Consider the following 54,745-nt stretch of genomic DNA (forward strand, 5'->3'; position numbering starts at 1 on the left):
TCAGACAACACAAAGTTGTAGGTTTTGTTACAAGTTAACCATTCTATATTTGGAAATGTTGTGAAAAGATTAAACTAGGTGCCAGAGAACAAATTTAGATGCAAAGTAGGGTTATATAAGAACTAGGATATGAGATATATGAAATATCAAGAACCAAAACTATGTAAATTTCTAATCGCTCGCTTGCTTAAAATTCCTTTCATAGATTTGTTTTTTATAAATATTTCAAAAATAATATCGCTCGCTAGTAAAACATTATTTCGCCTGCCAAAATTCAAATTTCGAAAAAAAAATTCGCTCTCTCGCTACCCTTTTTTAAAGGAAAGAGTCCGAAGAACTAGAAATTAATTTGGTGTGGCCTTAGAATCGAAATAATTCTATCATGCCATGCTCTATGCTCATTTTAACATGGGTAGGTATTATATTTCTCAATCAGTTCATATAGTTGTTAAAATCTAAATATTTTCAAATGCAAAAAAGTATCTACTACAGTTGTTTTCGCGACAGAGTCCTAGTGTATGATTTATACAACTTCTAATGATTAACGAAAGAGTGCATATGTTGTACACTCAAGTACCTGAGTATGAATCGTTTTGTTTATATCCAGAAAGAATATATCTTATTTGTAAAATATAAGTATACAGTAAATGCACAGACAACGAAGAACAAACAGTGTTACTTATTAGTTGTTAACTTCTCAAAAAGTTACCTATAGTTGTTAACGTCTAAAAACATTGTTACTTATACCTGTTAACTTCTACGTCATTTGGTCTTTGGTGTAGAGTTATTTTATTGGTAATCATACCACATCTTTTTTTTTATCTTTATACAAAACTACAAAGGAAAAAAAGGAAGTGTTGGATATAAGTGCAAACATTTGTTTTTTTCAACAAACTACCAAAAGTCCCATCTTAGAGTTATTGCAAAGGTTCTTTAGCGCACAGAGAGCGAGATACTATATCTACCAAACAATGCTGTCACAACTGTAGTATATACTTCGTGTCTATATACATACAGCCACTAAAACATTAGATTGAACGAGTGACATGAGTAACAAGTTCTGACCATATTCACTACAACTGTTTTAATGTATATACAAACTCACAAAAAACAAAGCACTGTAAAATAAGCAAATTCGTAGCTTCCGCAGAAATTTTTTGGATAAATCCCATATATATATATTGCTTATTTTACAGTGCTTTGTATATATATCTAAGTACATGTAAGCTTAACAAGGAAATACAAATTGCGGTTCAGATATATATTGTTGTACTATTATAAGTTATAACCATCCTTAAACCAGACTGACTTATTTTTTTTTTTATCAAATCCTGTTCTGTCACGATCAAAATAGTATTGTATGATTTAATGAAATCTGTTTTATATATTGGATAAAGGGTCATCAAGTTTACATAAGCCGTCCTTAGTTGTAAAATAAGCTTTGTAATGTTTTTTTTTTAAATTATCGTTAATAAATGAGAGTCCATAATCAAAACACTGTCATGCACATACGTTTTTATTATGAAAATATGTGTATATTAATTCAATAAACACCATTAAAATGTAGCACTTAAGTAAAAACTAGTCAACACAACACACTTCTTCATCAAGGATGAAGTCTTCGTAGTCTTAGAAGCATTTACTTGCTGAAATACAAGTAACCAGAAGATATATCCATATTGTGAAATGTGAATTCCCTTATGTTAAGTCGGGTATATAACTATGGTCATTGTGGACTTCATTCGATCCGGCAGTAAAAAGATTGACCATAAAGTGGCTTCCGATTGGGTGTACGGGATGTATGAATACGCAGCCACGTCCGGTTGGACTGGGGACGTTAAATCTGATGTCTCATGTAGGGAGGGTGTCAACAACTCCGATAGGGTAGATATGTGGTTTGTTGCAAGGTAAAATATGTATCCCCTGTCCAATATACCCTCATTATCCTGTGGCAGTCTTAATTTCCCTCCCTTCATCGCAGCCGATGTTAATTTGTTCTCGTAGTTTTTAATTGACCTTTTTTCAACTGGATGAAAAATGTCTTTTTTCCTCAATAAACATGCACAGTCATTAGATATACACATAAACACGCACATACACACGATTACTGAAAGGTTTATAAACAGTGGCCAGGAATCTTTTGCAACATCAAGTTCGTTGTATTTTTAATCGTTTCGACCGTCAAAAAGGGGAGAGAGTATACCAAATAACAATATATGCCAAATGCATGGAAGAACATGCCAGTTTTATATATTTATACAAAAAAGTATACCATCTTTTATTTGCTACTCTTTGAGGAGATTCTGGTGTAACCTCATGTTTTATTGGATAGAAAAGATGTTGAATAATTGAAAATGAGACAACTATCCACCAGAGACTAAATAACGTAGATGTATAAACAACTATAGGTATTTGTGCGGCGTTCAAAAATGATAAAATTCCATACCATATAGTTAGCTATAAAAGGCCCGACATGACAAAAGAATTCAAACGAGAAACCAACGGAATGATTTATGTACACAACAAATAACGAAAAACAAATATGAAGATAGCAACCAACGAAAACCACTGCACAGTCCGAGAAAAAAATTACCTTGTTCAACGTTCATATAGCCCAAACTTAAGTTCTCATTGTTCTTGATAGATATTTACCATCTTAAAGACCGTTATGTGACGTTAATGTATCATTCCTGTACAGTTTTCGACTGCCACCGACTTGTATAATTGTCCTTCTGGATTTTCAGAGTGTAATAGAGGTAGAGCCCTTTTCATTTGAATTCATTTCACACCAGGGCCATATAAAAAAAGTCTTTCAACATTTTTTTAAATTCACCGGATCACAGATTCGCGTATATCTTTTGTGCTTTCTTTTAATTTATTAAGATATATAATTGTTTATTTATAAATTCATTACCGTGAATTAAGTTTAAGAACCTGGATATAATTCATAACAGCGACCCAGTTTGATAAAATTTGGCACACTTTAATTAGATATAAGAAGATGTGGTATGAGTGCCAATGAGACAACTCTCCATCCAAGTCAAAATTTATAAAAGTAAACCATTATAGGTCAAAGTACAGCCTTCAACATGGAGCCTTAGCTCACACCGAACAGCAAGCTATAAAGGGCCCCAAAAATTACTAGTGAAAACCATTCAAACAGGAAAACCAACGGTCTAATCTATATAAAAAAACGAGAAACGAGAAACACTTATGAACCACATCACAAACGACAACTACTGAAAATCAGATTCCTGACTTAGGACAGGTGCAAACAAATGCAGCGGGTTTAAACGTTTTAATGGTACCAAACCTTCACCCTTTTTCTGAAACAATAGTGTAACATCACAACATAGAAAGACACAATATAAAATATCAACTGAAATAGATTAACTCATGTTTAAGTTTAAGTTTTAGTTTAAGCATGTATCTGTAAAAAATTATAAGAAGGCATTCTTTATCAAAACAAAATTCTGCTGGAATTTTATCTTATCTTTAATATACAAATTACTTCCTTTTGGTTATATATATCATTTGATGCAAACTTTAACAATAAAACATTTAAACTAGCAATATTATATCAAAACTGTCTTCAACAGCAATATGTAGACCTAAATAAAAGAGACGCGAAAAATACCAAAAGAGATAATCAAACGCACAAAACGAACACGAACTGACAATGCCATAGCAAAATAACGAAAAACTACCTGAAGACAAATAACAGTATACAAACACAACGTAGAAAACCAAAGACTGAACATCCCGAACCCCTACAAAAACAGGGGGTATCTCAGATAACAATTTGATTTCATAGAAATTTGTAATATTGTTTACAAATGTTTGAGGTATACTGTAAGGCTCTTTAATACTATGATTAATGGATAGTTGGTTGCTTAACGTCCAGTGGCAAATATTGCATGCATGTTCAGGACGAGAACAAATTAACAATAAATACAATAGGTTGGTCCTGTAATAAGAGGCATTCCGGGATGAAGGGCGGAGAAATTTGGACTGCCACGGGAAAATGAGGGTATATTGGATAGGGACGGAAATTTAGCCTTGCAACAGGCCACCTATGAACCCCTAAAAGAGTTGTTGCAAGGGTTCTTAACGTGCAAATAGCGGGACATTCTCCTTACACCAGGCATTGGATTTAACGTCCCCATTCTGACCGGACGTGGCAGCGAACTTGTACATCTCGCACAACCAAACGGACGCCCCACTTTGCCGAGGGTTTTACTGCCGGTCGGAGGAAGACCAATGGTGACCATATTTCTTTTCACAAGTCATCCTTCGGGGGCTCTTTGATATCAGAAAAATCCAGTAGGCTTCACCACTTTCTGCTTTTTTTGTCATTTTTGTGTTATGACAAGAAAATTGGTCCTACTGTGTTGATAATTCGGTTGTTTCCTTCATATACTATAAGGTTCATTTTGTTTTCCGCAGGTGAATATAACAAGTATATCAATGCGTCAGGTATGGCATGCTCGAGTTGATGCATTTTGTATATATAAATTATATACTCAATAAATTATTCAATTGTATTATATTTCAGTACTGGCAAGATTTAAATGATACAATTTATCTCCATTTCCGGTTCATAAATTATGTTATTGTACTAGAACTTCGAATGCAACTCACTTAGTTGCACTCGATACGGGATTTGGCTGTTTATATATAAAATTCGAAGATATTGTCAATGTAGCCAAAATTTGAAAAAAAAATAAGAGTTGTTTGCTCAATGTCAAGTGGGAAATATTTCATACATGTTTTGGACGATAAAAAAAAACCCACAAAAAACCGCGATATAACTAGTTACTACAAAATGGTTCTATCAGATTGAAAAAGGGGACCGGGCGGGGCTGGATAGAATTCACAAAAAAATACAGAAAAGGTAAGATAGGGACACTGACTAGCAATGTGTTTTAATATTCAGAAAATGGGGCACACATTCCACGCGGAATATCTGAGTTGAACCACCCGTTTCAATCGGACTTGGCTGCTTATTTATACATCCCACACATCTAAATAAACCCCTTCAGCAAAGGTCGTACTTCCGGACAGAAAATGCCATATTTCCATAGTCAGGTCCCCGTTTCGTTTTCGACGTTTTGATAAAAGATTTAACGACGAAGTCATAACATTACTTCTGCATTTACTTTCTGTCCATTTTTAGCTATTTTAGTGTCTTTTTTGGTACAATGGATCATTTAAAAAAGAGGTGCTCCTAAAGGTTAGTAGTTCCTCTTTTTATATTACACCTTAGAAGTCGAGTGTACCGTAATACCGCAAGTAACAGGAAAGAAAAACGTCTGGGGACTGGGACGAACAAAATCGTATATAGTTAAAATGTGATGCAAAGAAATATTGAAAAATCTATAACTGCACTGTGGTTTATATATGTCGGAAAATATTGATTTTTATTCAAAGCATATAATATTATTGATATATATTTGCTTCAGTTATTATGATTTCAGCTCTTGGTATAAATTTATAGTAGTCTGAATAAATTAGTATAGTTAAGGATTGTGTTAAGTCATCATGAACTGTCAATTATTGGAACTTGGTGGCTATATATATAAAAATTGTAAATTTTAACCAAGTTCATCGCTCTTCTGTTCCCTCCATTAACATTTGAAGCACCCATTCAGTCAAATGTTGAATGAAACGTTCGACTATTTAATTTATTTATTCAATTGTTTTTGTTTGTCATTTATCATGTTTACTGTTATTTAGTTTATAATTTTATAAACTTAGGATTTTGAAACTATTTGTATATTATCAGCGATCCTTTTTTTCCAAATACAAAAAGTATCACCACACAAATGTTTGCCTAAAGCATTAAAATATACAAGCATAAAAAGACATTTTGCAGATACCATAATTATTTTATTATTGTAAATGATTTAAATGAACTAAAGTATCACTTTCAGTAGTAAATTAGATAAAAATCTATCAAGATAAAGTAACAGTTAAGTACCTGGAACGTTATAAGACCATAATCTCGAGAGTATACCTACAGATTGTTGAGCGGAAAAATGGTAAATGATATTTTTCATTCATTTGCCGTGTGAATGAATGAATACATATTTTTTTAACTGAAATAGTTATGACTGGTACTTTTAATGTATATTTACTCGTTTCGCCGTGCAACTATATTTATCAAAACTTCTGCAAGTGAACGCAACTCATTTTCGCGAGAAAAAAAACAATAACACAACAATTACCACATGATGAGCATTATGTGTTAGTCTTGAGCTGTTCCGTGGGAAAATATTTTCTTGAAACCGAATAATTGCATGTTAAAGGCTAAGTTTAAAATGAAAATTACTGACCGTTCAATAGTTCAATTTCCAAACAACTATTTTTAAAAGTAAATAAAATTCGCCTTGGAAATATGAAAATTATTTTCATAATATTTGGTAATAAAATATTCTCAGCGTTTAGCCCTTTGTTAAATGTAAAATAGTTATTTTGGAATCATGGTGTTACGAAAACATTTTCTCATCTTGAATAGATTTTTCTTTGTCAGAGATTTGGCTGGCTACAATAAGAATTTTAGATGCTGAAAGTTATTTTTTCTTAGCGTATCCCCGCTGATTGGGAAATATGGCAAATGCATTCATGGTGGTTTTGCTTTACAATGATGACAGATATATTACACATCATACCGAGCTATCTAAAATAAAACCACTTGACGAAAAATGAATATTGCGATAAATTATGTATTTTCCAAACAAAAATTTAACCCATGTGTATCTTGTTACGGTCTATTGACTTTGGCAGATCATTTACAAATCATATGAAAATAATATCATATTTTACCTGTATAGGTAAATCAAAAAAGACGATTTTGTTCTTTGATGATATAATCGGGTTATGATAACATCCAATGCAAAAATCAACAATACCGTTAGAAAAATAAATATTGATATAAGAATCAGAACCAATCAAGTTTTATGCGTTTTGCATAAAATAAACAGAAAAAAACGAGTTCATAAAGCATTGATGATTGTTTTTAAGGACGTCGACGTCTCCGTCACGGCTGAGTAAGTTTGTGAAATAATCCATCAATCAAACGTTGACTACCAACTGATGTAGTTAAATTGATCGTGATTGGATAGAGATTGTCACGTGGCTGGTATAAGTCTCTCTAATCTTGTCATTTTCAAGTTGTAATTTAGCTTCATTTATTTTAGATTTATCTTTAGATCGACGGGCTAATTTAGGCACCCCTATTGACAATTTAACGTTCTAAATTATGAATACTGAGAGTGATTACACACTTTGTAACTTAGATTCGCAACATTATGGAAACGGTTATTCTAATTCAGAAATCCCAAACAATATTTATGGATATAATGCTGTTAATAATCGTTCGTTAGATACGGGACAAAATTATTACGGATCAGAAAATGTCATTCCACACAATTTGTCCGGAGTAGACCTTTCACTTGGAAACGGACAGTGTCTTTCATATCCAGTAAATTCCACTATCATTCCAAGACATTCGAGAAATTCCGGATATGATCTACCTGAAAACCAAAGCCATTTGGTGGACAATTACTTAAATGGGCATAATCATAATGGTTTGACAATAAACGGTGACATTCATCTTGGAGGGGCTCAGATGAGTCTATCCCCCGGACGGACAAACTATCCTAACGCTTGTTTAGAAAATTACGGATCGTGTTCGTTGTCAAACCCGTATGGTTCTTCTCTTCAGCAACCATCTCATGCAACACAAATAAAACAGGAGCCTATTTCTGGACAAGAACTGCAAACAAAGCCGTTCCGGTGGATGCAAATTAAACGGAACACCCCAAAAACAGGTAGTGTAAAAAGTCCATGTTTAGTTTATTACTACGTTACATTGTAACGTTCTATTTTTTGACAGTTTATGATCAGTATAATGACAGTTTTGTTTGTATACGTATGTTTCTTCCCAGTGAGTTTTCCTTTGACGCAAATAGTAATACACATAAACCACAGGAACAAAGTCTCGTGGTATCTGGTTAATGATTTTGTCTAATAGTTACTTGTCTAGTTTTAATGCTTTCATTGCATCGGCATCTTGTAGATTACCGAGAATAATGATATTCTTCTTGTTTTCAAATAGTTTATTGGTAGATGCTAATAGATAACAGATCTCGCGGAGAAAAAAAAAGTTAACAAATTATTGTGATGAAATGTATTCTCAAAATAATGCAGTCTTTATCTAAAATAAGATACTCGGCGTAATCTTTGAGATACGTAGCATGCATTTTATCGGCATAACCATTTTTCATGTGATATGATTATAAAAACATATGATTTTGAAAATTCACATTCTACATTTTTTCTAAAAGTTTAGTTTGGCATTACTTTTATCCATTTTTCTATCGCTTATTAATGCCAAATTTAAACAAAATTAAGATCAAATAATATCGTTTAAAAATATAAGATTTGTTGAGCCACAAATTATAAGAGAAGGACCTTTATTTTAATACTTCAATTAACGATCAACTATATCAAATTTTAACATTTTTATTTTTGAATACTGTTTTCTTGAAAAAAAAACCACACAAAATATAATTCAATTTTAATAAAATTTAAGGTTTAAATATATATTAAGTTGATAATTTATAATATAATCCGACACCACTATCGCTGCATGTATTTCAGAATTGAATAGTAAACTGAAACATTTCAGACCGGTTTCAACTTCATCAGTCACGTAAAAGATTGAACAGCATTTAAATATATATTTATTTACGAGTCTTACAAATAAAATTTTAACAAAACAATGAATAAACTTGAATTTATAGATCTTAAAATTACAAAATAACGGGGGAAAAATGTAAACATCTTTTAAGATATACAATATGCTTGTAAATCTAAATTCGTAATGTCTTATAGTTACTTATTAGAAATTGAAATTATTTGATGAGAAAATAGGAAACGTAGTGTTTTTTCTACAATTATATTTCTAACGGTCAGTTGCTTTTATCTAGATGTATAATCTATAACTGTTGAGAACGGTTATAAACAAAGCTTAACAAAAGAAAACATATATTTTACAAAACTGTAAACCACATTTTGGTTCGTATCTGGGAGGCATTTCAATCTTTTGATCAAAACAAATATTGACAATATATTACATAAGTATAAAAATATGTTAAAAGAATTAAGGAATTAAATCATACTATTTGACATTTTGAGTGCTTTATAAGTTATCCTTATATGGGGGTTATAAAACCTTCAAAACTAAATTTTGAAAGTTTGTTTATTTGTTGTCTTTTTAAATATTTATAAATTTAAACCAGAAAGATGTTTTCTAGGCTTTTTAAAAATATATTAAGCTGCATTTCGAAAATCTTAGTGCTCTTTGTATAAGCTTTTATTAATTTGAAAGCAATGGAAATTAATTACGCCGCAGAGAAAAACAACTAATTGGGTTGATCTGTATCTTGACTTCTGCGGTTAAATTAAAAATACTTGTGGTGTCTTTTATGGGAGACAATGCAAAGATGATTCACATATTAAATATCAAATTGAAATTTATTGTCTAATTAATTAGGAAGTTGATTAAGAAAACGTATAACTAACGTTCGATCTTTTACATAACATGTTTGGCCTTGAGTTATCTTTTTACTGAAGAGGTTAAATTTAAGAATTAAAAAATATATGCTACAATTTAAAATAAAATGATAAAGGTGCGGAATATTGACCTTGAAACTTTTAAATATATGATTATAAAAGTAAATATACATCATTGTTATTTACTGCATGACTAAATAAAAACAAGTAAATATGATTTTCATTTAGACATTTCTGTTGTTAATTTCGCAATCGTGTTAATTTCTTAAATCACGGGAAGGTAGTTTTTCATTATTCGCAACATTCCTGGCATAAGTGTTTCTGTTTGCTATTGAGCAACTCGTAACAATGATAGACCGTGCCATCAAATGCAACGATTTCCTTGCTCATTTGCCCATTTTTTCATGCTTTGATTTATATGAGAAATATTAGACATTTGTATCTAAGGAAAAACGACTCCTTAGATAGACCCACGAAACCATAAAACCAATGAAAATCTTTCTTGAATCCCGAACTCAGATTATTATTGATTATAATCTATTTCTACTTCCACCCCTATTCTCTTTGCTACTTGGGAATTAATTTTTTCGGAATTCAAACAGTTCTATACACTCGTGGACTCAATTAACATCTTACCAATTTACCTGCGCCCCTCTTAGCTTTATTTACAAAATTATATTAAGCGTACATAGAAAATATTGAAAACTCATATTACTGCCACCAAATTGTTGTGAAAATACCAATTTTATATAAGTCAAGACATATGAACGACAAGTTCCTGTCACAAGATGGCAGATTATATGTTTTAATAGTAATGATAAGTCTGTCATAGCTTTGTCATATCTTATGAAAAATGTTTCAGAATACCTTTACAAGTTTTTTGACAACGTTTCCTTGTAATTACACCCCCTACTTGTAAAATATATAATGTCCATTATGAAGACCATTTATCTTTGTCCATGGCGTTGATTCACTGGTGTTGTTGTTATTAACACCTGTTGATATTTATAGAATTTCATAATATTTTGGGAATAACCTAATATACATGATATTGATGAATCGGATTTATAACTCTTCTAACCTTCTAATCCTTTATGCCTATATTGTCTGGCTGGATAACTAAATAAGGCATTTCAGATAGAAAAAATGAAATTTATTTGTACCAGAATTTGGACAAGAAGAACTGAATTTCATGGTTTTTTTTCTTCTTCAAATAAATGTCCATATATATATATATATTGGCCAGTTTTGAGGATAATTTTCATGAGAATAATTTGCGATTGGTAACACCTTAACCATTGAGGGCTTGTAAAATACTTTTGGATGGGCGGTCAATTCATTTTCGTTGATTAAGATATTGGGTCGTTTTCAAATGTCATATCAAAGAAGAATGAACGATACTAACTTTAAAAAAGATACACTGTTTAACCGTGCTACCTGCTTTATTCGTCATAGATAATTTTTGGATATATTGGGAAATTAAATGTTTTTATGTTTTAATTAGCTCTTTTCCAGTTTATAAAACGTCCATATGCAATGAAAATAGTTCTTAACGTATTTGTTTGTCAAAAAAAAGTCGAAATACCTGTTTTCTTTCATAATTTAGTATATTTTTGGGGAAGTTTTATAGCTTATGAAGCTTGTCAGATTTAACCCCCCTTAAAAACAAACAAATTTATTTCAACTAAGGATGGTCGATTAATTCTTTAATTGCCTCTTTGATATCGCAAAGGGTTGTTTGGGTCAAAATACACATACTTGTTCAGATAACGTTTAGAAAGCAGCGTTTCATTGCGGTTGTAGTCGAGGCTGTCGTCTGCTTACGCCACACGCATATGCCGGAATTGGCCCTTCAGTATTCTATTCTGAATCTTTCCAGTGTTTGCATAAATAGTCAAAGTTGAGTGGTATAGTCTACCCATTCAATATCTTGCATTTACTAATCCACTTTAGACGTAAAAAGTAAATATTGTCTTTTATTAGTAAATTTGCTTTTCTATTAAATTATTCGGATCTTCGTCGACATGCAAATTAATAAAATACACACTGTAGTTTTATCACGTTCAACCGGTGCCAAACGTGCTAGAGGTGACTTCACGAGAAGAAGGAATGTTTAGAAGTTTGAAATGTTTTATCAGTGTATATGGAATTACGTTTTCTCATATTTGAGGATATGAGGAACGTGCATAAAACAGATTCTTTAAATATATTTATGAAAATACATTCAGAAGGAGCAATAATATTCGACGAACGCTGTATTGGTGAAAGTTGGAAATTTTAATACCTGCATTTGTTAAAAATGCAAATCGTAAAAAGGTACTAAAATGCAAATGAATTATATTTATGCCAACCAAAAAGTTCTTTTATAAAAAAATATGCACGATAAGAGGAACCTGCTGGTGTCACAGTTTAAGTGTTTTTATAGATCGTAACCTGCAAGTGGGTTTAGTTAGGGATGGGTACATTGGTTGCGCCCTATAGAAGAAGCTTTGATAATGAATTCTTTTTAATATATAATTATTTTACTCTAAAGTTATCTTTGTGTACCATATGTTACAACTATATCAAAACAGATAACTGCATCCATTGACTCTAGCCATCTTTGAAATTTAAAATCACTGTTAGATTGTGTATAAAGTTGCTTGAATGTTATGAAGCTTTTTATTTGAAACCTGTGCCATATCGATTTTAGTAATTCAAATATTTTCATACCTTTTACCTTTTTCATAAAAGGGCACACGCCTTATCCCAGTGGGACGTAAAAAAGAATGGCGTAATCGAGGCCTTGTTTAGGGTGATGACTTCATAACATTAATACTCCCTCTCAACATCCAATAAATGATAATATTGCTTATTTGTATGGTTTGCTATAAAAGATGAACTCATAAAGGAAACGTTATATTTTTCTGATTTATAAAAGTTTAGTTTTTAACATGCCATGTTTTACTTTTATTCCCCTTTGGCCCCAATATAAATGCCCGACGAAAAATTAATATAGCAAACACCTTATGTGTCCGATTTCAACAGATGCTGTTCTCCTTTCTCTATTTAAATCAACGTGAAAACGATCATCTTTCATCCATTGTATGAACTGTAAAATTTAACATAATAATCATCCCAGAATCGATGAATTAAGACATTAGCTGCGATCCTGAGACATTAACCGCGGTCCTGCATCAGAGATCACTTTCGGAATATCGACAGGTTAAGCAGATACAAGAGGCTAAATCTGCTTTTGACAAGAGGCATCAAATTAAAATCATGTCCTTTTCAGAAATGATTTAAAGTCGTTTTGATCGATTTTCTCCCCATTTAACAGTCGACATGGAATAAACTTTTCTGCTTTCATTTTCATGCTTAATGGTTCGAATATGTTAGTGCCAGATTCACGTTGTTTAAGACTTAATCCCAGAAATGCCACAGATAGTTTTAATTTATTAAATTATCTTAAGATCTTAAATGTATAGTTATGTCATGAAATATTGATATAAGGAAATCTTATGACTTGTATTTTTAATTTCCAAAGACAAGTCAAGAGACTCAACATTTTTGAAACTGTTTCATTGAATTGTCAGAATTTTTTTCAATTTTCTATGTTAAAAACCTCTACAAACATACGAAAAGTAACCTTTACACAAAATATAATTCTTTCTGAAAGACAAACATTTGACGTCACAATGTTTCAGACTTAATTACAATTCTCATTTAGTATTTGCTTCCCTTTCTTCACACCTATCATCAAAATGTCCGTTCTTCTTATCACTTACAAGACAACAAACGCTCTTTAATTACGTAGAAGTCTCGTGGAAGATCACGTTAATTACGATATTTCTAAACTGTCTTACTAAAATCACAGCTCTTTCCGCTGAAGACGGTGGTAATTGCGCTGCTCAGAAATGTCCAGTCAAACTGCAAACGACGGAAACAGAATTCGATCATTATGGGCAGAAACGTCTGCCTTTATTGTCTTTTGAAAATGATTGAGATTACCAGTAAATGCTTTCTTTTGCGATTTGTGTATATTAGGTTACACGTGCTTTTTATTTCTACAATAGTCACGTTAATAACATTCGCATTGGAATCTGTCAGTTCATTATCTGGAAGCATTTTGCCAACATTTTACTAAGTAAGACACAAATAAACTCATCAGGGTCAAAATTTTGTAAGGCAGAAGCGCGTTTCATCTTCAAAAGACTTCCCAGTGACGCTCGAATCAAAAAAGTTAAAAGGCCAAATTTAGTACAACATTGAAAAGCATTGATGGCCTAAACTTCAGAAAGGTTTTACCAAATACAGATAAGGTACTTTATTTCTGGGGAAGAAAATCCTTAGTATTTCCAAAATCCAAAGTTTCAGCACATTTGTGAAAGTTCACGATATGTCCTAGGTGTGTCGTTGCTGTCGTTTATTGACTACTTTCGAGATTCTTAGTACTGTTCAAGATCTTTGTACATTTTGTTAAAGTAAAATTCAAAAATAGACCCCAAAAACTTCACACTCTACATTGGTTTTGTAAAGTTTTCACGTCTTATAATATATTATAATTGGACGATAGCCGATCTGCAAGTCTTTAGTTATGACTGTCGCTATCCCAGAGTCTGTTGTTTATGCGTTGCTGGTTATCCGTTTTTTTTTTAAATTTTATTAAATGGATTCATAACTTTTTAAAATGTTTCACCTTTGTTTCCCTTATACAGCTTACTTCATACATGGAATAAAATATATATGAGGTTTATATCAACGACACAGCAACACAACGACAACAAATAATCAAAACACATCTAGAGGTCATCATACAACCTTCAACAATAGCAAGTATGGATTTTATGGACTCGAGACGAGCTTTACATATTGTATAGACACCCGACGGTTGTTGAAGACTGTATGTTGCCTTAACTCTAGATTACTGATTGTTTTTGTCGTTGTGTTTCTGTTTCATTGACATATACCACATTGGTTGAGGTTGTTATGTGACCTAGCCGAAATGCTATGACATCTGGCGGCTATTTTAAAGACTGGCTGGGGCCGTTGGTCCCACGGCCAAAGCAATCTATGACTAATCTGTAGATGGTCGCCTTCTAGTCCAATGGTCGTCCTGAACATGAAATATATTCCACTGGATGATATGCAACCAACAATTAATCAATATCGTCCTATGGTGATAGTTGTACCAGATATCCTCGATTTGGTTATGACTTTGAACACTGTGGTCCTTAACGGTCGGAATAATAAAAAACATATAATTACATCTAAATTGAAAACAACATAATCATTTGAAATGTAAATTATTGGTAAAAAGTTGTATACCAATTTATAAAATTTATGGAACATATGTGGCGCTGAATTTAGATAAGAACAATGCAATAATAAAATGTTTATTGTTATAAACTTTTTTATCTACTTTTATAAAAAATAGTGCAAATTTAAAGCAACAATAAAGGTATATCCGAAAAAACTGTTACCTTGTATAATTAATCAAAATGATATTGAAAAACGTGTTTTGATGCCAGATGTTTTTTTTTTAAATTCAAATTATAAAAAAAAATATTCATTTCCTACCCAAAATATCGAATAATACAAGTCACTTCCTTACACCATACTAATAATAACCTGATATTTTTTATGGAAAAGTAAATGAAAAATATTGTACAATATGGACCAATATTTCCGTGTTAAGGAAAATTAAAATTTCGATAATTTTAAACATGGTTGGTGATATGTAGTCAGCAGAATCAGAACTCCACACTATTTACATTTTTCAAAACCGATTTCATTGCGAGATATCCATTTATTGATTTTCAGTCGATCAATAACGACTAAATTGCTTTATCTAATCTGTTTTATGCGCAAATATTGATATAACAAAGAGATTTTATTACTTCCTAAATACACACTTAAAAAACTCCTCCTTTAAACAATTTATAAACTCATTTTGTAGATTAACTATGATACCGGTCTTATCAGGTCGATCACATGAAATAGTTTGTTTAGAAAATTAGAATCCTTTGCCTCAAGTCAGAATATAGTCTTAAATGACACTTTTTGATATTAAAATAATGATATGTTCAACAGAATCATGATATCAACTCTATATATAGAGGTATTATTAGATTCGGGTTCTCCACAGTGGAAGATAGAACATTTATTTTCACTTCTAATTTTTTTTAATAAACAGACCTCTTATTTTCCTTATAAAGATGCTAAAAAGTCAAATATTATTGAACTGATATAAATATTTTTATTGATAAAAACATTTAAACAAAAATATATAATCTAAATCTTTTCATATAGCTGTTCCCGAAATAATTTACATGATAAGCTGAAATAAAGCAATCCCTGTAAATTGGAAAATGTCAAATGGAAATTTGCATTTGTAAATATACCATAATTGATATATTTTGAAATATGACATTTATTAAAATTTGTAAATTAACTGCCCTGTAACAGTACATGAAACCTAAATCTTCAATGTTGACCTATTAGTATCTACGCGAGGTTGGGGAAAGAAAGACAAAAAAAAAAAAGAAGATGTGGTATGATTGCCAATGAGACAACTATCCACCAGAGTTAAAATGAAGTGGTATTAAAGTAATTACTGTCCACCGTACTGCTTTGTTTCACTATGTCGCTTTCTTTTAATTGTACATGAATTCCTGCGAAGTAGAAAGTTCGGCCCAGAACATCTATACTTTATTCCACTTTAACTCAGAGCTCTAACTTTAACTCAAAAACTACATTTGAATGAGATATATATATATATAAGTATATATAATTGAAAAAGACGAAAGAGTACTGTGTGGGTTTTGCTCATTGTTGAAGACTGTACGTTGACCTGTTGTTTACATTCTTGCTCAGTCTTCGGTGGGTATTTGTCTCATATACAATCATACCACATTTCCTGTTTTTTTTTTTACATCATAACCTGTCGGTAGTTTTCACTTGCATTTAATGCCTAATTGAGTGGTTTTATAGTATAACAAAATATTACTCTTGTGCATTTAACAGAAATTTTCCATATTGAACTAGGAGTTAGAAGCAGTCAATTCTTTGAAGTTTCTATTGGAGCATTTTAAAGAAACAGCGATATTATTGTTAACTGAAACCATGCAATGTGATAATATTCTATCAGTTTTCTGATTTTATGAAACTAAAGACATAATATTATGAGTAAACGACATTGAGGCAGAAATCTTAAGATTCAGAAAATAAAGACATTTAACTCCGTCATATTCTGTATGTACCTTTCCTAAGTCAAGAGCCTGTTATTCGGTGTTTACGTTTGTTGCTGTTTATCATATTTGTTTTTTATTTGTTGTTTTGGACATAAATCAGGTCGTTGGTTTTCTCTGTTATACATAATCATTTTGTTATGTCGGGGCCTTTTATAACTTGATATGCGGTATGGGTTTTATTCATTGTTGAAGGCCGCACGGTCAAATATTGTTGCTAGCATCTACGTCATTTGGTTTCTGGTAGAAAGTTGTCTCATTGGCAATCATACCACATATCCTTATTTTACATTGTTATGTTTTGAGACAAAACTTCCCTTGCACTAAATTGACCATTGTTTTTATGAAAGACAGCGTTGAATTTAAGTGGTTTATATATCTGAAAATGTGTTCATCATTGAAGAAGATGTCATTTTTTTCCTATTTAATGGAATGTTTTCGCGTTAAATTTGACGCTTTTTTCACCAAATATCTACTGGCTAAGGGTATTTCGTCAAATTATTTATCGTTTAAAAGAAATGAAAAATGTATCCACAAATGTAAATATTACTAATGTTAATAGAGGTTAATAAATGTGGTTATTAAGTGACAAAATTATTAACTTATAAAGTCATCATATATTACAAATTATATTTTCATCGTTTGATGAATGAAGGCAGGCCACTTCAAAAATGACTGATGAACTGTAATATAGAAATTCGGATTTCTCTCTCCACCGACATCGATTCATATGTTACACACTTGTCTATAACGTGTTTTGGGACACATTTTTACTGTCATTGGTACAAACTTCCCGAATCAATCATATGTTTTGACAAGTTTGTCATTTAAATCGCCATCAGCTAAGCCGGTGATTTGTAAACGAATTTAGTCAGAAGATATTACTGTAGATTCAGTAATCTGACATACTTTCAGTTTCGTGACCTTAGATTGTCCCAACTTTATCAATAAACTAGTTGCAATGACTTCTAATAAGTAATGAAAAACTTTTTAATTTTTAGGTCAAATTGAGTTATTTATTCGTTCAATCAAAATCAAAAGAAAAAAAAGATTTGAATAGATTGAATGTGCAGTTAGAAAATAAATATATATCTATGTAGTTTTCCAATAATGATTCGCTTATTAATTGTAACGACAGAATGCACTGCAGAACGAAACTTAAGACATTGCATCATTTTCAGTTTTGTCTTTGATTCTAGACTACAAGCATGTTTTAATTTTAACAACATGGATATTCAATTTATTTTGACATTTTCGAGTATCAATTCTAAATATTTGATTGTTTGTTTTTTTATTTGTTTCATACTATTATCGTGCCATAAACCAATTGTTTAAAAAAAAATCACAACCTTTCTTTCTTTATGCTACTGTGTCGACAAGTACATAACCAAAGTGCAATATAATTTTAAATGCTAATTCTTCATACTTAACTCCTTGTCAAATCCCATTCATTTGTATAGCAATAGCCTACATTGTACATACAAGAGTTGTGTAATATGGATTAAAATTAGCATTTCCTGGAAAGGTTTTATAACGTTTAGGTCTTTATAAATACATAAATTACAAGGGTTTCAAAATAGTAAATTTTAATTTTTGCATTATAATAATGTCAACTTTTGTCTTTTAAAATGACATTTTTTTTTCGATTTTGAAAACCACAACGTTATTGACCTAATATTAAATGATTAGACAAAATACATAGTTTACGACGACTAAATGCAAAAATCATAACCATAATTTTATGTACGTATAGTTTTAAGACAATATTTCAAACAGTTAACATTGATACCACCCACTTTTTCATAGCCTTTTTGTTTATCGACATGTTCGTTTTCTCCCATGGTCTACTACAAGGTGCTAAGATGACTCAACGACTCTATGTTCTTTAATGTGTCTCTCTGTTGTAAAGTGTATGTCATAGTTTGAATGTTTGAGGTGTTGAGATGATATACATATTTTATAGTTCTTTTGAAGTTGTAATTTGATGATTATCATAGGTGTCATATTGATATGTCGAATCATATGATAAATTTTTATTTGTTTGTTACGTATATTATCGTAAAAGTTTGCAAATCCATATCGATGTTATGAATTGACATACAAGCGATGACCAAAACTACAAAAAAAAAACAGGACTGTACAATTCAGTAGTAAAATGCGGACAGTAAAATGATGTAAAGGCGAATGCCTTACTGCTGATCTAAGGCAATCGGGTTTTACTAGTTTTAATCAATCCGTTCCCATTGTAGTGTACCTTTATAAGAAATGAAAGAAAAAGATATTACAACAATTACGTTTAATGAATCCTAAGTATCTGTAAGAAGATATGAAATATAGAAAAAAGTATTTTTAATAAGGATATGCCATCGTTTTCGACACACTTCTAAATTATCCGTACCATGTACAGGTGTTTCCGATCAAAATCAGCGATACCTGTGCCAATACAATACGATGTTTATTCCGATAAAAATTTGTTCATATCTAATAAATGTCCAAAATCACGTTTACTTTAAATATAAGTTGGTGTTAATGTTGTTGAGGTAAGCCTGGATGTTTTTATTATGTATGTGAAATGTTTAAATTAAGACATAATACATTATATAAACATGCTCATATATCTAAATCTGTATTTCCGATGTTATTTCAATTTGATGAAAACAATCACATTTTGTTAGGTTGCGGTCTGGCAAAGATGTCCACTACTCCCTAAACTCTTTATTCCATCTTATTAGAGTTATGAACGTGTCACATTATGTTTACCTATCCAAGAACCACACCATGTTTCACAAGAATGACAACTCTTACACATATGGAATAAATAATACGAGTATTTTTTTGTATATGTACATATACAAATATTGGTGCACCTTTTCACATTGAATAATTTACAAAAAAGTTATCAATGTTTGATCCTGTACAGGTATGTATTCGATTGACCTGCAATAACAATTAAAATCACCCATAAAACAATATCTGACAAAATTTGAATGCAATTACCATATTGATATTCAGATCAGTTTTTGTAAATAAATTATAGAAAAGGTACATTGGTGCGTTTTGCTAATAAATCCTAAATTTGAAGGTGTTTTGATGTGTGTTTATAAGGTTTCAATGATGGGAAGTACAAAAATAGACATCTTTTTAAAGGAAACAGTTCATTTAAAGATTGTTTTGTTTCTCCTTTTTATTTTTAACCAATCTCCAAATTATCAATGTATATTGAAATGACGCATCTGTTTTCAAACATTCAGCTTTTCACGTACATGTACTATTGTAAATACTAAAGATTTTAAGTTGATCTAAGAGATAAATGATCATCAGACATCGACCTTTCATATTTTTTGGCATGCAGGAAGAAGAATCATATTTTGAGACTCAATTTTGTATTTATTTGTTTTCCCTTTATTTTCAATAAAAACAAATTTTCTATTTTTTAATTTTTTACTATATTATTATTTCTATACACCTTCTATTATCATGGGGCCTCAGTGGCCGATTGGTCAAACTAGTCGAACTACTGTATCACTAGCCAGTCAACACTGGTGCACTCGACTCCAATTTTAATTGACTAGGATTCTCATTTTTCCGAAGGTCGGTGGTTCTCTCCGGGCACTCCGGCTTCCTCCACCAATACAAACTGACCGCCACGAAATAGCACGATATTGTTGAAAGTGGCGTTAAACACCAATCAATCAATCAATCATCTATTATCACTTCTACCTATTAGTATCTAAATAGTTATTTCTGTTGGGCATAACAGGTTAAATAAACAAAATTATACATAGTCATTGTTACTATATAGGGTAACAGACATTTATCAGTTTTGTACAAAATTCAAATACTTTGACTTTTATTAAGATGAAATAAATAGATTGATGAATTCATTACGCCTAGTCCCATTTTACTGTAAATAATAATTCCTGAAGGTTCTGATTTGCAGACACCTACTTGGCACAAAGCATAGATTTGAAACATGAAACATGAATATGTCATAAATAGAAAAAATAATATGTATTCCATCAAAAGCGATAGACCATGGAAATCATGTCCATTTTGAAGAGATACATGTACTGTCTGTTATCATGAAGTAAGAATGTTAAGAACGATAAGGCTCTTCAGAGGAAAGCCTTCGAGATAGAGAGTCAAAAGAATGCCAATAATTTTCTGACAATTCTTTTGTAAAGGTTTGATGTATTCCACGATTTTTAATTCTTCTCTAGAATTTATTTTGGGTTAATGTGTTATTGTATGATAAGTATGTTTTTTAGAATTACTATTTGAACTTAAAAAGAAAGAACATGTCCACGTAAATATCATCTGTAAGGAATACAAGATCATAATGTTTTTTCTTTCTGATTTATTCTATTTTTTAGAGAACTCTCTTTCTATCTTTATTGTACTAAAATTAGAGTTACAACTCCTTCTGACAAAGTTGACTTATATTCTGAACAGTGTGGTTTGGTGTTCACAAATGTTTGCTTTTCCAAAACTTTGTTCCAAAAGAGTACCTTAAGAAAGATCTTATAAGATTTCAAAATTTTATTGATCAGCATACGCTGTCAGAAGAGACAAAACAAAGATTCATAAAATATTACAAAGTCAAACAAGAAAGAGTGGATAAATGAGCACTAAAATCGTTTTACCATATTTATTGCACTAATTTTAGCATTTGAAATTTGCATATTTTTTAACTCTGAAATAACAGTTTTTCATTTTTGATATTTCCTACTGTTTTCTGTCAAAGCTGACATAGTAATAAAAATTGGTTTAGACAACCAATTGCATAAATATAACGGAAACACACAGTGTGATGTTTAACACTGACTTGATGCCATGTTCAATTTGCGTACGTTGTCATGCAATTTACAGAAGCTGAAATTCGTTTGTTTCAGTATCAGTTACGGAAACTTAAAATGAATTCCTGTTCCCTGACAGTTTTTAAATGTATCAAAATGTATAAAATTATTCTCTCACAAAAGAAGTATTCTCTTTGCGTGATAACGGTAGAAACCGTACCTTTGTCTTAGTTGTTGAAATGAATACTTGTTGTGAACTTCAAAACGCGTTAACTCTGACAATATTCCTGTTTATGACTTTATCTAATCGCCTGAGCTTTCATTGAAATACATTGAAATGAAAAATTAATTCCTTGATATAAAAACGGAATAAGATCGTCAATCACTTTAAAAATGTGATCATAGCGTTTAATACTATACCATGTTTCAATTGTTGAAACAAGCACGTTTGTGAAGATGATTTGGTCTTGGCGGTATGGCATCGACAATGAAAACAAATATTACCATACCAAACACGTGACGTTTACACAAGTGAAAATCTAATGTTCCATGATTTAAGAAAGTAAATATAATTAAATCTAAAGTCATTGTATAATTTCTTCCCTTGATATTTGATCAGCGTCTTTCTAGCTCTTTTCTTTACCTGCAATCCATTGTTCCTGTTCTTACAGTAGAGTAAAGCTAAGTTTTGAAATCACTTAAAAAGCAATAAATCGACAGCCTGCTTTTGTTGAACTTAATTAAATTTGCATCATGAAGGAGTTATTATATTGTGATTTCTCTGTGTAACTATGTTATCACTGCAAAGAAGACGAAAGTGAGATTTTTTCTGAAGCCACAGATTAAAGGTGTAATTCTGAAATAAATGGAGTTCCATAGTTGGGATAGCTATGATCCAGAATGTGAAAGGCCAGTCACAAAATTTTATGAATGTGTGGGGTAAAACATAATTTGGTCAGTTTAGGAAAATCTTTTTTCTTTTGAATCTATTATTCAACCTTCTTGTCGACTTTTGTATCATTTACTTAAAATGTTAAAATCAGTAGTTTGGTATAAAAAATCATAGGAGACAAATATTTCTATTTTGGTAACATTTTAAGAACTATTATGTTTCAGAAACATATATAAAGCTGTTTTTTCGTATTATATTTTGATAGTTTTAAATAGGCCAAGTGCGAACAAAAATTTAATAAAGAATTAAAAAAATAATAGTAATATTACTATTTGATAATAATAATAATAATAATAATAATAATAATAATAATAATAATAATAATAATAATAATAATAAAAAATATACGAAAAGCTAAAACTAACATTATTTGTGATATCCTGGTAACAGCTGCTCAAAACTAGGTCCCTTAGCGAATCTGGCGCATATCTCTTATACTTTCTGTAAAAATATCCATCTATTTGATGAGCGTGCACCGATTATTAAAAAAATTATATTCGGAGAAGATGTATTTTTTCCAATGCAGTTATTCAAAGCATACCTGTTACTTTGTTTTGGTCTTAAATGAACACAAACTTAAACGACAGAACTTGACTATATTAAGTGTGCGCGAATAAATTGAGAAATATTCACTCTTTTGCATTTTTACTGTTTTGATGATAATGTGCTTGCAGGCGATTCAAAACTGTTAATTTGTATAATTGTACTCATTTCTAAGTTTGAAAGATACTACAGAAATATTATTAATATAATATTTCTGAATTGGCTGTCATTTAAAATGTAAACAAATCCTAAGTCAAAGTGTATTTTTTAATGTTTGATAAACATGTTAGGTCATCTCTTCCAGTCGTTTCGGTCTCGTTGAGATCAAATAGCTATTTAGTCGTTAGCATGAGCATTATAATTATGTGTCATTGAGTATGTGTGTGAGTGTTTCAAAGTTTTGATCTGATACGAATGTTTTCCAACCTTTGGAACCATGATAATCGACTTTAAGAAGTTTAATAGAACATTGGCACCATTAGCCATGTTAAGATAAATTGTTAAATACCTATACCAAGTCATGAATTTGCAATTGGAATGCAATACTATGAATGAATATTAAGAGTTTTCGAAAAAGATTGACGAATGCTAAATTTCTCAAATTTTAATAGGTTAGTGTTTCTATTATTGGGTGCTAAAAGAATTCAGTCCGGCAAAATGTTTATTTCATGTATGCTTTAACAAAACTGCAGCGGATAAATATTAAGCTCTGTAATATAAAGATAGTATTGTATGTATGTAAGAATTGTTAATGGAAGTTAGGTTGACAAATATGAAAAATTGAACAAAACTTTACGACATCCGCCTCTTTACCGCTTCCGTTAAAATATCATCAAAGTGGAAATGTAGTTCTTATTCCGGTCTCGCTATAAAACGTGCTGATATTGCTTGTGTTGGACAAAGAATGATGGATGGCTTATCGCAGATCAAATCTGAGAGATGCCATTTAACAAGCCGTAATTATTTTAGATTTCTTTCGTCTAAGACGTCTGTCATTTACGTAGAAAAGGCAACAAGAAAAAACGCCTAGTTGCATGTCGCGGATTCTGTGGTAGCGGTGATAGACATGTTAATTAAAGATGGGTTTGTTTCATATCTGATAATTTGTTCATTGTGCAAGTAGTGCTTTACAAGCTGAAAGAACCACAAACACTATTCATTGATGCGCTCGTGAAATAATTAACTTACTTTACTGCAGTCAGTGCTAACGAAGTACTTTTTATATTTTACATAAAATCTTAGTATTTGTTGTACTGTTATTACAGTATTAAATTGACACGAATTGGAGTAGTATTTTGTCAGCATGAATTATGCAGCTCTTGTGATATACTAAGAGTTCGGCATATGACTTAAAATCATTTCCACCTGCATAGATCTTTTTTTTTTATTTTTGAAGTTGAAACAATCTAAAGGAGACATGAATCGTAGACTGGTTCCCTGTCCTTTATCTGTTTGGCTCTGACAGATATAAGGATATCTCAGATACCCGTATGTTGCAAGGGAGAGAACCTACCTAACATGAATCGGTGTCCTTGTTCCTTTGTCTATTTATATTTATTTCAATTTTCTCAAATTTTGTCGCAATGCTGGAATAGAGATAAGTATACAAAAAAATATAGTAATACTTCAAGTAGCAAACTCTCCCAGCTTTTAATTCAAGAAAAATGCCCATAACTGTTTCAATTATTCAGTATATGAACCAAATAATCCAGTGTAATTAAACATGACAGCTAATCCTTGACTCCGCTGCAACAAATCACAACTACTCTACGGCAACATATATAAATTACTTTCATTATAATTTTAGTGTTGACTTCATGCTCCAAGAAATCAGTAACTAGAAATGGCTATATATAAATTCATACAGTTATATATTCGTTTCAGTAGCAGTATTACCTTTATATATCATTGGATCTTTCTATAATTTGTCTTGGTATAATGGTAACTCACAGTGGCGGATCCAGAACTTTTCTTAAGGGGGGGGAGGGGGGGGGGGCGCTCCAGTCATGCTTCAGTGATTCCCTATATAATCAACCAAATTTTTCCCACGAAAAGGGGGGGGGGGGCGAGCCCCCCAGGGCCCTCCTGGATCCGCCTATGACTCATTGCCAAAAATGCCAAACTCAATTATGCCAATAGGGGTAGTGTGAGAATAGGGAGTATAGTAAAGGGTCAAACTTTGGTATTTTGCTTCTAAGTTTCTAAACAAATTGCACAAATATGCCTTGAAAAATCTATCACACCACATACCCTTATTTTTATATCATTTTGGATACTAGGTGTTTCAATCCTGTAGTCCTAAATCATATTAAAACATACCGCATTTGCTAAGTTTATGGGGCATAAGTTTATAAGGTTCTTTTAGCTTCTCAAGGAAGCCTCAGAGATAAATCTTTTAGAACCAAAGAAGTAAAGCTCCAACCGATACAGAGACATTATATCTTGTCTAGAAGCAACCAGAAAACATATTTATTATACCAAAATCATTATTTTTTTCTCATTGACATTACATAATTATAATTCATGTCCTCAGGTATAGCGACTCACAGCCATTTTTGACATTTTCATGGCAAGTGTGACGTGTGGTTGGTCATCAAAGAAGAACGCCACTTTGATGAGAAGAAAATCTTTTATTTTGCATTCTTTTTTTCTACAAATTTCAGGAAATGTTTGTGTGAAATATTCAAATTTCTAGAATTTGTCGTTTTAATCGACTTTTATGGTCCTGTGAACGATTTTATTGAATTATGTTTGACAAATTTTATACGTTTTATTCAACAAAGGAGCCGATTGGGTTAATTTTTTTTCAGTTTGGTTTATATTAGCAGACGACATTATTATGGAAAAACCTCAATTATTGCTGTTTTTATAAATTTAAATACAAAACATATTTTTATTTTTAGATGTTAGCTATTGAAATAAAACAATAAAATAAAAGCATTGGCATAATTGACATTAAAAATTAAAGAAATGTAGATTTGGGACTACTTCAATAAACAACATAAAACAAGAGGTTGTGTTCAAATCATTGCTTGCAACAATATGAAATCATAATACGATACTGAACATTAATTGCAACGTAAGAAATGGAACGAGTAAAGAGTCTACACATAAACATTATTTGTAGCTCCATAAAAGGGGGAGGCAAACTAGACAACTTTAGGAGTGGGGCAAGAAGAGTCTATGCATGAGCAAGATATTTAGCTCCATGAGGGAACGGGCCCCTCGCCCCCCCCCCCCCCCCCAAAAAAAAAAATCCGCCTCTGGTTGATAGTGGTGAAGTAAAGTAAAGCACCCAAAATCTTCCAATATTATTTTAGACATAAAAGGAAGTGGTCCTAGACTAGAAATAGTATTTATATTACTTTCTATTTTGTAGTTTGTGTTATTTCCTAAAGGTCGTGATCTACTTGTTCTGCGTAACCCTATCAACTGTTTCCGGAAATAACTACATTAATGCAAATGAGACGTTGATTTTTATATATTTATTAGAATTTTGTTACTTTTGAGACGTTGAGTTTTATGTATTTATTAGATTTTTCTTACATTATATATATATGTATTACCTTTTAAATCTGTTTATTAGAAAATCATCAAGGACACATTAAATTATAACAGTATATATCACTAGACGGGGAAAAGAAATGATGTTTATATTTGAAAAATGTTCAAGAAATTTGTTAAACCGACGGACGAAAACCAAAACAGCTATTAAGCTCTAGCATAATTTCTCAAATTTCAGGCCACAACATATAAGGTATTCTAGCATTGTATTGCCACATAGTTGCTTCGGAACTTTTCTAGTTTTGATACAACTGCTATTGAAAAATAGTTGTGGAATCGTTCCTTCTGTTTCCAAAATTAAACATTCTCTGAGCTTTTCCAACAAGTTAAACAAAGCATATTTATTAAAACCAATACAACAGAGCTATAAATCATTGGCTGCCATCTTAAATACACTAGCGTGGATTATTAGATAATGATTTAATTAATATCACTAATTAAAGAAAATTACGTGGCAAAAACAACATGCTTTGTGAATATCAAATAAGTTTCGTATTGTTATCGAGAGTACACTTCATTCTTATTACATCAGCATTGCTTCGATTCAATACCGACCCAATACAGCTTGGCTGCCTGGGAAGACAGCCTTGTTGACAGTTAACTAAGATGGATGAGCCTTTCCTGTGAAATTCTTATTCTTTAGCGAATTCCCTAATCTGATAGTACGTTAGTTTTTGTCTTGGCCCAATTACTATAAAGCCAGATTTCTGCGATTATTTCACCGAGGTTCATTTTTCTCTGTTTTGAAGCGGAATATAAAGATTTCTTAACCCTTGTCAAAGATGCCACTATTTGTGAGCCAATAATGATGTTGTTAAGATCAAAGAATTATAAATGACAAAGATAACGATCAACTGACTTCGCCAGTTAATTTGAATAAGCACAAATAATTAATTTCTAATTTTAAATAGGGGATGTGCAAAGTTACATGTTTAATATTGTTCCAAAATTTTTGTAAGTGAATGGCCACAAGGTCGTTCACGGTGATTTTTTGACTCAAATCAACGTTAAAACATAAAAAAAATCGCAAATCTCAGTATTCAGTTTTTATGTAGGCGACAAAGTCACGTGACAACCGGAAGTTACAGACCATATATCTTCCTGTTTTATTTTGTCACATATAAAATGTTTCCTTTCAAATGGGTGGAGTAATGTATGTTTCATGTAGTAATTTATTAAATTTATAGGAACAAATTCGGTTGTTGAATTCTAATCACCGCAATTGCACATTTATATTCAAATTAGATTAGAATAAACATTTTAGCACTGAATAATGATGTAAATACTACGCCAACCAATCATAGAACATTGCGTATCCATATATCAAGTAAAGACTTAAATACTAACTAATGGGTCCACATATATAAATGCCAGTAAGAACAAAAGTATCGGATACTGTAGTTCTTACAATCAGTGTATTGAGATCTTATTGGTATAATGAAGAGTATTTCCTAACTGTTCAAACTTTTAAAACTTCAGTTACAATTGATTGATTCTTCGACAACCCTGATTACATGTAAATGTTGCGGGGTTCATTTTGCTCAGTTTATAGATTTCTGTGTACTGTTCTTAGACTTGTTTGTCTTATCGTTATATTTCTTTTTGTCAACATTATTGTCTGTTGTTGTTGTTTTTACTTTTTTTGTTGAATCAATTGTCTATTATGATAGAGAGACGAAAGATACCAAAGGGACATTCAAACTCATAAGTCGAAAATAAACTGACAACGCCATGGCTAAAAAAGATATATTTATTAATAATTTAATTTTGTTTTCAGAAAGTTTGAAACATCTTTGTAAGTTGCGTTTTGGGGTGCTGTAATGGAAGGCCTTTTTTACTTCTTGAATAAATTATTAATATGTACTTTCGTGCTGTGAAACCCTGCTTGTCATATTATTACGCCGTTTGTTTTGATGCTTGTTTTTAATTTTAAAACGTACAGCTTTCCTGACAGTTGAAGTCGTTCGTTTCTATGTTGTATTTTGTGTACTGTTGTTAGTCTTTTGGTCGTTCTTCGATTTTTGCTATTGCATTGTCAGTTTCTTTTCAACTTATGAGTTTGAATATCCCTTTTGTATCTTTGGCCTCTCTTTGAAGACTGAGGGAACATTTTCTTTCCGTGATTTAGTGTGTGTCTTTTACAGTTTCCTTAACGTATATTTCTTGAATTTAATTATGAGTTATTTACTTGATTTGAATATTGATTAATGGTTTTGGAATTATTTTTAATGTAAGTACATCTATTGTCTTTGATGTCGATAGATTTAAAATTGATTGAAAATTAATTCATGATTTTATTTTTAAAACATCAAAGTTTATCAAAGTTGTAACAGAGCATAGATATAACGATGGGAAAATTAATTTTCATTAATACTGTTTATAAGATAGTGAAAGAGATATTATATCTTGGGAGGAATTGTTCGGGAAGCGAAACCATAGAAAATAGTTGAAGATCGGTATAAAAAGAAACATATAAGAATAAAGGACCAATTGTTAACATGTCTGTGAAGTTCATTTTTAAACAGAAACTTTAATTGGGTGATGTCAAGTTTTGATCCGCTCGGTACAAGAGAATAATCTTCTCCGTGAAAGCTTGTGAAACATGGAAATTGACAGTTTTAAGTGTAATATTACTTAAAAGGTGTAAATTTCAAATTAATTGGGCGATAGATGGATATCAACTATAGATTTAATTTTGACCTGTCGCTGTCAAAATATTGTGTTAAAAATTGCCCATTTTTACTTAAAAGGTTATATTTCATTTTTTGAAGAGGAGTTTGATTAGATCATTTATATACAATGAAATCAATAGCAAATGAGTTTGGTTATGTGAAATCTAGGCGGTTGGCGCTGCAGGCAGATTCCAAAAATGACAGTTTATGGAGGTGTTTCGTCTCGTCTGTCTATCTGCTTTAATTTGATGATAACTTTTTCTTTTATAGTTGATAATCAAATTATAGTGATAAACTATAATATCTGTGATCGTTTGGGGGCTGTTTCGACTTTTATTTAAGGGACGAAGTGTTAAATCGAGTTGTTTCCGACTTTTATGTAGGGGATGAACCCATTAGTGTTTAATGATAAAAAAAAAATTATATTCACAGTTGTTCCCATACGCTGAAGGGAATTTTGTTCAGAGAACGATTTTATGTTTAAATTATATATTTCTGGAATATGTTTTCAAAAGGTTTAAATCTTTTTTTCCTGCAGTAAACAAAAATTTTCCATTATTTTCTGTCGTATCATATCGTTTATTACGTAATGGTGTTTTAATGTCATTTTTAAAAGTAATTTCAATTATCATAATTCAGTTTATAGATATGATAAATATTTGCCTCAATCCTTGTATAATTCATACAAAAGGATATACTTTAAGCCTGAACTTTATAATTCTTTCAAATGTGTCACGTGATACTTTAAGCCTGAACTTTTCGTGACAGATTCAATTATTTTATTAGAATTGTAAATGCACAACAGTGCCTCGTTTTACCGTAATTTTTCATATGTATGCGATTGTTCAGAAACGTTAGAAACACGATCTACAATATCGGCTAAATAAAGATGTTTTCTTCAGATAAAAATCATAAAAAATGATAATGCACTCTTACTTTCCCGCCATGGGCACAATAACTTATTGTAAAAGTTTTTTTTGTGCTTCAAATTTCCCTGTGTAAAAAACCTCAGAAAAGCAGCAAAATCGAACTCGTGACAGTAGTCTTGTCTCGGAGCGACCCCTATTGTTAGAAACGAATTCCCGAGCGATTTGTCGTTGACAAGATAAATAGACGGTGTGGTAAAGGTGGAAAGAATATGCTTAAATGATGAGAAAAATAAATTACTTAGTCTCACAGGAGTTATAAAATGAAAACGAAATATTAAGAATTGATTTAGACGTCTATTTTTAGTATAAATATGCAGCAATATTAGAGAACTTCAGACTAGTTAGGGTACAGACAGTGTTTTTTTTTTTTGTAAATTTGATACATGTCAAAAATGATCTTTATATGTTTTAAGATAAAGTTTTATTCTGTCAAAATTGAGGTTTTATATAACACGCTGATAAAAGCATATATAACTAAATTCAAGTTTAATTAATTTAAACATCAAGTACGTTTTGCCCTTTATTAAGATTAGATTATTAAGATATTTAAAAACCACAAAGATAACAGAAAAGTGAAATAGGTACCAGTCAAAAGAGATCTAAGAGACTCACAATCTTTTATTTAAGGAAGTAATTAAACCGACATTTTTTGTGCTTTTATGTCATATCATATGAAAAGAAAAATATTTTTGATTTCACCCAAAAAAGCCATCGTCGGTTTTTTTTTTATTATGCTGTTTGTATATTTCAAAAATGATTAACGTGAAATTGAGAGTGTTAAAAAATGTTTCGCGACAAAACCCAATTCAACATGTATTCAAGTCTCGTCTCTCATGAATCAGTGGTAAACTTAAAATAAAAGAAAAACGCACAAACAATCAAATAGAGAAATGTACAATTCAAACGGAGTTTGATTATTCAGAGAAAAGAAACTATAATGTAAAAGAATAAGTAAAAGGTATTTCTGAGTTAAAGGTCATTTCAAAACTATTTAAGAAAACAATTGGCAATATTTTACATAATATATACAAATAGAAATAGACTCGACAAAGGTACTGGTTGGATCAGTGCAGTTTAAAATAAAGTCCTGAAAAACCGCATCATTAACAAAATTGTACAAAAAAATTGACTTATATACAATGCATTATTTATGATTTTGTTAAAATGCAACGTGTGCATTTTACGGGTATTATTTGAACAAAACACCGACATCAAAATGTTTATAGTATGCAATTGTAACTTTGTCAAATTTAGATACAATTAAAAAAGCCGAACTGATACCTTATCCCTCATTAAAACAAATTTTGATAATAATTTCTTTAAAATAAAAGTATGACGAATTTGAACTATACAAAAAGTGAAAAAAACTACAATATTTTGTAATTAATAATCATATTAATAATTTGTTTAATTTGATATTTACTTTTCCTTATACACAAGCAATGTCGAGAAGCTATTTAATATATAATTTGAAGTCATTTCCACAAAACGAGGGAAGTTTTAATCTATCGGTTATCTTTCTAATTTAATTAATGACCAGAATAAACACAAAAATAGTTTCAGTATTAAGGGTGAAAGGGTTTTAATAATGCATAATGTTTTAGAAATATTGGAGTTTGTGGGAACACCATAGTTAACTGCGAAGCTGTCCTAATATGATTGATGGGGTAGCCATTTCCAGGAAAACTGTTTTCCAATAGAAATAAATTGGATTTGTTTTTACCAGCACCGGACTTTTTCTGGACTTTATTCTGGATTTATTTTCACATCCACATCATTTGAAATCTGGTGGAAAGTCGTCTCATTGGTAACCATACCAACTCTCCTTACTTTTATATTTAATTCGGTTATTTATTCAATAATTATTTTTTAGAAACGTAAAAGAAAAAGCGCAATTTTACATATTTACTGTTTGTAATGCAAGTCAATGTTTTTGAAACATTGTTAATTAAAAATTCTTTTTAATCATAAATTATCATACTGTCTAAATGAACATTAAATACTAATATTTGTCAATAAATGCTTTGAAGTTGTATTGAATTGTAGAAAGATAAAGTTACTGACATATCTGGTCCCTTCATCGTTCTTATTTATTATGAACTTTATTGCATAATAGATGCGTGAGACTTTTAGGATAGATTACATGTAAAAACTGTAAAATGCGACGAACAATATTTTTTTGTAATTAACTTAAATATTAATTGGTATCATTTAACCTACTAACAGACAATTAATTATGAAAATAATTAAAGGGGAAGACTCATTTAACAGCTGCACCCAAAAATGCACATCACCTGTTCGGCATTATCTCTTCTCTTTTCGATAAGTAATTTAATATCCGAATGTCAAGAAGAATTGTTGTGTTTTTTACAAGAATGACAACTGATTAACATTGTTCGAACAAAGAAAAATATCTCTAACCGATTTCCACATACCATGTCTTTTTGTAAAATTAGTTTCGTTTGAGAATTCTACTGAAAGTTATCGAGATGTTTTGACATCTTCAGTCTTTGAGGAATTTGTGATTCAGGGAAAATAAATCCAATTCCGGTATAACGCGACACTTGACATGTGCATTATGGTCTATCGAGAGGTTTGGGTTGCATAAAAAATGGAACACTTGCCAAAGATGTCATATTGGAGAAAGTTGCTGCGAGAAACATTCAAAATCAATGTTTTCTTTTACTCAAAACTGTCACTTTTACAGTGCTTTGACATGCGTAGGTTTAATTTTCCTCTGGTGAGGTCGCTTTTGTTTTTCGTTTTATTTATCTTAGAATGTTGATGGACAATTCAGAAAGGTGTCTATTGTTAAAAAAATTTGTGAAGACTTTGATTGGACTCCTAGATAAAGTCATCGTACTTTCTTTATAAGTGAAAATATTACAAAAATGTAAACCTCTTTTACAGAAATTACATTGTGTAATAAAAATCAAGCGCAAAACCTACAATGAAAAATTCAGTGTTACTCTGAAATTAGCTCGTATTTTGATACCGTTTCAGATTCTAACGTTTAAAATTGTACAAGTTCTCAAACAAACGCTTGAAAAAATAACAGTGTGGTTTCCAAAATGAAAAATGGCTTTTCTAGGTGTTATAATAGTTGTAAATGACATCTCTTTTTCCTTGTAATTACAAAAAATTATCGGTTTATAGAGACAGAACATTTATCATAAAAACTGCCCGTCTCAGTCCGGTGTGAAATCAGTCGCGTCCAGCTCACTTGTATGAGGCTAAACATTACAATTTTTATTGTTTATTCACATGATAAACTGTACTGTATAATACGGCGATCATTTGTCAAATTATTTCGTACCTGTAGGTAAATTTTTAAAACAAATCGTGAAAAATTGGTTACTATGATCGTTTTTCTTAATATTTGAAATTGAAGGAAGATGGATATCCTTTGAAAATTTAAAACCCATTTTAAAATTTAAAATATTTTCGTGTTGTTTAATTTAAACTATTAAATGAATAGTATATTATTAAGACAAATAACTATCGAAATAAAAATCAGATATCTGGTTTTTTCCGAAAATCCATCCTTTTTCAGATTTTGTTCATGGATATTATATAATTTTTTTTATTTTTCATAAGTCTTTTTAAGTAATTATTTTGTTTTTTTAAATATTTTTTAACCCTCTTTAAATCTTACACAATTGTTTAACCAACATAACAGTTTTGTTAAATGTAAATATTTAAATATAAGTACTGTTGTTTGCCTTTTCGTCGTTTTTCTATTGTTTGTCATGTCATTGTCATGCAGTTTGTTTTCGACTTATGAGTTTTAATATTCCCTTGGTATCTTTGGCGTCTCTTTTACGTGAATTTAAAGTATTAAATTATATATATTTTACCTCAATAAAACTGTGATTATTTGTTTAAAAACGAAATCGATTACAGGTCAGCTGAATATTCATTAAAGCATTATTTATACAAACTGGTTTGATGCTATTCGGCAAGGTACAGCTATTGCTTAACATTACTAGTATGAAAAGTGTATAGCAAATTGAACAAAACAAAAATTAAATTAACCATTAAGTAAGAAGGTACCTGTAATCCTAACGTCCTTTTTAAATATATGTTTAGAACCCAGTATCTATAAACATGTACTAGTACTTTACAACTGGAACGGAAAATGCTGTTTCATTTCATCAGAAGTTGAAAGTTTTTTTTATTCTAAAGTTTCTTTTTGTCTTATTACAGGTACAACAAAAGCAGCAACTGATTTTGGATATTCCCCTACAACTACGTCATCAGCAGCCTCGCAACCAAACATGGGAAGGACAAACTTTACAAACAAACAATTAACAGAATTAGAAAAAGAATTCCACTTTAACAAATATCTTACTAGAGCAAGACGGATAGAGATTGCAGCTTCCTTAGGACTAAATGAAACACAAGTGAAAATTTGGTTTCAAAACAGGAGAATGAAACAAAAGAAACGCATGAAAGAAGCAGCATTCGAAAGTTCTATTAAAGATGGCTGTCAAATTAGTTTAGATGGACTTTCAATGACAGCAATGGGTTTATGTCAGGACAGTCGATAAATTGATTAATTGCATGGTAAAAACTTTACTTTTTTCCTGATATCTGTCTAAATGGCGGGTTAATTCACCCAGTTTATTTCAAATCGGATTGGTTCGTGACTTAGTCACTATCAGATGTACACGTTGTTTTAGCAGAAGTACAAAGAAAAAGGCGAACCAGGATAAAAAGTACAAATTGGAATCATTTTCGAAAGAATAAATTGTTTGGATTGTTTTCTTTTCATATCTGCATAGCGACAATGCCTACAAATACAGACCATCTGGACGATAACAATTAGTGCTTTTTATTGTCGAAGGGAGATAATTCGTTTTATATTTAAGTCTTCAAGCAACAATATTTATTTTTGTCTCATAAACGTAAATGATTGAATGGCACATAGTTATACTATTGTCAACATTCCATAAATGAAGGAATCCATTTTCGTGAACTATTTCAGACGGCGTTATGATAACTTGGCAAGTTGGTGCTCGTTTCAGTGTGACTTTGCGATTTTGTTTTGTTTTCTATTACTATGTTAAATGTTTGTATGCTCGTGATTGTGTTCGTACTGTACAAATGATGCTCAATCTTTAAATAGTTATTTATAACATTGAAAATTTATAAAACAGTTGAACATGAAATGTCATTGTGTATGATAAAATGTGTGACGTCATATTTGGCGTTATAAAATATTAAATATTATGGTGCAATACTTATTTGTATGTTTTATTTTGAAGTAATTAAGAATCTTGCATGTCATATAACAGAAATATCCATTTTATCTTCAACTAAATATCAGTTGTAAATTATATACATTCTGAAAAACAGCAGACTTTTAGCGAGAAATTTTGGCTTTTGATATACCATGTTATTAACAATGTCAAATGGCCAAAACGACGAGGCATCACATACCCTGTATTACTCTCCTGGTATATATAAAGCTTATAACACTTATCATATAAATGTGACAAGTTTCTAGATGTTCTTCGCATTGTATCTGTTTAAAAAAAATGAAAACAACACTTATAAATTTCATACGTCCGATGCGCTTTTCTGGATTTACCCTCATCAGGAACGCTCAAAGCCGAACATTTGAAAGCCACGGATATGTATAAGAATCGAAACAGTTGATTAGCTATATGACCAAATCTATCAAAGGTCAACTTTGCTTCAGAGAGTTGAAACATTAGTTACTTTATAATTTCTAAATTTATAAACCGACAATTTTAGAATGGTTTGTTATAAAGCATGCCAGTACTGAAATACTAACAATTATCTGATGATACCATCATGGACGGAAAGTATTTAAACTATGTTTTTTGTCTTTGTAGCCATCTTTGATTTCAAATGTTCAATACAATCTCAAATTAGAGGAAACACCATCATTACAGCTTGGGAAACAGTTTTATAACAGAAGGTGTCTACATTGTTTGCATGTATTTTCCCACAAAGTCCGGTATTAAACAAATATTTCCGAGTGGTAGCTATCTAGGTTGCTAGAAAATATTATTTTTTTAAAGGGCTATGATATTGTCATACCAAGTATGATTCAATTTGTTAAACGGTTTCCCAAAATAGTTTCCTTTGCAACAAAAAGTCCAGAGCATATTGTTAATCCTTTGACCCTCCGTTCGTCCGCCGGAACCACCCTTAAATGGGCACGTGTTATGCACAATTAGCTACTGTTTTCAAGATATAATCTATTATTTTGCAGAAAGTTTTACACATACAGATGGTATGAATATTGTCAGGTCTTTCTTGGACAAAATCACAAGTTGTATTTTGTTTAACTTTGACGATGTCTAGGCTTCTTCATTTCTCTCTAGCTACAGATTTCTTCTGTTGAAATTGAGAAAATTGTCAGGTCTATTCTTACCATTTAATCATTCGATATCAGCCCAGTTGTTCTGACAAGCCATTTGAGCAGTAATATGAACATTCGAGTGAAGTTCAATATCCTTTTGTTTTAAAAACAAAAAGAAAAAATTAAAACAACACGTTGTTAATTTTATACGTCCAAAGCGCTTTTTATGATTTAACTTCATCAGGAACGCTCAAAGGCGAATATTTAAAAGCCAAGAATGTATAAGAACCGAAACAGTTGAAGAGCGTTATGACCAAACAGTACATAAAAAATAGCCAAATAAGATAAAAAGTGTAGAGAAAAGTTAATTTGATCATTTTTGGTATTATTAAGGTGAGCTTAAAAACATGCAGTCATGTACAAGTAAACCAATTAGAGCACCAAAGCAATTTTGTTAAGCGGAAAATCACAAATTGAAAATCGAGAGGGTAAATCGACAAAAGACTGCCAAAAACAGACACAGAAAACCAGATCATTTTAAACAAATGTTTTAACAATATTATATAAAGTACTATCACATGTACAGGGCATTTAGGAATACGTCTTTAAATAAATAACTCTTATAGTATAATTGCAGCAAAATTAATAAACTAGAGGCAACAATGATTTACCGATGTTTAAATATTATAAATTCATTTAAAATACCAATCAGGGTAAAACATGAGACTGAGGGAATCACTTGGACTAAAAAAGGAGCGAGACCAGTTGCGTATACAGGGTAACCGTCAACTGATATGCATGCATCTGCCACCATACTAATTAATAAACAACCAGAGAAGATACAAAGGACTTATCATAGCCATAAGTTGAAGAAAGACTACCAAACAACAATTTTTAAAAGACAATACAGAAAAGAGCAACACGAAAACACCAAACAGTTCCTGCTTCATTAGTAGTTCTGTTGCTGTGACCATTAGTCTTCGTTGACAGAGCAAACCTTATCTGAATATAACCCGTACACGTACAGTATTTGTGCAAATTTGGGAAAACAGAATTAAACTGCAGGGTTTTTAAAATTCAATCTTTATATATAGCCGACTACGTTAACAACAATTATCAGCGGAAATATGTATAAATAACAAATGTATTTGATATCAAGGTTGCTGCATTAATACAACACTGCACTTAACACAAGCCTAATTTAGGCCCAAAATGTTATCCGAACAATCATATACAAATGTTTAGGATATACTTGTGATCAAGAAATGGAGAATATGTTATTATTGACTACCTTTTACTCAATTGTAATGTTAAAATTATTTTGATGTTGTGATGATATATGTTATCCCAAAATCGAAAGTTAATCAACAAGTCTGTCTTCCGAATTTTTCAATTACAGTATTCTAGCTGTTATTTGAAAAATATGTAATATTCCGTCAAAAGTGGAAACAATTCAACCATTCAGCAAAAGAATCACAAATTTTAGAAAATCTCTATATTCCAGTTGTAAATATTTTGGCTGCCCTTATCTTACCTAGCCCAATTGGCCATGTGAGTTCGCAGTCACTTGACGTCATGCGTCGCCGTAATTTAAAAATAAATCTACACCCGTGAAACCACTGGAACAGTTTAACCATTAACCTGAATGATCCTTATGATGAAAAGATTGTTTTTGACTCATAATCAAAATGGATACCAACCATTATTCAAATAGAACATGTCGAAAGGTAAGTAATAGTTGTATATTTTGTTAACTGTAACAGAGTAAATCTGACGGTGATAAACGTGCCCCGAATGTCAAGATCTAAACACTTTCCTTTTAAATCAAAATGATCAGAGGACTTCTCTTTTGAGTTATTGCCCCCGAAAGATGATTGTTGACCAGTTTTAGCGTTTTACCTATTATCTTGAAAACTAATATGTAGGCAGAAACTTAAAACAGCAAAATAAATCAGTAGTATAAGATCTACAAGATCACTCCAAAATGAATGAAACCATCGTAAAAGTTTTTTTTTTATATAAGGTAAGTCTTCAAAAAATGACGACAACTATCCCACCTTCTTTAAGATACAAATAATTTGCTTTCGTTGTTAAAACACTCTGATTGAAACAAAAAGTTCTCTGAAACTGACCTCATCTGGAAGATTGGTTGTTTTATTGACAGCATATTTGTTTTACATTTGATGGACGAGCATTTTAACAGACCGTCGGCATTCACATGGAAACAACTGTGCTACTGTTCATGCCGACTTGTTCCTTTATTCACCGGAGACTCTCTGCAAGGGCTTCTCAATGTTAATTAAAAATCTAGCGCTTTCCTTTGACTTCACGTTCCTTCATCAAGATATGATATTCTCTCACTGAATAGTTAAAGCGTTGATGACTTAGTTAATCGTATTTGTCCCCATTGAACTCGAAATATAAGATACCACCACTGGTAAATTTCTCTGACAAAATTATCTATATACCTTGATATGAGACATATTTAGATATATAGGTAATTTATTTTCAGACAAGTGCCTGTGGATACCAAAGTCAGGTTTACTCCATATGTTGACGTCAATCTTAAAATGAACGACGAGAAACGGTTACGCAGTGCACTTTATGACAAAAGAAAATTGACAATTTTAATTGTCCTATTATGAATTTTTCATTTTCACAAAGCATTCTAGCAGCAAATGAAAAATAATTCATATCTCCCAGTTGAAACGATGCGTTTCCTGTAATGATGTCCTTGAAAAGGGATTGGTGTTTACAAAAAGGGTTTAGAACGGTAAGGTTGAAATCATCTCTAATAAACCATCATGATATGGTCGACCATCATAAAGTATCTGTGTCACAGATGACCGCGTATAATTATGTTTCTCTTATAATAACAATTTTGTCCTCCTTTCTTCGTGTTACTAAGTCTTCAGCTTTATTTTGTGAGATTGTATGTCTTTTTATCGTCTATTGTTTGTTTTTCCATGACTTTGTCATTTTGTCTAGACTTATGAGTTTTAAATGTCCCCTTGTTATCTTCCGCCCTTTTTTCCACGTTTATAACATCACCGAATAAGACCAATTTGACATAAACTAACCATTCCAGGACACTTGATATCACCATCAGCTTTAGCTGGAGTTCGCGTTGCAAAACTGTTGTTTTCTGTTGGTTTTTCTTTAGGTTCTGTTGTTTTCTGTTATAATAAAATTGAGAATGGAAATGGGGAATATATCAAAGAGACAACAACCCGACCAAAGAGCACCAATGGGTCTTCAACGCAGCGAGAAAATCCCGCACCCGGAGGTGGTCCTCAGCTGGTCCCTAAATAAAATTCATAATAGCTTAATTTTGTTGTCCATATTTTTGTTTGTCTATTGGACTTGTAGCGTGTAAATGACATCTTTTTTTCGTTTTTCGAGTTAAAAGCAGCGAATGTTCTACCTATGACACCATAATAGATTGGTAGAGTTTCTTGTATAATCGTAAAACATTGCACTTTCAAAATCATTGGTACATAAAACCACTTATTTATAACCAAACCTGAAAGTTTGAAAATTTTAATACAAAATTAGTTCAAAAACATAAAAATGGACAATAACATAGATATATATATATATAAAAAAAAACGTCAATGAAAAAACAAACACCCTAAATATCACAAAACCACTTTATGCAAGATAAGGTTACCCGAATCGTATCTAAATTTACGGGCTCGAAAAACATCGCTCTAAAATTAAGAGAGATATACGGGTATACAGCCAAAACCAATTTTCATATCTATGAAAGAATTTAGTAAAGGTTTCTTTGTGGTAACGAAATCCCCAACTTTAATAATTTAATAGTAATACAAAGATTACGTTCATTGAAATCTAAAACGTCCCTTGACACGGACATGACGAGTTGGGATACTAGCATGTAAATACCGTAAGATAGGGCCGTCAAAAAAAGGAAAATTAACAATATGAAAGAACAATTGTTTCTTTTGTCGTGTTGATCACTTTGTAATTTGACTATATATTTGCAAATTTTATCTAGTAAGTTGTTTGAGTAATTTTATTATAGTCTTTACTACTGTTATTTCAGTTTGTATTCTCTTAATTATCAGCTTATTTTTACATAAAGGTAGCCCGTATTCTTGTAATTTTTCTGCGTTTTCCTGATTCCGACGGTTTCACTCCTAGCTAATCAATATATTATTTCGATCTTTTTTCTTGAAATTATGCTCAACTGTTTATAAAGGGTTGACTATGTTTACAGATGATTAATTGTAGTAAATAAATACCTCAAGCAATGGAATTCTGACTTTTAGATGCATTTCCTGTAAACCAGTTTATGTTCGGGGATATTTTTTTTCTCTCTCGCATTAAGCACTGTAAAGCCGATGCGATTGGTATATTCATAATTGAGAAACCCATGTTTGACATTTTTTAGTTATTTTTCACGAATCGTGAAAAATAATTAAATGGTGTACTTTGAAATCTAATCATTCTTTCAAATAGCAAACATCAATTAGAACAAATCATATTGAAATAGACTATGATTATGCACTTTGTCTTTAGAGTGTCTATATGTCATTTTGTTTTTCGTTTTTGAAATAGTTATTTGCTTTTATACTGATTAAGATTATAACACAATGTTGACTGCTGTACCCAAATTGTGGAAATTTTTATCTATTATGTCTGGTATTTTTTTGCTCACAGATTGTTGCCAATATAATGGAATTCTATGGGACTGTCATACAAGTGAGAGGTTGAGCTGGCTATAAAATAAGGTTTAATACACCATTTTCTACATAAGGAAATGCCTGTGCCAAGTCAGGAATATGACAGTTGTTTTCAATATATTTGATGTGTCTGAGCTTTTTGATTTTGCCATTTGGTAAAGGACTTTCCGTTTTGAATTTTCTTTGGAGTTCGGTATTTTTGTTATTATACTTTCTAGTATTTTTCTTGGTTGTCTTTCTTCTTACACTCGGTACAATAGGGCGGTTAAGCAAATTGACAAAGAATGGAGGTGAAAAAACCTATGAGATTAATACATCTATGGTAGAACATACCTTTTTGATAAATCACTTCTCATTCATATAAGTAATCTGTTTATATTTTCTTGGTTTCTAACCGTGATGCCAATTTTAATGAATGAGTAAAAATGATTTAAAAACATGTATTCTCTGTAATACATTTATACATTATTTTGATTAAAATGTCACGAAATCATTGTAACGATCAAAGAGAGACAATCGATCCTACTGATATTACAATATTCGGGAGTTTTGAAGTACATATATTAAATAAAGGCAACAGTAGTATATCGCTGTTCAATAGTCATGAATCGATTAAGCGAAAACAAATCCAGGTCACACACCAAAACTGAGGGAAAACAAATTAACTATAAGAGGAAAACAACGGAACAACAGAAACACTGAACTGCAACAAAAACAAAAGCCAACATTCATACATACATACATATTACAATGACTGTCGCTACTATGTGGCTCGGTATTTATATATCCCGCCATTGTGTTATTGTGCTATGTTCACTTTTTGTATTCTTGTCTTTCATTTTTGCTTATGTGCTTTGTCTGTAGAGTGTCTATATGCCATTTTGTTTTTCTTTGTTGACATAGTTGTTTGTTTTTAAAGTGATTAAGATTACTAGTATTACACAATGTTGACTGCTGTACCACAAATTTTTACATTTTTTTGTTGTTTTGTTCACACATTGTTGTCAATATAGTGGAATTTTATGCGACTGTCATACAAATGAGAGGATTTGCTAGCTATAAAACCAGGTGTAATCCACCATTTTCTACATAAGGAAATCGACCTGTACCAAGTCAGGAATATGACAGTTGTTTTCCATTCATTTTGTGTTTTTTAGATTTTGGTTTCGCCATTTTATAAAGGACATTTCGTTTTGAATATTCCTTGGAGTTCGGTATTTTTTTTATTTTATTTTTCCAAGACCTGCAAAATTAAGGTTGCATCTACCGTGCAGACAAACTGTTTTGGTATTCATTGCGAAACTTTTGGTTAAATCACCCGTGAAAATATCGTGTATAAAACTTTGATGTTAAATAGGCAATAGTTATTTCTCCTCTGAAATGCCGCCATGTCACGATTAGAACCTTCTATACGTAACAAAGCGATCTGCCGTCTTTAGACTGGACAATCTCAAACTGTTGCCAACAATTCAACGTTCAACAGAGTACAAATAGCACACCAATAATCGTAGTTATTGAAATCTAGTTCAAGGCCAATTAAAACTAGTAAAAAATCATGTACCTATGACAAAAATATCAATCAGTACACATCCAATATCCAATGGATTTAGTAAAAGAAGTCATTAATAGTCAGAGAAAAACATTATCTAGTACAATCCCAAAAATATGGGTATCGACAGAATATAGGACCGTGAATGTTCATAGGTGTATAGCAATATTATTTAGTAGGGTTTAAAATTTTATTACTAAGTAATAACAAAATCAATATTTTTATCATAAAAAAAACAATATTCAAAAATGTAATCACAGTGTTAAATTGGTAACCTTTTAGAACAAATTTATTCAAAGGATCAATAAGTTTAAACGGATCGTACAGTGTATCTTAATTCACGGGATCGATAAACATCACCGTAAACATGAGGATGTGCTATCCTGTTTATAAAAAGTTTTCTACAGGTACAGCCAAATTTCCAAACCACTTCTTTGCATATACGAAAGAATTAGTTAACAGTTTTAAACTTTTAAGTAATTTATGATAACGAAATCACAGACTTTAATCATTTTCCAGTAGTACAGAGATTACGTTCATTGAAATCCAAAACGTCACCAGACCCGGGCATAGCGAGTTGGGATATATAAAAAACTTAAAATGGGGCAAAAGGAACATCACCCTCCAAAAAAGAAAAAAAAAAATACGGAACGAAAAATCCCCCTTTTGTCGTATTGTTTACTTTGTTATTCGCCTATATCTTTTTTTAAAGTTTGTCTAACAAGTTGCTTAGGTAATTTACTACTGTTATTTCATTTTTTTATTCTCTTAACAGCTTATTTTCACCTGAAAGAAATCAGTTTTTTCCATTGTTCTGCAATTCCCCGCTTCGGATTGATAAATGTAAACGTTCTAGCTAGTCACACCTAGCAAATTAATGTATATATTTTCTGAAACAATTGTTTTATTTTTTTTATTTTGGAGTTTTGAACCAAATACATTTCAATGACTGTCGCTTCTTACAGAGACGAATATGGCAACTCGTCAAGCATATTTTCCAAGACCTAAAATATGAGGGTTGCATCTACCGTGCAGACAAACTGGTTTTTGGTATTCCTTGCGAAACTTCTGGTATATCATCCGTGAAAATATCGTGTATAAAACTCTAATGTTAAACATGCAATACAAGTTATTTCTACTGAGAAATGCTGCCATGTCACTATTGCCAACAATGCAATGTTTATCAGGGCACAGTATCACGCCTTTGATGACATTAAATTAATCAAACTGGATCAGCTAATGATCACACTAAAAGAGGCAGAGTACGCATCACTACTCCAGCCTGAGATCGACATATACGAGTATTCCATTTACGTCATCTAACAATCACCACTACAACCACTGCTATTTGTTTCCAAATTTTACACCAGACAGACTTTGCCAACTCGAAATTCGAACAAGTAGACTTTGTGTTGGTCCAGTTTTATCCAGGAACGCAGACGTGAACGTGTTCGTAGCTGTTATACATTAAGGATCTGGGTCGCATTTGCTTCAGCAATCAGTCTTAGTGTTTTTCTTCATATGTGATGGACAAACCCGTGTATCGATGATGAGTTTATTTATATACACAGGCGTTGAAATGAGCATTCATCCCCTGTTTTAGAACAGGATTTTGACTGATTTAGCAATGAAAGCGTTGACGTGGGCGGCCATATCCTACAACCTTGGAGAAAGATAACATCTCAACGTTAGAGAGACGATATTTTGCAGCCACAAATGCTTAATGTTAATTACCGACAGAGGGAGATGTTTCAGTAGGTATGACAATGCCCAGGCCCATACAACAAGAGGAGCCATGTATTTCATATCTAAGGACAACCTTAATGTATTCACATGGCCTGAATTCAAAGTCGCCGGATTTGAACCCAAAAGAACATCTTTGGGGTAAACTTAAAAGTCGCGTTCAACAATCATTGGACGAACGTACTCAGTCAAGAGTTGCAACATCAATTGAAAAAAGGGGATACCACTGATCAGAATACAAAATTCGATCTGATTCATGCCAAAGAGATTCAGAACTGCTTTAGCCGCACTTGAGAACCTTATTTTTTAGTAGCAGAAGTTATCTTACATTTAATTTGCATATTTCATATATCACAGAATGTAATATTGACAGTTTGATAAAGCACTGAATACCTTTATGAAACAAATTCATGTTGTAAACAAACTTATACGCGGCTTATCATCAGGGATATTCGTGTAGTTTGCATATCTTTGATCTTTTATCAGTACTGCAAATCTTGTAAGAGATTTGAATACCGTAAGACATGGTTATAAGTTGTTTTATTTACATTTTGCTATGTATTAATTTCATCCAGAATGTGATTTGCTACAATAAACGAATCCTTACGAATGATCCAGACCATGTTGAAACGAGATTCAATCAGTTGGAACAGAAAATACAAAGTTTGGCATCCCAACTAGCACAAAATGATAACCAGATGATACAAATGGAAAACAATATGCATGGCCTTGCTACCAGACTGACTGAAAAGGACAAAGAGGTAACTACAGCTGCCAATATTACCTCTGTTTATATATATATATATATAATTATATAATATATTTAGAGTAATTATGAATATAATATGTGTTTTCAGTCGTGTATCACCTTCACTGGTGATCCAAGGGATGAATCTGTCATAGAGTTGTCACTTGTTTAGACGTACTTATCAAAATAATTATTACTGTGACTGTATCTTACGATCCTTTACGATAGATATTTAGCTAATCTTAAATCAATTCCATCTTCATGCCTAATATAACATGTACTGTGTTACAACTCTAGATTCTACTGACGAAGAAAGGTAACACTGGGCCACCGAAAGCTGACTATAAGTTCAGTCTAGGTGGCCTTGTGATCTAGAGCGCTGGACACAGTGCAGGCGGTGTTGTCTCGATATCCCAATAGCAATCCCGGCGAGGGAAGAACAAAACATTTGCTTCCGCAAATTTGCAGATTTAACATTATTGTGTTGATATTTAGAGTAATTATAATTATATAATGTATATATACAATGTAGCAAATTCTTGTTCTTCAATCAGTGGGATTCTGTGACAATGTTGCAACACCTCCTGTACTGGGTATATCGCCCTAGAGTTGTATAACGCAGTACATGATGTATTGTGGTAATGAATGTTGTACCTTGCAGATCAGCTGTTTTTGTTTTATAAAGAATACTTATCATGCGTTTATGTCAATATTATTTTTTTTATATACGATTGCATGTCACCGTATGACCTGCAAAAATAGAGAAAACCAACGACCCAGTTTATACTACAACAATAAACCAACAACACTTACTTATGAGAGCAACCTTCGACAACAACTGGAATACAGTCATGCTTCTGGTTTGGGACGGGAACATTCAGAATATGACGAGATATTACACGATTGAGAGCATTCAATTCCCACAACCTTATATTTAGACAGCAGCATGACATCACAACAGGGGAACAAATTTGTGAATTTTCATTTGGAAAGGATTTGACTGATACGATTGGTATTTAGCACAAAAATAAAATAACAAAATTAATTTTTGCAATTTATGAAAGCTTATTCACATTCCAATTTCAACTAATGAATAAAGCTTGTGTTCCGAACTAAACATCAACACATCATTGTGCAATTCATACAAAAATTATACTCTGCATGCACGCAAAAATATTGTAGTACTGCTTCCTGCAGCTATGACCAGCAAACAGTAAACGATAGTTTGTATTGTTTTATTTTCTTTCGTCTGCAAAACGTTTATCGATATACCTTTTAAGTTTTATCGGTGCATCCTTTGAGTTCATAGGGTATTTTCATCTACAGTCTATTTTTGAAACAGGTTTTAGACCTACAAAATATAACACACATATTGACGGAAAAAAATGCACAGAAAGATAGACTTATTCTGCAGATGTCTAGTAATATAACTGCACTACAGGTTGAAGGTAAGGACACGATGTTATTAGAGTTTCCTACGTTAATGGTACTAGTATATGAAAAAGAGGGAGAGGAGAATGCACCAAAATGACTAGCACAAACACTTAGTCGAAGAAAGTCAGACAAAACCTTGGTCAAAAGAATCAATACGTTAAGAATCCAGCTTTTAAAAAAGCCCACAAATGATCAAGCGTCTCCGTGAAGGGTAAAAACAAGTCACACACATTTGGGCAAATACCTCGACAGAGAGATTAAGTTAGGCATATCCTTGTGCATATAACCAGGCGGCTGTGACATGTGAATGATATTCATTAGGTTAAAAAAAAAAAAAGAAAGAAAACATAAAAAATGCACTTGCTATCAACCAATCAAAAATCCAGCATGTTTATATACAAGGTGATATCATTTACAAAAGACTACACCAAAAGGTCTCTGGAATACAAAAAAATGTAAGATTTTACAATTTGTTTTTCAGTTTTTTTCGGATCTCTGACAAACACCTTAATATCAAATGTCCAATTGTCGACTACATTCTTGAAAATTAACATGCAAGTCTATGGAATTTACGTATACCAGTAGTCGTCTGGGATCTTGGGTCATTGCTTACAGACACAAAGCAGGGATTGTGCTAGGATCTTTGTTTTGTATACCAGGTAATAAGATACACTTGGGGTTGTTTTCATTATGACAATTTCGCTAACAAAGATATACTACAAACTAACGAATACTCCAGCAATGTTATAAGAAAGAACCACTAACGCATCACAACTTATACGGTAGCCAACATTAATTGGTCGATAGTTGCAGTAGGAACTGGATATAACTTTGGAATCGTTTGATGGATGATGCAGGCATTACATGACTATCTGATGACGCATCTGATGTGAAACTTGATCCATTTGAACTTAGGGATATCAGTACATTTTCATTCTTATTTTTTTGTTCTGTTTTTATTCATGAACCTATGAAATATGTTCTGCATATCGGCCTATCTTTACATTTTATGAATGAATGAATGAATCCGGTATTGTAGTGCACATAGTGATATCATAATCATTTAAATTTAATTAATAGCCTGACTACAACAATCACATATACATTTTCATAGGAATTACATCGGCAAAACAAAGCTTTTGCTTATACATTAATATGAATGAATATACACATGTATCTAAAAATGTGACAATTTTTGCAGTTTTTCAATAACATCCTAAGGCGTATAGAATGTATCAAAAAAAAAACCCATATACATCACTACTCGTGTTTGAAAACCTTATGTCTAGTGGACATCTGAAATTGATTGTTTGTTTTAATTCGATGAGATGCATAAGTAGTGTTATGATATCCTTTTCTTGACTGTCAATTGAAAGCAGCAAATTGAACTAACTGACTAATAAAATAAAATGAATATGTGGGTCTGGATGGGGTTTACAGAATAGAGAATAATTGACCAAATCTACAGAAAAATGGATCCAAAAAAATAAAGAATAGAGAAAAAAAAGGTAAGAAAAAAATATAAGAGAATAATGGGGTGCTAAGGTATAAAGAATAGAGAATAATTGGCAAACATTATAAAGAAAAAGGAAACATTACCTCAAAATCAAAGAATACAGAAATGAAGGACCCCCCTATCAAAACCATCGAATATGCTATTGCATTTTTCAATGTATATGATAATAGAGAGATGCAATATGTACGTCAATGGGACAGCAAGTTCACGAAAAATAAATAAAACCAAGAAAGACGTCTATAGATATCCAGTTTGCTTTATGTTGAAGAACAGTTATAATTCATTTCATCTATCATATCATACCATATTGAAATATTGATTGATTGTTGTCAGCTCACTGAAATGTTTATTTACTCGCAGAAAGACGTACTGCTTTTCATGCCAGAATGTCAACCGATAAGACACATCTTGCTTCATACGCCACAGTGAAGTTTGAGACCATAATGACAAACGAAAGTCAAGCCTATAGTCCCGTCACTGGTGTATTTACCTGTCCTCAAGATGGGACTTATAGTTTCTCTTGGACATTAATAACACTAGCTGGTAATGCGTGCAACATTGAGTTTGTCGTAGATGGCACTGTCATAGCCTTTACTCACGATGAGGCCAACAGTTCTAATAATCTCAAAGTGCGGTTGTTCTGTTGAAGAAAGGAAATAAAACTTGGATACGAGCTCATGGATCTGACGGAGGGAGGTGTTACCATACATTGTTGTCATAATGTACAATATATAAACTTCATGTTTTTAAAGCTCATCATGACATACATTGTATATGACCAGCAAAGATATCACTCAGCAGATAAATATTACTGCTTACTTTTGGTTTCGTCGTCATCACATTAATTAAATATAGTGACCAAAATAATTTCTCTCTAGGGAATTTACTTTATAAATAACCTCTTTATATTTTATAACCAATAGTATGTTATGAAGACCAGTACAATGTGATTTGATTTTCTTTTTGATTAAAGCAGTTTACTTTATAATTTATTTTCATTTCTATAGATTAAATGTTATCATTTATCAACAAACAATTCAGATTTTGACAATTAAACCAGAAAAAGAACAGATAGTACAGCATTCATATTGCCATACAAAAGCAGTAGCAAGGTATCAATTTGGTGACAGAAAGATAGACGCAATTATGATTTCATTCCAAATCCATAACTACAAAACATCTCCTGAAAAGTTTACTGCATCTGGAAAATTTGAGATAATGCCACTTTCTTGTTTTATCAAAACTAATTGCTCTTTTTAAGAACAATAGAAAAGATAAAATATGTATTTATTAATTCTATGTAAATCAGATGAGATCGTCTCATATCTTTGGGGCTAACGCCTTTTAGATATTAGAAGCTTACATCTAATAAATAAAGGCCATAATGACTTTTGGTAATTTGTGTCGTATGGGTTTCTGTCGTCTTATATACTAACGGACTTTAAATACGTAACACACATTTTGTTGTAATTTTTTTTACCAAATCACGATTAATCTGTATACCGGTATACTTGTTATTCATGCTTATCATACTTATTTTTGTTTAGAAAAGTCCAATACTGAATTACTTGAGGCAATTGAATATACAAGATTATTGACGCCGCACGAATTTCTAAAAGCGAATTATGAAACCCATGCATGATTTTGTTAAGTTTATTTCTTTGTGTAACATTTCTTTGAATCCATACCCACACTGAAATCAGTAAAAACATGCCGGTATTGCATTTCAATATTATCGAGACTCAGCAATGGAAATCTAAATAATGCCATCAGAATGTTGCGAGCAGGAATACGTGACCTTGCTGTTGCTAGACAATGTAACAGGAGTTTCTTGCGAGACATTGTCTAGCAACAGCAAGGTCACGTATTCCTGCTCGCAACATTCTATGGATTCAAAGAAATGTTACACAAAGAAATAAACCTAACAAAATCATGCATGGGTTTCATAATTCGCTTTTAGAAATTCGTGCGGCGTCAATAATCTTGTATATTCAATTGCCTCAAGTAATTCAGTATTGGACTTTTCTAAACAAGTATGTGGGAAACATTTATTCCGTGAAACTGACAACTCATGACCAGATTAACTTTTAGTCAATAACATTGCATTAATCAACACCATTTGCGAGACAGGTTTACTACTGATACGTCAGCTGCTAACCAGTCGTCGGATGTCATGGGAGACAGTTTCACGGAGTTTTCCCACATACTGAAATGCAATAGAATCGACTACAGACAAACATTCAAGGGCTACAATTAAACCGCATAATTGACAAAACAGACTGTAATAGGTGGGACAGAGACAAAATCCGAAGTGACTAAACAACACGCAAAACATGTCTTATATAACTGGTTGACTTTTCTGTCAATCGTTTAAGTGTTGGTTCCAAGCAGTCTTTGCCTTCGACGGTGACACATCCATTGATAAGGAGAAAACCAGGGTTTCAGTGCATACCACATGATTTGAAGTTTAAATGAACTGCAAACCTTATTCGGACAATGGCGTAATGTCTGAAGTTTGTGTTTGTATATTGATTTTATAAGTATTGTGTTTTACAAAAAAAGAAAATTAAAAGAATAATCTAGTGTTGCGTTTTTGAAGTCCGTCAGTATTGTACACTATGGATTCATCAATTTTCGTCGATACAAATTTTCGATTGATTAAATAAAAACAACCACCGCCGAGGTCATGGCTTAAGACATGCACATTAAAATACAACAAATAATATAGACATTGTTAATTATCTATTTTTAGATGGTGACGTTCCCTTGTCACAATCTTATGGTGTTTATATATCTCAACTTGTTCGATTCGCTCGTGTATGTAACAACGTATTTGATTTTTACGAAAGAAACCTCTGTATTACTGAAAAATATTAACACCAGAGTTTTCGATATCACAAACTAGTCAAAACATTTACTAAATTTTGTCATCGGTACAAGGACATCATTCGTAAATTTAAATCAACATGCAGACATCTCATACGTTCAGGTATTTCACATCCAATCTTTTATGGTAATATTCTATACAAAGCACAAAAATGTCGACATTCACCTAAAAAGCTAACCAAACCTTTAAACAGACTTATTCAGAAGGGATATAGTTACGATACTGTTGTCAGGTCATTAAAGATGGCATATTTGGGTATTAATATTGATTCACTCATAGGGTCTTTGCATCGGAAATAAACACATGCATCTAAAACTAGTTGTTGGCATGATACGGGTTATATTCTTCTCATATATTTTATGATGGTATGATACTAAACCCCTAACAGGAGGGATTGTGCTTGATTTTCATATGATGAAGACATAATCTTTCAATCAGTTTAATTGAGGTCTGGAGCTGGCATGTCAGTAACTGCTAGTAGTCCTTTGTTAATTTATGTATCATTGTCATTTTGCTTAGTTTCTTTTGTTAGCTATTCTGACATCGAACTGGGACTTCTTTTTAACCGAGTTTTACTGTGCACGTGCGTATTGCTGTGTGTTTGTTTATTCTACATTGGTTAGAGGTATAGGGGAGGGTTAAGATCTCACAAATAGATATAAGAAGATGTGGTATGAGTGCCAATGAGACAACTCTCCATCCAAGTCAAAATTTATAAAAGTAAACCATTATAGGTCAAAGTACGGTCTTCAACACGGAGCCTTGGCTCACACCGAATAGCAAGCTATAAATGGCCCCAACAAATTACTAGTGTAAAACCATTCAAACGGGAAAACCAACGGTCTAATCTATATAAAAAACGAGAAACGAGAAACACTTATGAACCACATCAACAAAACATGTTTAACCCCACCGCATTTTTGTGCCTGTCCCAAGTCAGGAGCCTCTGGCCTTTATTAGTCTAATATGTTTTTTAATTTTAGTTTATTTATATGTTTTGGAGTTTAGTGTGACGTCCATTTTTATTGAACAAGTTCACATTTTTGTTAAGGGGCCAGCTGAAGCCCGCCTCCGGGTGCGGGATTTTCTCGCTGTGTTGAAGACCCATTGGTGGCCTTCGACTGTTTTCTGCTCTTTGGTCGGGTTGTTGTCTCTTTGACATTCCCCATTTCCATTCTCTTCTCAATTTTATAAATAATACACAGGAAATAAACTATAAACAAGAGAGAAATTCATTCTCAAAAAATATTAAAAAAGAACTAAAAGATAGCTTTGAAAAAGTATTCTTTGAAAAATTAAAATCAACTAATGAAAAAAGTAAAATGTTCGTGTACAGTAAAATTAAGACAAAATATGAATAAGACAAATATGTTCTTGAAAATAATTTAGAAAATCGAAAAATATTAAGTAAAATGCGAGTAAGTGAACATTTCTTAGAAGAGCGGAGAAAATAGAATTTGTAAATATTGTAATATAAATGAGGTTGAAGATGAAACACATTTTTACTTGTGAAATTAATAAATCATTACAAAAACAGCTTGAAAAAGACATAATAAATTTCATCCAGGATTTATGGAACCATCCAAAAAAGATAGATTGCAATTACTTCTATCATCATTTAATATTATGCAGCTTACTGTTTCGTTCATTAAAAAGTCTTTTGTACAGAGGAGAGTGGACACCACACCTGCATAATCATTACTAGTTTTTTTTTACTTTTGGTATACGATGTTTGATATTTTATAGTGTTTGCATTGTGTATACTGTTCCTGCGGACAAAGCTTCAAATAATATTGTCTTTGTATGTAAATCGTACTACTACGAGTGTCTTGCAAAAGAATTAGGAATAAATGAGCACTCATGTAATCCAAATACAAAAACATATCATTTGACAAAGATGAGATTTTGGCGAATCAAAAGTCCTTCATGGATTCAATGAACATTACATTGCACAGCAAATCTGAGGACTTTGTTTTGGATACCTATGCTTCACAAACAACGGTACATTGCCGACTTATCTGCATGTGCTACAAAGGAATTGTCCATTAAATTGACAAAAATTCTGTCCGCAGTGAAAGAGGGTCTTAAGAAATACTGTGAAACTGTTTACTCGCGTAGTGGTATTAACCATATGTGGATTCTAAAAAACTCTAAAAAAAACTTCTGGATAATTTTAAATCTCGATCTTTCTCTAAAATTAGTTCTATCAAAACTTTTGATTTTTCAATCTTGTATACCACTATTCCCTATTGGAAATTGAAAAATTATCTAAAAGAAATAATCCAAAATGCTTTTCAATATAAAAATGGTAGCATAAGCTATAAATTTATTACTTTGGGATACCATACGTCATTTTTGTAAAAAGTGAACAAAATGGTAAAACATGCTACACAGAGTAACAAGTGATCACTGTGCTGGATTTTCTTATTGACTACATATTTGTTGAATTTGGAGGTAGACTTTTTCAACAAATTGTCGGCATTCATATGGGAAAGAACTGTGCGCCACTCCTTGTCGACCTCTTCTTATTTTCATATGAGTCGGAGTTCCTTGAGAAACTTGTCAAGAACAAGAAGATCAAAGAAGCCAGATCATTTAATTTTACATTCAGATATAGTGATGATGTTCTTTCCATTAACAATCTAAACTTTTCTGATTGGGTTCCATTAATATATCCTCCAGAACTAGAAATTAAAGAAACAACAGACACGGCTTCCTCCGCCTCATTTTTAGACTTATACCTCGAATTTGACATAAGCGGTCCTCTCAGTACTCGAATCTATGACAAACGAGACTATTTTAATTTTGAAATCATCAATTTCCTCAACCTTAGTATCAATATACCAACTTCACCTGCACATTTCACATTTCCCAACTCATTCGGTATTCAATAGCTTAAAGCTGCTACCCAGACTTTATAAAACGTCACCAGTGTCTGAGCAGAAAGTTGACGAACCAGGGTTATGTCAAAGAACGTCTCTCGTCCTTTTTCTAAAAAAAGTTCATCGGAAGATACCAAGACCTTGTTGATAAATATTCCGTATCAACTCACAAACAATACATGATGGTCTTGAAGTATAGATTCTATATACTGACGTTGTTTATCTTCTTAATTCGTGTTCTTTTATTTGTCTTTGTAAATTATTAACCTTTACTGTCTAGTCCATATTTGGTAATGTTCTTTTGGCGTGGCTCGGTACTTATGCATCCCGTCAATGTGTTGTTGTGCTGTGGTCATTTTTTGTATTTTTGTCTTTCGTTTTTGCTTATGAGCTATGTCTATATGCCATTTTGTTTTTCCTTGTTGACAGATTTGTTTGTTTTTATAGTGATTAAGATTATAACACAATGTTGACTGCTGTACCCCTATTTTTGACATTTTTACCTGTTGTTATATAAATATACAAACTGTTGTGTCTGTTTGTTTTGTTCGCACATTATTTACAATATAATGGAATTGTATGCGACTGTCATACAAGTGGGAAGTTTAGCTAGCTATAAAACCAGGTGTAATCCACCATTTTTTTACATAAGGAAATGCCTGTACAAGTCAGGAATATGACA

General features: G+C 31.8%; 1 protein-coding gene across 1 annotated transcript; it reads left to right on the plus strand.

Moving 5' to 3' along the window:
- The first annotated feature begins 7,169 nt into the window (after positions 1-7,169).
- Positions 7,170-35,506, plus strand: LOC127729520 (homeobox protein Hox-A1a-like). Its single transcript, XM_052237353.1, has 2 exons — positions 7,170-7,832; positions 34,471-35,506. Exons 1-2 carry the CDS (start codon positions 7,262-7,264, stop codon positions 34,812-34,814), a joined length of 915 nt encoding a protein of 304 aa, XP_052093313.1. The 5' UTR covers positions 7,170-7,261; the 3' UTR covers positions 34,815-35,506.
- Positions 35,507-54,745: the final 19,239 nt, after the last annotated feature.

This window comes from Mytilus californianus, unplaced genomic scaffold, assembly GCF_021869535.1.
Source record: "Mytilus californianus isolate M0D057914Y unplaced genomic scaffold, xbMytCali1.0.p SCAF_2, whole genome shotgun sequence".
NCBI lineage: Eukaryota > Metazoa > Mollusca > Bivalvia > Mytilida > Mytilidae > Mytilus > Mytilus californianus.

Excerpts from the sequence above, each read along its gene's own strand:
- LOC127729520 (XM_052237353.1), top strand. The coding sequence starts at position 7,262 with ATGAATACTGAGAGTGATTACACACTTTGTAACTTAGATTCGCAACAT. Across the intron at positions 7,833-34,470 it reads ACGGAACACCCCAAAAACAG|GTACAACAAAAGCAGCAACT; the intron begins GTAGTGTAAAAA and ends GTCTTATTACAG.